This window comes from Haemaphysalis longicornis, unplaced genomic scaffold (genome assembly GCF_048455015.1).
Source record: "Haemaphysalis longicornis isolate Haplotype H1 unplaced genomic scaffold, Haemaphysalis longicornis Haplotype H1 scaffold_11, whole genome shotgun sequence".
Classification (NCBI taxonomy): domain Eukaryota; kingdom Metazoa; phylum Arthropoda; class Arachnida; order Ixodida; family Ixodidae; genus Haemaphysalis; species Haemaphysalis longicornis.
The window spans coordinates 61,005,541-61,077,629 of record NW_027526214.1 but is presented as its reverse complement, the minus strand read 5'-3'; the positions used below and the strand labels follow the sequence as shown (position 1 = coordinate 61,077,629).

Genomic DNA, 72,089 nt, shown 5'->3' with positions numbered 1-72,089 from the left:
TCACTTTATTATAGTAGTACGGCAAGTCAAGGTCACCTTTGGAGCGAAAGCTTCCATCATGGCTGTGGTGGTCCGCCTGGAGAGGCTGAACCCAGCGGCCTTTCTGTGCTAGGTACACACACGCGATTGCGTGGCGTATTTTGATGTCCTGGATTCACGGTTTGTCCGGGTGAACGGCGCGTCCAATGAGCGGGTCGTATTCGATGCCGGCGATCTATAACGAGGGCTGTGGTTTTGTTTCGCCCATGGTCACACGGCAGAGGCAGCGGACGCTGCGTCTTTGCTGTTTCCCGTGGCCGACAATTTCGTGTTTTTATGTCGTATTTGTCTCACCTCAGTGCAGATTAGGCATCTCGATGCCGGGCACCCGATAGAAGTGGCAGTTATTCCGCGGTAATGCAAATACCAAGATTAGGAGTCATTAGGCGGGAGCGAAGCTTGTCCGGCTGCGTCAGTCCCCTGGTGGCGGATCGCCTCTGTGGGTGGTCGCAGAATAAAACCGGCATGTGATGCGAACGTTTGCAAACTCGATGACAATGCTAAGTACAACAGTTTAGTAGTAACGATTTATATCCTCCAGTATACAAGGAGCCAAATGATAAAACTAACAAACGCGCACTAAAAAACTCGTCGTGCGCAGGGTACAAACAAGCGACGATAATGGGCAGGTGCCATGCCATGCAAATTCAAAAGCTATATTTCCCTCAAACGGAGGTTTGGCATATTTCCTAGTTCTAAGCCATGCGACGCTTTGGCTGCAAATTAAGGAATATATATAAAAACGACAGCGACAGGAGCACGCCACTTTCTGTTGCTTTGGACACAAGAGTGATTGTAATCTGCCACCGCACGATAGCACAGTTACCGCCAACACGCGCACACGTTTCGTAGGTAAAACAAAGATCTTGACTTACTCACTCCGTCGCTCAGTCAGCCATTCACTCAAAATGCTCTCATATTTATGCTATCATACTACCGCGAAAGCGATTTTTCCCCACGCAACACATTACTAGTAGCTATATTGGGAAGCCCTTTTTAGAATTCTGACGTAGAAAACATGGCAGAAAAGGTGGTGCTCGCGCTGTTCGCAACGCGAATTCCGAAACCAAAAGAGCAAAAAATGCCTTCATAACTATCCGTTAGAAGACCGTGAGAGAGAGAGTGAACGGCGGGGCCCGGATCTCAACCTCAAGTTTAGTAGGCATTTTCACAACCGCAATCACAAATTACCATCCATTACTTCATATCAGGGCGAGCCGCGCGTTTTATATGCCTTCAGTGATGCCAAGAGATTTGATTATCCCAATGAAGAGCCGCAGATATCGTAGTCTTGATAATCTTCACAAACGCATACGGGAACTTCCGCGGGAACCAGGGAAGAGAACGAGGGGCGCAGTCAGCAAGTTACCATGACCAATTCTATGTCAGGTCCTGGTAAAGTCTAGCTATTTTGTTTGCGGCACGTTAAGAAAGCTACAGTTATGCACAAACAAAAGCAAACTCAAAATTGTGAACCAGGACGTGGAAGATGATCTACTGCGCCTGAGGATACCACGTAAACACTTCTTGAACAAGGAAAACAGAAGACGTGGAGAGCATATGCGCAAGATTTACGTTACCTTACTGGCAGAAAACCCAAAAGTGAATATAAGTGTTCATGGAGGTAAACAATTTCTAAGCGATTATGCATTTTGTAAGGGAAACTTCTGAACTTTGACACTGCAACAAAGTCGTGCGGCATTTCGATCAGCATTCGAAGAAATTGTGCTCTTGTGTTTTCGGCGTAATTTTTTGTCTTCCCGTTTTATCTGTACAATACTATATGGCGATTGTCGAATGGCAATAAATGCACATAACCAAAAGCAAACACTTTTGGTGCATCTTGCAACAAAACACCAGTGCTGAACTTGAGGCATGTCAACCACGGACAGCACCAACGACATACCTCAAGGCAAACACCATCACTGTCGTCGAAGTATGTATTACGGCAGGTCGACGCTAAAGTGAAGAGTCCTTTCAAAGCGCCGCCAGAACCAGAAATGCGACGGCCGATACGTTTAATACGCAATGGCCTTAAAATTGGTCTACTTGGTAGAAAACATAATATTCCCCTGTCCCAACCGTTTTAACATTCTGATACGCCAATCCTCCAATATCTGCGAAGCCTGTTTCAAAGACTGCGGTCACTCACCACTGGCTATTAAAAACAACCTATATATGACAGCTGTAGCAGGCTAGATATTTAGGAGTACCAGGAACTCCGAGACCACCCCGTGGCGCTTCCTAATGCGTCCGTCGCAACCAGCAGCGGCAGTAAAGTTTGTTCCCGTTGCTGCAACGACGTCACCGGCACCAGTGCCGACACAAAACGAAAAAACCCGGACCAACGTTCGGGGTGAATGTGTGCAGCAGTCGTAACATTAGGAATGACATAGAACAATATAAGTGCATCATGACGGGAAACGTCAATTCAAATGGTGTTCCTGAATTACCACACCACCGGAAAGCTCATTCCAAAATGTATCATAACCGAAATTGATGTATCATAAACTTACGATACAAAAAATGTATCATAAACTTACTCCTGAAGCTAAGTACCATTCCTGCCTGTAACTTATTGCCGTGCATATGAGTAGATCGCAGCCGCCGCCACCACCCAAGAATACCGAAGAATACCCAAAAAGCGCGCAAAAGCACAAGAGGGGTGCCCAATGCGGTGAACCATGCAAATCGCGCAAGTCGCGCTACTGCACTCTCACTGGCCAGTGTTAGTCTACTCTTGCTAACGATACGGAAGCACTCCAACTCTCATATTGGTGAATGCATGCGTTCTTGCGAATGGCGTGTGCACTCGAGCAAGCGTGTGGTGAGCCTCGCTCGCCGCGTGTGGCGCGCACACTCCCTGGTGAGGAGCGGGGCTCGCCATTACGGGCGCTCGCACTCACGAGTACTGAGCGCGGCTCACCGCTCCTGTCGTTAACACTGGCGAGTGTTGAGCCTGACTCACCTCTAGTGACGTGTACTCGCTAGTGGTGAGCACGACTCACCGCAGTAGTGGTCGTAGTGGCGAGCGGTGAGTCCCACTCATTCCGAGAGGTGCTCGCTCTTGCGTGTGGTGAGTGGGGCTCGGCGCGAGTGGCATTGTGAGCTTTACTCAGCAGTGAATCGTAAGTGGCGACTGGGGGTCTGTGAGTGCACCCGTGATGGAGCCTGCCGACATGTTTTAGATGGGCTAAATGACAAATATTCAGCGCTAATCATACAATTACCTCGAAATGTGGGACATAATATTTGGGAAACACACTTTTAAACTGCTAAGAAAGGGAAGCATATAATTTGATATGTAGGGGCATAATAGATTTAAATACGCGAATAAAACTGAACTAGGAGAACTGTACAAATTTAATGACAAACAAAAACAACCGTATTTACGCGCACAACACTGGGTTTAAAGAGCAAACTCTAGAAATGAAAAAACAAGCTTCAATAAAATTATGAGGAATACAGCTATATGCAAGGGCACAATGTACTCCCTCAGAGGCAAGCCGTTAAAATTAAGCACAAAATATTTAATATACTAAAATTAGCAGATAATTCTACAACAGCTACACGCGAGTGATGTTTAACCATGAGAAAATATTAGGGGTACACGGAGACCTTGCGATGTCGTACTATTAGAAAATCGCAAAAAGTAACACAAAACCCTTTTAAAATGCATAATACAGAAAACACTGCAGGTAATGATGAAAAAAAAAGATATATTTACACAATAGAGCAGATATCGCGCAAGAAATGCAAGATGGACACTTTTAAGGAAGTCTAAAAATTGTAAAAGGCTCATTATCTCCGTAGACGCCATTATTGTCGTGGTTCACAAGGAGGGAGAGCACAAAAAAATTAGATATTTCATATCCATAATCGAACTTTCGTTTTTTTTGCAAGCTGTTTACCGAAGTAATAATACCTGCATTAGTGACAGCCTATATGTCCATGTACCCTGAAAGTTTGGGAGGTTCAGGTTTAGGTATTCTAAATAATCACGATCATGCCAACGAAGAAAACAATGGTTTAGGTACAAACAAGAAAACACTAGAAAGCAATGGTTTAGGTACATATACCTATTAAATGGCATTTATATACCCTTAAAGAACAAATAATTTTGTACACACCGAAGCAGTGCAGGAAGCGGCAAAGTTCCAGGGAACAATGCGAGATAACCGCTCGGCGAAAATATTCCAAGCATGTCTTATGGGGGTACCCAGAAAATATGAATAAAAAAATAGGATTGTGGACAAACAGGGAACACTTGAGGGCTTTTTAGTTTACAAGTGATATAGTCTTAAGAAGTGGGGCAGCAAAACACCTCCAAAAAACGACCGAGAAAGTATTAAAGCACGGCAGATTTGCCGAAAAATTTCTGAATAAATATCAAGTTGTCTAAATCTGTACACCTCGAGCGCCGTCTTCAAGAAATCTATTGCAACAGAACTAAATGTTGAAGTATATAGCTGTTTTGACAGGTAGTCAGGGCTCACTGTATTTACGAGAGATAAATGCGGTGCCGAGAAAGTATGAGCTGGGTACACTTGGCCAGCGCTCCGAAATATAAAAGAACTAAGCAAACTCGACCACTAAAAAAAGGATATAGAAGCAATGCATCCTTTCGGTGATTAAAGCAAAAGAGAATCTTAGAAATCTACTGAATAACTTGAAAACAAACTTTGGCCGCGGTGGCCGGGTTTGTTATGGAGGCGAAAAGCAACAACGCCTGTGTGTACGAGAATTCGGCGCCCTCTAAAGATCCCCAGATGGTCAAAATTAAACCGGAGCCATCCACCACCGCACGCCTCATTGCCTGCGTTGCGTGGGTGCGTAAACGCTACAATAAATGAAAATTCCAAGAAATTTTCGAGCGTGCACGTGAGTGCTGTGCTCGCGGTGGCCGCCCGGAAGTTTACAAAACGAAGAAAATGGCAGGCGTTTGTCTGTGCCTGCCGCTTCATGAGCGCCAAGCGTCCCCAGCGCAGGTTCAACTAGCCAAGCATACGCAGTTTGTGAGATTGTACAAGATTGCCGTGACCACTCGGAATTTAAAAAAAAAAACAAGAAAATGCCGAGCGCTTGTGCATGCGTGCTTCGCAACGATGGCCATTGTCACTGGAGCACGTATGTCAAGAGAAGCATGCCAGTTAGGGAGATTGACCAAAATTGGCCACACAAAAAGTCCACCGTTGCCAGTAATCGTTAAAACGTGCTCCGAACGATGAAGGCGCCATCGCACGGTGTAAACGTGGCAAGACGTGATCGAAAAAAAACACACGTCATAGCGTACTCCCCTCCAGGGGGCATGTGGAATATTCATCAATTCCAAAAACTTGAAGGCAGGTCATACACACAGCCACAAATATGAAGTAAAGGTGCTTGAAGAAGCGAAGAAGCAAATTGGCTGACATTTCGGCCCTAACCCGTCGTTATGGTCGTGAAGGTTGCAAACAGTTTTGCTCTTTTTACGCCTTACTCATTAGCGTAAGCTGCCCTAATTCTTTATCCGATGCCACTTGGAATGACAACGTAGCAGTGTTCCTTCAAAACATTTATTAGGGGAGCAATGCGGACTGACTGCGCTCTTTGTGGCATCACTGCAAAGTGACGTTTGATTTTTCCGGTACTACTTCCGCCACATTCGCGAATCATGCTAATTTTAAAGCGGTAGGACCCACGGATGCATTAGTGGCATCTAGATCCCGCCCGTGCCCGAGTAGACTAAGTAAGACCGCCGTCCGTCATTTACATACTCATCTGATATACGGGAACCTTCGCAAAAATTCATTTCGTTCGAATTCAGGACTGTGTGTGGCCCACTATGTCTTTCTTTCCCGCGTGAAGAGGAACTGTAATTTTGAAGTAATAGTGCGGATCCGTTTGCGGGTGTTTTAGCTGATGTCCGCGGACACCGGTGTACACACAGTAAATAAATATCTTTGAGGGTTTTATTTAAAGCCATCCGCGCCGCTATCTTAGTCCACTTCCCTTTGTTCTAAGTTAATATGCTCTATTGCGTTTCCTTTTCCTCACGAGCACAACCATATTCCACCCTTGCATTAGTTATATTCTTAAGGCAATACTGTGGTGTTTTATTTGGTTTTGTTTGGTTAGGCCGCCAGTGCCGCCAGTCTTACTTGGTATATTCGCAAGCATATAAGTAAATGTCACGTTCTTTTGCACGCATGCTACAGGGGCTGCTTTGTCGTTATTCTGCACTTCCACTGCCATACAACGATGGCGACGAGGATGCGTCTTTTGCGGGGATTGTAACCACACGTGCACATTGTTTAGGCCATAAGCTGTATCGGGATCGATCCGGCGCCCCTATTCCTGCCTGAACCCAGCCACCCATCTGTTCCCTGCATGCAGTGGTTCTAGTTGTAGAAAACTTACAACTGTATCAAGCGCATCCGACTTCGCGCCTGAATGTCGCAAGGCCCTCCTGTTACACAGCCCCGCCGTTGAATGTAAACGTTTGGTCCTCACTCCAGCACATCCATCGGATGCTTCTCAAACTGGTAATTCAACCACCGGCGACAAACGTAGCGAAGCTAGCAAGGCCTTTAGTTTAAGCGAACCTTTAGCATCTCTAAACACGCATTTCCCAAGCTCGAGTAACGGCGTAGCAGGATTCACTGCTTTAATCGTCGCATTCAGAAACCGGTATATATCGCTCAGGCATTTGTTGCTGCTTTATGTGCGCTCGTTACCGCATGTTGACACCGCCTACCTTGAATTGGCTTTGTGAAAATTTCATGAAACGAGCCATGTCTAAGCACCTTCGCAAACGCCTTCTTCTTGAGGAATCGACCATTATCATTCTTGCGAGGAGTGGCTTTAGCGTCAGAAATTAACCGGCGAATGAAGGCATTTGAGAATTTCCTTCCGGCAACGTTCAGCGTGCGTGAGCAGCACTGCAGCACTGCTGTTTGCAGCACTGCTCTGCATCGTCATCCCGCGGCCGAGCCAAAGGTGAGCGTTTCCATCAGTGTGGCCCTATTGGTCAATTCAGGTGGGTATGCAGCAAGATATGGCAGGACATTTTGCTTTGTGAGCTTCCTGTATATAATTTGGCACGGTTCGGCTGTGGGTATTTTATTGGTGACCGCGTACAGCCGTGCTTGAAATAACCTCAATGTAGCAGTTTCTCATGGGAATGTAACATTCTTCATGGACTCAAGCTGTTTAGTTTACATTCTAGCTGGGGATTTTTTGAAAGCCGTTTCGTTGCGCAAGCGCTGCCGCAGGCGCCCCCTGTGAGCTGCTAGATTACACAAAAGTGCCTTTCCCAGTGCGAGGAGGCTTTATTAGGAAATTCACAAACAAAAAAACGGGGAGCTTCCATTCTATACAGCGTTCTCTCTCAGGGCACATCGCTTTTAAGTATTGACTCCAATAAGGCCCATGATTTCAAGATTGGTGCCTTGTTCCTTCCCTGCCTAGAGACTACCATGTCCACTACTACTGCCATGGAAGTACAGGCTTCGATGAGAAATCATTTTCATCTGCATTCCTTCCAGCAGAGTGGCGCAATAAATTTACCAGTCTTTGCCACTCGAGCCTTGGCCTAGCCAAGTGTATTGTTCATCGTGCCGAAGCTCGGGTCTCTAATCTGTGCATTCTTGTAAAACGTCACTGCGTTCCCCTTTAACTCCTAGCTCGGGTATGTCAACAACTGCGCCGTCTCGAGCAGTTGTACGTAACAAAGGACGTTATTTTTTTCAGAATCAATCTTTACATTTGTTGTGTAAAGGAAGAATGGAGCCATCTGTGTTTATATCAACTTACGGGAACCTAACGAAGCCGTAGTGAAGAATAGCTATACTCTTTCACGCACACAAGAAAACCTAGACTGTCTCGTGCAGGAAACGGGCTTTTCGAAGCTCGACTCGCATCTGCCTACAACTTGGTGTTTATTGACTATGAAAGCCGTGAATTGACAGCCTCCAGTACTCAAGGTTACCTCTTGTGCTTCAAACAAGTGTTCGTCTGGTTGGAGTGTGCTCCTGATGCATTCTGACAAACGATAACGGAAACCCTTCGAGGAAGTGGTGGTGCTCTGACCTGTATAGATGATATTGTCTTGGGGAAGGACTAAAAAGAACACTTCCGATCTGACGATCTGACCGTTGTACTGGAATGCAATGAGATTGCCGAGGTGAAGTTCCAAATAATTCCTGAGTAATTTCCAAAGTACTTCTGAGCCGCTAACTCTAACATTCTTTGTTTAAAGAGGAGACTGTGTAGAGTTTCAGTTTCGGTTTGTTACTTTCCTCTGCGTATATATGTATACCTTCCTGTGCGTAAAAATGTATATATATATATATATATATATTTGTGTAGAACACAGACGTACGGGACGAGGGATTCCGTAAGGACACATATCAAAGTTGCAGTCCTTATTGCTGGTGCTGTTTGGCGTTTTAACAGTGTTTTTATAGTGCCGAATGAGGTATGATTACCTTTTTCTTTATGCAGGAATAAATAATTGAAAATTCAAGTCGAGAAAAAATGCGCCGTTTTTTTCGGAAGCGCGAATCGGACCCACAACCTCCGCATAGAGCACCGCACGCGTTATGCGGAGGTTGTTGGTTCGATTCCCGCTTCCGGAAAAAAAGGCGCATTTTTTCTCGACTTGAATTTTCAATTATTTATTCCTGCATAAAAAAGGCAATCGTACCTCATTCGGCACTATAAAAAAACTGTTAAAACGCCAAACAGCACTGGCAATAAGGACTGCAACTTTGATATATATATATATATATATATATATATGACGAGTTGGATACACAAGGAGTGCAATACCAAGGGAGGTTTGCTCACGTAGAGGCTATAGTACTTGCCTTCATCAGAGTACAGTTACATCATTTTGCTGTCACAAACATTTCTAACATATTTCTTAGATAGCTTTGCGGAAAACTATAAAAAGAAGCGGAAAATGTTTCTGAAATGGAGACTATGCATAAAATCAGGCTATGCCCATGGTTCAACAAACGGAAAAGAAAGAAAGAAGAGACATAGAGAAAGTGGTCGTATTAACAGGGCAGCTCTCAAGATCGCACAAACACAAGGCAATGAACGTGACGTGGGCGGCAAGTTTAGAGAACGTGGGAGACTGGTAAATCGCGGTTAGAAAAAGAAGGGAAAATGCTACAATAAGGCATTCAGTGGGGGGAGAGACTGGTTCGCACGGATACATACAGGCATGAACGAAGATTGTATTTTGGGTGTGCAACTTTTAAAAAACTGCAAATTCGAAAAGGTCTCCGCCATAGCCCGACAAAAGCCCGCAAATTTTACTTTGATAAGATTTCTAACACTGCCCACAAGCTTACTAATCTAACAATTCCCTGCACTAGTAACTGTTCCCAGTATGACAATACAACCAACGATGTCCCTACGACAGTAATAAATGATTCGACTACTGCACCTCAACCAGTTCAGGAAAACACCAAAACTAATAATTTTCCTCGTCTGCTGTTACAAAAAAAATCTTATTTGAAATGCAATGAAGATTTCAAGTATAACTATCTCCCAACTACCGAGGAAGGTCTTGTCAAACGGCTAAAACGTTTGCCGGGTGCTCGTTGATTTATTGAGTTTCAACGTTTAAAGACTTGGATAAATTCGCCTGAAACATGATTCTACGAGAATACTTCTGCGATCATCCTGCGGCGGAAGATACCCACAACACCCTATTTAGGGATAACAACTAACCTCCTCTCTCTCCAACCTTACCCCACCCCCACAGCGTGATAGTTGCGTAGACATGTTCATGAATGCTGTCCAATGCGATGTGCGAAAAGCATACAAAACACAACTTTCGTTCCACCATAACAGGACTAGAAACCAAAAGGACGCCCGAGAGGAACTGCCACGCTGTCCTCTACCTAAATATTTACCGTGCCTATAAGAGAGGCGCAATCGTATTCCTTGACAAAACCGACTGTGTTAACGAGGCCAATAAGAAACTATCGGTATCGACGTTCTACAAAGCACTACCCAATGATCCCACTCAAGACTATAAGCCAATCGTCGAAGATAAATTTACTGAGCTTGTCCAAAATAAAACAATATTTGAAACCATGGTTCGTCCCTGATGCCATTAGGGAAAGTAGTCGGGCGGTAAACTCTATCTGCTCCCTAAGATTGACAAGGTTTTACACAAAACCTCTCGCGATGTGTTGATATTCTTAATTCCAAAATTCTGCCCAGCTTTCCCTCCTTCTATAGGAGACCGATGGCTTTCTCTCAGACATCTCAATAATTAAAATTCATGACAACTGCCTCCTTGTCATCATCGATGTTGCGTCACTGTACACGAACACCACCATGAAAATGGCATCACCGCTTTATCGATTGCGTATGAGAACAACCCTATCAATTTTCATTAATTACCAAACATTAATTACCAAAAAACTGTTCAAATGACATTTACCAATAAAAAACAGCCGCTAAGGTTTAGTTATAGTTACAATGGGCACTACCTAAACTCTGTGAATACATTCAAATATCTTGGTGTTACCTACACTCAAAACCTAAAGTGGCACCAACATATCGAAACAATTTGCGCTAGGGCACTTAGAAAACTGGGGTACATAAAACGAACACTCAAGCACTCTACCAAGGACTGCAAATTAACCGCGTACAAATCGCTCGTCCGACCATTGCTAGAGTACGCCTCAGCGGTATGGTCACCCTATACTGCACTTGACATAAATATGCTCGAGGGCATACAGAAAAAAGCAATACGGTTTATTTTTGGCCGGTATGACCGCAATTTTTCTCCCTCATCTCACGCATGCTCATTGTCGTTAGAACCCCTTGCTTTTCGACGCACACTTGATCGTATCACTCTGCTACATAAGATTGTACACAGCCGCAGTTCCATTGAAGCACCGATTACTTTTTGTCATTCAGCACGACGAGCCACGCGCCGATCTCACCCACTCAACATTGTTCCCTTCCAGCCATTTGTAAATTGCTTTAAGCATTCTTTTTTCCCAGCCGTTGTTGAGATTTGGAACAACCTAGATGGTTCCCTGCGCGAAAAACCAATTGAACTGTTTTTGAAAGAACTGCCTAACCATATTTTGTAACATGTTTTAAATGTTTTAAATGATTTGTATGTTTATGTGGTGCAGCTTAATGTATGTTCTTTTCTTTTCATGATGTACCCACTCCTGCTATGTCTCGTGAATCGAGACAGCAGTATCTGTAAATAAATAAATAAATAAATAAATATATGGGGCTTATTCCATGCACGTCAGTAGAACGTCAATAGGAACTCGAATCGGAGCAAACTACACGAATATTTTTACGGCTCACCTCGAATCAAACTTTCTTGACGCTCGAAATTTGAAGCCACTGTACTATAAAAGGTATGCTGATGGCATATTTCATAATCTGGGAGCAAGGTGAGGCGGAGCTCCTTACATTCAATAAAGCATTAACCCAGCCCGTCCTAGTATTGCCATTGCTCATTTTTATACAGACATAGTGTAAACTTTCTGGACGTCACCGTTACTACTTCACAAGGGCGGCTTCAAACTAAACTGTGTACAAAACCAAAACACCTGCGGCAGTATTTGCACTTACAATGTAGCCATGTCAGAAACTGCAAGACAGCAATACCTTACAGTTAAGCCTACCGTTTTAGGAGAATTCGCACAAACCAAGCCGACTTCAACACAAACTGCCGAGAGCTCAAGACCGCCCTCCTGAATAAACAATACCCGAACAAGTTATCGAGGACGCTATTGTGCGAGGCAACGAATTAGACCGTTAGAAATCTTTAAGAAAAAAGCCCCGAACGTCAACCCCCAATTAAATGTTGTTTTAACCCACTCATCTTCCGCTCCAAGGGCGTCAACCATACTAATAAAATATCGTAAGCCAAAGTGAAAGCATAAAAAGCATATTCCAGGAACCACCACGCGTTTCAAAACGGCGTAATACGACTGAATTTAGGCGACTTTCTTACTAACTCTCGTATCAACCGACCGGAAACTGCTGGTCGCATACCCTTATATATATATATATATATATATATATATATATATATATATATATATTTATTTATCTATATATATTGAGAGGGCCTGAAGTGACAGGAGTAGGAGGACGTTTATTGGGAAGCGTCGCAACCGCCGCGGACTCGGAACCAGCCTCCGATGATGATCTTCGCAAGAGGAGGGTTGGTAGGATGGTGATGAAGATGATTATGAAAGGAAGAAGATGAAGCACAGGATGGTGCCCACAATATACGAGCCTGTCACTGTAAATACGACGCGATGCTCAGAACACGCTCACAATACTTTCCCCCTCCGCTTGAAGGCGGCCTCCTGGCCGGGGTTCGTCAAGAGGAGCGACGCACGAAAGGCTTGAGTCGTGAGACGTGCACTATTTCTGTGCCACGGTAGCGACGATCGACAGGAGCACTGCACGGAGTGACGCGGTAGTTAACGGGCGAAGTTTCTTCTAAGATGGTGTACGGGCCTGTGAAACGGTGAAGAAATTTTTCGCAGAGCTCAGGTTTGCGTGTGGGCGTCCACAGTAGCACCTCGTCACCAGGGCGGAAGCGGATAATGCGGTGACTGGAGTCATAGCGGTCTTTGCGATCTCTTTGGCTGGCTTCCGTATTGAGTCTAGCAAGCCGACGGTAGTAGTTGAGGCGGGAGATGAACTCCTCGTGTAACGGGCTGGAGTTATGCACAGGAGCACTAAATGCACTAGCATCCAGCATGAATGAGGGATCGCGGCCGTAGACGAGCAAGAAGGGTGAGTAACCAGTAGTCTTTTGAACTGCCGTGTTGTATGCAAAAGTAACGAATGGTAGAATTGTGTCCCAGTTGGTGTGGTCAGGCCGGATGTACATAGAAATCATTTCAGAAAGAGTCCGGTGGAAGCTTTCAGTCAGACCGTTCGTCTGCGGATGGTAAGCGGAAGTGGTCTTATGAACTGTGTTTGCAGTGCGGAGAACTTCTTCAACAGTGCTGGAGAGAAACGTCTTGCCGCGATCGCTCAAAAGAACACGGGGCGCGCCATGGCGCAACACTATGGCACGCAAGAAGAAGTCTGCTACCTCGGCTGCACAACCAGAGCGAATGGGCGCTGTTTCTGCGTAGCGGGTTAAATGGTCTACGGCGGTTATAATCCACCGGAAGCCGGTAGCCATGCAAGGCAAAGGTCCGTAGAGATCTATGCCAACAGTGTGAAAGGGCTCCGAAGGGCAAGGAAGCGGCTGTAGAAGTCCAGCAGGCGGAGATGTTGGCTTTTTCCGCTTCTGGCAAGACGGGCACGAAGCGATGTAGCGGGCAACGTAGGTGGAGAGGCCAGGCCAGAAGAAACGAGAGCGGACGCGGTCGTAAGTTTTGTGGAAGCCTAGGTGACCCGCTGATGCATCGTCGTGGAGGGCTTCTAATATTTGCTGTCGAATGGCGCGCGGTGCGAAGGGGACCCATCTGTTGCCCGACGAGTGGTGATTGGAACGGTACAAAACACCATTAAAAAACTGAAACTGCTGAAGCTGCCGACACGCCCGACTGTTCTGGGGTTGAATTGAGCCGGTAAGCCGATCGATTATAGTGCGGCAGTATGTGTGTGCTCGTTGAAGAGTAGGCAAATGAGACAGGCTGTTATCAAATGCTGCGTGGTTGACAGGTGCGATAAGGAGGGCGGTATCGGGTGACGATGACGCGGAAGCCGTAGACGACTCAAGATGGCACCGAGAAAGTGCGTCCCGGACTTTTAAGTGACGGTGATATCATATTCCTGAAGTCGTAGAACCCAGCGCCCGATGCGCCCTGATAAATTTTTGAGTGTCCGCAACCAGCATAACGCATGGTGGTGGTGTGAGCATAACATGCTCACAATATATATATATATATATATATATATATATATATATATATATATATATATATAAATATACTATTGCAGCCGAGTCCACTTCTAACACGCTTTATAACAACATATCGGATATAACAATGAACAGAAATGGCACCATCAACTTTTGTATTCTTTCCTGTGTAAAATAAACAGCTTATTACAATGATCCAGTGCTGCAATATCAGATATAACGATTGAATCCGGTTATATTCGGCCCCAAAAGAGCAACAGTGATGACTCTAACGACGCGATTGTGCAGCCTACTCAGGTAATGTCTTCGTAAAAGGCCCAATGCGTGACACAGTCCCTCGGGGGCTTTGGTTCCGCAAAGGACATACCTCAGCTAGATGAAGCACCAATATTTGCTTTTGGAAAAGATTTGCGCTAGGTTCACACGTGACAAACAAACATGACTGACTGTGGCTTCGTTTCTGCAAATTAGTAGTAGTACCAGCTTGCTGACATGCGAATAAAATTGTTTTGAGCCCTGTTCCGTGTTTTTATTTCGCAACCCGTTTATAAGAATTATCGGTTGTAACTGTTGAGGCGGCGTGTACCGCCTAAGAATGAATGACTAGACAACTTTAATGCACATCGGAAGAAAAGACCCTTTATTCGAACTTGAGCATGCTTGTATAGCTAAAAAACTCTGGCACCACTAGCGGCAGAGATTGCTGAACCGAAACCTAAAAGACAAATATACAACAAATTCCCTTCCTCAAAAACAGCTACATAGAATATTAATGTATTAAGTTAGTACGTCAATACATATTAAAATACTACACAAAAATACAATCATTTCAATGAACATAGCTATATACAAATACAAGTTCACATCATTTACAAAAGATATGCAACCCTCTGGATACGCGTCAGTTCCATTCTCTGCAGCACAACATTGCGCACTACACATTGTAGCCAGAGCGCTCTGGTGGTCGTCTCTTCCTTGGTGGTTGCACCCTGCGCGGTCTGACTGCTCCGAAAGACTTGGACGACTGCGTAGCAGCAGGTGACCTGTGCGTCTGCGCAGCCGAAGGGGACATGGGCACTTGCGCAGCCGGGGACATGGGCGCTTCCGCAGCCGAAGGAGCAGCCGCAAAGGTCCTCGGTGTTAACCCTGGGGTAGGGCCGCCTAGATGAGGGCTTTCACATGTAGGCGGAGACTCTCTATCGCTACCTGTACTGTTTCGTACCCACGTATAAAGGGCGGGATAAGCTCGCGGAAACTTTGAGAACTTCTGCGCGTCATACATTTTAGCATCATCGAGACGGAAAGAGGCTGGTCCTTTCCTGCTGATCATCTCTCTTGTGCGGCTGAATTCCATGTGGCTTTTCAATGTCATTGTGGGTTTCTTGTCTCTCACGAAGTCACAAACGTCAACTCTGGTGTCTCTTGCAGCGCTACGAACATCCGTGTATTGTTTGCTGTCCTGTTGGTTTTCCTTCACCAGCTCACGTAAACCCCAGAGTTCCAACTCAAGATTGTCAAAGAAGGCGCCCGAAGGATGACCGACGACATCCAACCGAGTTGTTGGCAGCCGTTCGTGCAGCAGAAGCGCTGGAGCTTGCGCCGTTGTAGCATGCGGTGTACATCGGTAAACATCCAGATTCTCTATTACCACCTGGCGCGAGGGTCGCTCCTCAAGAACCGCCACCTAAATGAAGCTTTTTAATACTCAGGTAAATCGCTCCACCTGGCCGTCTGCTTGTGGGTAGTACACGGACGAATGCTTTGAGCTCATGCCACGACCTTGCAAAAACGCCTCGAATTCTCGGGAGGAGAACTGTTGACCATTATCGCAAATAATCTCATCTGGGTAGCATTCACGTGCGAACACAGACAATAAGAAACGCTTTACTGCTCTGGTTGTTGTGGCCCCACAGAATTGTACTTCGGGCCATTTAAAATGATATTCTACCAGCGCGATTGCATATCTAATCCCAAGTCGCCCGCTGAAATGGACCGACAATGTCCATGCCCAGCTTCTGCTACAGCTTATCTGGAAAGGGGACCGCATGCAATGGTGCAGCTCCCACTTTTGTACATTTGCCTGCTTGCTGAAATATGCAACATCTCTGAATAGCTAGCTCGACTTGGCCGTCGATGGCTGGCCACAAATAGTTCTCCAGAAGCCGCGCTTTTGTTTGCAACACTCCGGGATGCGCCTCATGAGCTGCTGATACTACCTGCTACGTGAGTGACGTGGAAACCACAAGCCGTTCACCAAGCAATACCAGATTGTATAGCACCGAAAGCTCGTCACGTACTTTGAAGAACGGCTGAATATAGCCGACAAGGATTTGTGTGCTGGCCACGACGATTGCACATCGATCTTTTTTCCTTCCAATGCGCTATCCTGCAATTGTGCCTGCTCAAACTGTTCTCTGGTAATGCAAAAAGGAATTCCGAAAACTGATACCACCTCATCTAACAGGGGTTTCTTTTTAGTGGAAAGACGACGCGGTAAAGCGTGAGAGTGCGTCCGCCAGTTGATTTTGCGACCTCTTACGGTACTCAACTGTATAGCTGTAACGTAGCACGCGTTCTGCTTATCATCTCGTTATCTGTAATTGGCGCATTCCGGTCCCTTGATTTGAGAGCAATGCAACCAAGGATTGATTATCAGTGAGCAACGTGAAGTGGCGCCCCACAGGTACACGTGCCATCTCCCACATGCCAAAACACAGGCAAGCGCTTCCCTTTCTCCTACCGAATATTTCCTCTCCGATGGCGAAAGAGCTCGAGACGCAAAAGCGACAGTGCGCAGTTCATGTCCGTCCACCTGCTGTAGGACCACTCTGATACCGTACTGTGATGCGTCAGTGGCCACTAAAACTAGAAGAGATGCATCGAACATTCTCAGTATTGTGCTAGATGCCAGCGCGTCTTTGGTCCTTCTGAAACTAGCGTCTATATCCTAAGACCAAACAAACCACTGCCCCTTTCTTCGAAGAACTCGCATTGGTTCGACAATGTCAGCGAAGTTGGGAATAAACCTAGCATATTATTTCGACCGATCCCAGAAATGATCTAAGGCTGGCTGGGTCAGCGCGTGCTGGCGTGTCTTGAATGAAAGCAACATTTTTCTCTAACGGCTCAATACTGTTTGCGGTGATCCTATGGCCGCAAAACGCAAGCTCCGGCACATTGATGACACATTTTTGTTAGTTTCAGTCCAGACTCTTTTTTGAACCTCCGCACTGCGGTAAGATTCGTCCTGTGCTCCTCTCTGCCCCTGCTGACGTAATGACATCATAACATAGAACAGGACGCCGCAGCAACCCTGCAGAATTTTCGACCTCATACTTTGAAAAGCAGATGGGGCTGAAGTGAGCCCAACACACGTGCGCTTAAAACGAAAGAGGCCGTCGCGTTTTATAAATGGCGTTAAATCGCGGCATTCAGTGTGAAGCATACCTGATGGTAAGCAGAAGCGATATTCAGCGTTGAAAAGTGTGTTGCCCCCCCTGGATTGTGCAATAGCTCTTCGGTATGCTGGAGGGGAAAGCTATCTGCTACGACGGCTTTGTTTACTTGCCGAAGATCTACGCACAGGCGGATGCCTCCGTCCTTCTTTTCAACTACGACAATGGGGGAGACCCATTCCGATGCCTGAACTCGCTCTATCACGTCCATTTTTTCTAAGCAGCGGAGTTCTTCGAAACCTCGTGGACGCAGTGAAAGCGGAAGGAGCCGCAGTTTTGACGCCACTGTTTGTACTGTCGATTGCGTTTAGACGCGGTGCACGAAATTTTTCGCGGTGCCAAATCCTGGATTTAAAATATCCCCGAATTCCTCAACTAATTCTGCTGGAAGGTGAATGGGCTGCTCCCCTTCTATCTTGACTACAGAGTGCTCCGTTTGAGCGTTACTACGCATCGCTGTGGTTTCAAGGCACTGTAGTGGCGTCCAATCAATCTCCAGACGGAGCGCCTCCTTTGCATCAATACCCAAAAGCGACATTTCTTGATCAACGACATAAAAATTACGAACTGCTGTGCAGGTATTTTACGCGACATCGGCAAAGAAGCAACCACACACTGGAATTTCCTTATTCGAATAATCCAGTAACCAAACTCAAGGGGCTGAAAGCGCCTGTCCATCAAAATGCTGCCGAAACAGGTCATGCGTCAAAATTGAAAGATATCACACAGAATCCGCGAGGAAGGTTAACTTCCTTCGACCAACTGCTACTGATACGTAGATTGCGGGACGCGTGGTTGTCGTCAAAGCCAGAATGTCTAATACTTCTTCAGTTGGCAAATTTTCGCCATGTAGTTCACTAACCGAAGCGGTGTCTTTCATGCAGACCAAGAGAAAATGACCCATCATACCGCACCCATGACAACGCTTGTTTTTCGCGGGGCGGCGGAATGAAGCAGCGTTGTGCCGAGGTGAACCTCCGCGGTAACAATGTGTCTGGACGCTGCGTGAGCGCTTTGAGGTGCCGGCGGAAAAAGGGGCGGACGAAGAATTTTTTACACGAGCATTTGTGCGCTGAACATCTGCAGTGAAATATTTTTGGAGGTCATTGGTTGCCTGTTTAAACGCCGTCCCTATAAGTGCAGCTGGTGCGAACGAGAAAGAAGACCCTTCAGGAAGCAACTGCTCGGGCAATTTCCGAGATCATACACCCGCAACGAACTGGTCATGCATGGAATCTTCTTGAGAATGAAAAGAGTACGTAGCTGAAAGCTCACGTAACGTGGTAACGTACTAATTGATTGCTTCACAGACATGCTGGATGCGCCTACCGAAACGGTGCGGTTCGACCACATTATTGATTGTTGTCGTGAAGTGCGCATGCAGCGCAGCGACAGCGATATCGTACGACGACGCTTCATGCTTTGTCTGAGTAGTCCTTGATAGCTACAGATTCTGTATCAGTAGTTGATTGCTCACCGGTATTGGCGTTGGCCGAGGCGGCAAGCGGCAGAGCGTGAAATATGCGATGGCCTTCGACGCCAACGTTGTGGAATAGAAGAGGCTTGCGACGGCCGAGCGCGCATTCCGAGGCATCCGATGTGAGCGGAAAATTCTCGAAGATGCGGGTCCATTGCAGCCAGGGAACAGCAGGACGGCCGGGCGTGGGCCCGAACGATGGCGATGGTGCCAGGCCGGAAACACCCATGGCCGAGCAAACAGTTAAAGTAAATCCCGAAAATCACGCCCCCTCCTAAACGAGCATCCACGTCGCCAATGTAGTGGCGGCGTGTACTGCCGCTGAATAAATGACTAGAGAGCTTTATTGCACATCGGAACAAAAGACCCTTTATTGTTACTTGCGTATGCTTATACAGGGTGTCCCAGCTATCATGCACCAAGTTTTAAAAAAAGAGTAATGGCGTAACTCGAAGAAAACCTAGTGGATAATGTTTGTAGTACTGTGGAAAAGCGGTGACTATTTTTTTCGTTAATGAGACTTAAAAAAATTATTTAAAATTAATTATCTAACTCGATAATTACTGTCCTAATCACTGAAGTGTCAATGAGGCATTTGTAGGTATCGACGAGGGGCATCTAACTGCGGTATTTTCAGCGACGAAATAATTGCGTACTCATTTATTCTGGCTGATAATAAAAACCCGCGAAATATGAAAAATACCACGTGACGGTGCATCCGCGCGCATTGTAAAGCAGCGTCCCCAAATAAACTGATTGAAAGCAACTGCTTCCGGTGTTACCCACCCGAATAGACAGCGCATCACCTTGATAAGGCGCGTGTGCAGATAAGTCACGAACTCGGTGGCGATTTCTTCTTTCTTTCTTTTGTTTATTTCATTCTAGCTAACTCAAAGGCAGCCTGTTTGAGGGCGTTGCTTTACGATGCGCGCGGACGCGCCGTCACGTGGTATTTTTCATATTTCGCGGGTTTTCTTTAACAGTCAGAATAAATGTGTATGCAATTAGTTCGTCGCTGGAAATACCGCCTCTTTGAGTGCCTCTTTGACACTTTAGTGATTAGGACAGTACTTTGGGAGTTAGATAATTATTTACAATAAAATAATTAAGTCTCATTAACGAAAAAAATGCTGTCCGCTTGTCACAGTACTGCAAACATTATCCACTAGGTTTTCTTCGAGTTACGCCATTACTTTTTTTTAAATCTTGGTTCATGATAGCTGGGTCACCCTGTATAGCTAAACACTGGCACCACTAGCGGCAGTGATCTCGGAACCGAAATCTAACAGACAATTATACAACAATAACGATGGGATTTCTTTGGCACATGGATATTGTTATAAGTGCAGTGGACTGTATATATAAATACACAAACACAGACACCCGCACGCACACACACGCACACACACACACACACACACACACACACACACACACACACACACACACACACGCACATATATATATATATATATATAATATTTCATCCACTCTTCTGCGTTCTATTAGCTTGTGGAATGATGTTCCTCATACGATCGCGGCGATAACTAACCCAGATATATTACGCCATCACTTGCAGATGCATTTTTCACATTAAACAGGAATGATTTCATTCGCAACAGTTTTTTTCTTAGTTTCCCATTGCGTTTTATTTGATGTTCTTATTTGTTGAATAATGATCTTCGCTTTGTGATGATGATGTGATGAAGTTCCTTGTTTAGTGCTTGCTTGACTTGTTGATATCTAGTATGTGACATGACTAGTTATTCTATAAATTTTGTTCGTTTATTTGTTGTTAATTCCTCCACAAGCCCCTTTACTCAATGCCATTGTGGGCCTTTAAGGTACTTTGTATAAAAAAAAACATATAATGAATGCATCTGAATGAAAGTTAGGTTTAAGTGTTTGTCGGCGACGGCCGGTGCCTCACCATCTTCGGATGCTTCCGGCATGATACAACAGGTACCACTTACGTCGTTGTATTTTTTTATTTCTGGAAACGCACCCCCATCTCGAGGATGTAAGAACCCTGGTTCACAGAATGTTTTAGTATATGAGCAATTCCCACACTACTATTCGACTCACTCCGCTTTGTTCGGAGCAACATCAGCACATCAGGACTAAATGCCCTTATCACATCTCAACGTTGATACACAACTTGTAAAAAAAGCAAACCCGTGAATGCGTTGCTGATTTCTTAGTGAATCCGGCTCCGTCTGTGTCGACAGAGAAACGAGAACTATATGGGAAATATTCGTTTAATATATTATCAATCTTTGGGGTACCCGCTTTGTCCCTTGGTTTTTTTGTGTTCTACACTCTACGCCTGGCTTTATATCACTTTCTAACACTGGCGCTTCACTTTTGTCTCCCCACTTTGTTTCGGGAAGCAGCACCAATAGTGCGTATGTAGCTGCTTTTTCTAGAATTTGTAGCTCCCAGGTAGAAGCAGAAATAACAGACCATTACAAATATTTATAACATAAAACACCATTGTTGTCAGTGCTATATTGGTGCCTCCTCTTCTGGAGAGTCGCAAATATGCGTCGCGCACTGTTTGCTTCCTACTACTGGCTCTTCCAGTAAGGAGACCACTTAAAGCTCCAATCGGTGCTACTAAGTGTGCGTACACTGATTTTCATTAAAACGATGCTCCCCAATGAGGTGAAGTAACAAGCACCTTTCCCGAGATGTTTTGGTAAGAATAATTAGCACTGTCCACTTGTACTAAACTTGTTTGAAGTCGCCACGCTTGTTTGCGTCTTATTTTGTCGATAGCTCAGCCTCTTTAAGCCCAATCACCACTTGTAAATTTGAAACGGCAAAAAACACGTCTGCATGATAATTAAATAGGAAACCGAACAGCGCTCTTTGTTTCCCTTTGCTTGTAGGATGTCACCACTAAAGATGTTCCCTCTTGCTATGCCTTTTTATGCATGGCTAACGCCCTCCCCCTAATGCTACATCTGTACTTCCAATGTGTCTGCAGTTATTCTTCCTAAAACCGTACTAGTCCTGGTTGCCGGAGTAATAGGCACTGTCTGGAAAAAACTCCTATAATAGAGAAGCAATCCCAACTGCGCCTTTTAAGTAATATTTCCGACTGTAAGTGCCAACTATATGTCGCATTTTTGCTTGCTTTTTTTTGTTGTTGTTGTGATGTTTTTCTTCTACTCGCTATCCTCTTACGCAGATGTATTTTAGTCAAGCTGTGTCACTCATGTACTGATCTTGTAGTTGTGTTTGTGCCCCTCCTGCTTGGGCCTTTTTGGCCTGCAGTATTCCACAAATAAATAATAAATAAATAATGTTCTTGCAGTACCTGCCTCTTCCCGCCGGCCTATCACTTGTGCTCATAAACAGCCACCATTAGCGTCGGCAGGTTTTCTACAATGATTTTGACGCCGCCTTGTTAAATGAGTAACGTGGCACGTCTGCCAAATATTTTTTTTTGTCAGAGTGATCCACCCTGAGCCCTTTAATCACTTCCCTTTGTTAGATGTCAAAAATATATTTTCCACTTTGTTAGCCCCCCAGAACCACCTCCTTGCACACGGAGGAAACACGCCATTTTTGAGAAATGAGATTTACGTGTCCGTGGTTTTTATAGGAGAAACCACCCCTAAACACTGGGTAACAACAGAAAACTTGGGTGAAATACTTTTCAATAAATGCTCTCTCTGTCCTGTCGCTTTATTTCTAGTCACCCCACTTGGTCACATTTATAAGATCGCTACCACCTTCTCTCCCGACATAAAGGCCACTTGTAATCTCAAAGTTGTAATCCCAAAGCGCCTATATATTTACTTCCTAATAACGTACGCTGCACTGTGAGATACAATAAAATTACCGTTTGCGAATTACGAAATATTCTGAGGAAACTTCTTCCAAGAACTTTACTGTATTATAGGTGGCCGTTCTCGGTCGCCCATTCTGCTTGACAGCACTCCAACTTCCAGATTGGAGGGCACCTGTAATCCCAACAGAGACCAATGCGTCAGCCACTTTAATACGAAAAGCGGATGCAGTACCCATGGACATAACAAAAGTTGACTCTTAATATTATTCATAACAGTATGATGCTCCGCGCGTTATTGTGAATTCACTTTGTTCGGGTGTACCGCTCGTGCACTAGATTAATTTCCCGGCAGCACTGCCCTTAAGTGGGTGGAGAATTATTTTATTCTTAATCCAATGCATCACCATCATTTATCGCTTTAACACGAGGCCAGTAGTGCAAAAGTAACTGTAACAACTACGTAACGTCACCCGGGACCAGTAATCTTCGTTGGCAGCGAGGCTTGCTGGTCGGGCAAGGCACGGAGGGCAACATTTTTTATCGCAGCAAGTAAACACTGACGAGCTAAGCTGCGCGAGGTCAGCCCATCGTTACCACTAGTAGGCTCGTCTCTCGGCTGTAGGGTGTCTTGACCCTCCCACGTTCACGAATGCGGGGCAAAACGAGACCGTATACAGCAGTGCTTAGAAACTAGCTAATATAAAAGCAATTCTCGCAGGACATTTAGTGAAACTTACTTCATGGGAAAAACTCTTGTAATAGATATTGGACTTATAGCACTGCTCATTCAATCGCAGCGCTCCTGAAACCTCAGACCCACCCTGATCGAAATAAACACTACCTCCGTTTATTCTGCCAAATGGCCCCGCACCTAGCTTCCAGGTATTAACGATGATTCATAAACCTGGTATCCCCCTTCGCCATACTACGGACTTCACATTCTTCTCTTGCTTAACCCCTTCAAAATCCCTGCCCAGTATTCTTGCACCCCACGCCGGAAAAACATCGCCTCATATACGAAACCTCAGACACATGAGAAACTTGCGCCAGAGCTTTGCATTGACGAAGACGAGAGCTTGCTGTCGTTGGAGGTTGTGTCAGTGATTTCTAGTTTCCCTATACCTTTGTCTGTATCCGCTGTCCGAACTGCCCTCGAAACTGCCACAGCCTTTAAAGAAAGGTCACCCCTCACTGCCGACGGGCTATGCCGCCAACTGTAGTTCTGCTTGGCCAGCTCATGATTTTCTCTGACTGGCCAAATTTTGAAACAAACAAGTCGACCCGCTATGAGGGACTCCATCTCCGTAACAATGGCTAACTTGAAAATGGAGCACGTAGTTGGGGAAGATTTGAGCTCCTTCGTACCCCAACGTAAACTTTTCTTAGCTACGTCAACGATTGTTCCTTCATAGGGAAGGCCTCCACAGTTGTCGCCCTTAAAATACCCAAATTTTATCCACCCCGCCATCCACTATAAGTTTGAGGGTGAGCGAGACGGCTCTATTCACTTTCTTGGCACCCAAACGACGAAAGGAGTACAGGGCCTGGTGTTCTCTGTTCACAGGAAGCTGACCTAGACCGGTAGCTACATTCATCTTATTTCTGCTCACTACGGTGATCACGATGTCTCTGCGTTGTCCTCTTTATTCAACAGAGCTGATGCCAATTGCTGTGTCGAAGTCGAACAAAAAAAAAACAATAACGGGTAATTTTGAACCACATATAATACGGCTACCCGGAAGAGTTTATTGACTCCGTTATTCACCGCTGAGAGCAATTCAGGGTGACCAATTTGCCGAGGACATCGACCATCGAAACATTGAAACGCGTGCCGGTGCCTTACATCCAAGGAACGAGGGATGCCTTTCCTCGCATTTTTAGAAGAGAAGGAGTGCACAGTGTCCACAAGCCTTCAAGAATATAGCCCGCCAATTCCCCCGCCTTAAAAAACGGCCGCCAATAAAGAAAGCGCCGTATTCCATGTGCTAAGTGCTCCGATTCATACATCAGTGAAAGCCAAAATCTCCCGGAGATGATTAGGCAGCTAAAACAATGCCCAAAGACAGAATACAGAACGCAGCGCAGGCGCAAAGCACACAACTGCCCGACCAAAAATTTGACTGCTCTTGAACGGCCATCCTCTGAAACGGAAACACTCTGGAGGAAGCGGCTTTTCTTCGAGTCACGGCATATTCAATGAAACCCACAGAGCCTTAATCACTCATTTGGCAGTCCCCCTTCTGTGTACACATATGGGTGGCGTTCCGCATAGAAAGGCTTTGTGCGAGGTCAGCAACGGTGAAAGTCTGTAAGACGTAGCTGCAGTGTTACTCCAGTTACACCTGAAGAAAAGCAGGGCCAGGTTTGGAGCTTCAGCTTTTCTTTGTGTACGATTGATTTGAACATAAATGAATTTATCTTTAAATAAAATGATCTTTATCTTGAACTAAATTTATCATTATTTAAATAAATTTTTCTTTAACCAGAAACGCAAGAATGCCTCTGGGGCAAAATATAAAAGTTACTCTCTCCCAATTTCTCTTATGGCGTAAAAAACCGTCTTTAAAGCGGTACCATCAAAGCGTCGGCGGATATTCTGACTAAAAATCGTCGCCGAATAGTTAACGTGGTAAGCAGTACCAAAATATAATTCATGTTTACAATTACGCTGAAGAAATGGCTACAATAAAATAAAGACAACAGGTGGCGAACCTGCAGTTTTTCTTGTTGTGGACTCAGAACCACACAGTCGATATACGCAAGCGGCAAAAAAACAGCCCTCCATCAGGCTTCTTCAGAAACCTGCACCCGCACAAAATACCTGCCAAATATTCACCAACAGTTTATCAGAAACCCTGCTTTCACAGCGGTAACCATTTGTAAATATACACGAGTCGCCTTTCTTCCCAATGCCACCGTACATCGCAGTCGAGGTACACAAAAAAATATACGTGGCAGAGCAGAAACTTCGCTTCTACAACAGGAATATCTATAGTAGAGCAGGATAATATGTTGTGCGACAGTTACATCTGTTGTGGAAAAGAAGGTATGTAGCATGGCAGACATTTTTGTAGTATAAATGACAGAATGTTTCATTTCCTTACAGGATAGTCCTGCCAAATGTTGTGTGTTGTTTTTGACTAGGTAAAGCCTCCCAACTGACCTCTGACCCTTGCTTTAGGAATGTCGATCGTGTGTTTGTCAACCTTCATTCACTGCGCCACCGCCTGAACACAAGCAAATTTTCCAAAGAGGCGTGGATATGTTGTTGAGTTGCCCTGTGCCACTGTAACACGGGGTACATTGCTCAATATCTTCCAGCGTTTACCTGGAAATAAGCGTAATTTTTTGTAATGGGCATCATCCAGACCTCAATTAACGCAAGGGCTGCAGGAAACGCTTTTCTTTTCACTTGGTCTTTCATTACCCATGCTCGGATACTAACCTTTGCGCCCACTGAGAGAGTTTCAAATATACCCTTTTTATTCATGACGCAATTGCTATGTTTGAATTATAAAAAGATGTGTGGAGTTTTGATCATTTTCTTACCCTTTATTGTTTATGCAAAGGAGTTCTCGAATCAAACAGTTATTTTCAGTAATCAAACCACTGGGGCTAAAGTTTACGTGTACAGAAAATAGAGCGCCATTCATTTGATCTGCGAACATTCGTGTGTGCGCGTTCCTTCACTGAATTATTCCTGGCGGTTTACTTAAGCAGTCGTCAAGGAGCACTAGTTTCCTGCTATAAAGGTTCTGCTGGAAAGAAGCTTTCCTTCATCTTCACAGTGCGACACCAAGTGTACGATATGCTGTAGTTATTCTGTAGCTATTCCGCTAACCGTCTTGCTGCCCCGAAATTACAAAGTTTCTTAATTTTGTCACCGAAAAAAAAAACACGCCTTACTACTGATTGATTGTAGGGTTTAATGCGTCGAGGCGACGCAGGCAATTACGTGCGCCGTAGTGGAGGCCTCCGGATTAATTTTGACCACCTGGGGATGTTTAACGTGCGCCGAAATCTCGCAGACACTAGCGTTTTTGCTTTTCGCCTCCATCAGAAAAGCCGCCGCCGCGGCCAGGAATCGAACCCGAGACCTGGTGGTCAGCAGCACAACGCCTTAGCCACTGAGCCACCGCGGTGGGTACGCCTTGTTACTCTTATCTGTAAAAACTTCATTTACGTGGAATCGGAAAGTGGTGTCACATCTAGAAAATGGTCACAAGCATATGTCTCCTTTCGTAAGTCGTAGCCTCAACAGCAAGTCAAAGGATTACCCAGAGCTACTTACATCGGCATTGACAAATCAACTATGAAATAACAAATTTGGGGATATTGGTGCACGACTTAATATATAAAATTCCCAAGGTGCTGGTAATTTATGAAGCAACCACAGTTTAAACTACGAAACATAACTTTTTACAGAAAATACTACTCATTGTGTTGCTTTTTATCAGTTAAAGCACGCCAACTTTTTTGCATTGTACTGCAGGCACTCTACTTTAGCTTTGATATTGAAATTGCATTTTGAAATGTTCTTTTATTTGTGCGCCATGTAGATGCCACCCTTCTTAACTAAGCTACCTCAAATCAATATAAATCCTTACAGAGTTCTCTGTTACTAGTAGGTTACTCTAAATTCGGTGGTATGTTTTTCAGTCGATTGACGTGGTAAGTTTTTTTTTCTAAGGAAGCTGCATGGAAGGTTTGCAGTTTTCAATTACTTGATAATTATAATGTTTTTTTGGTTTTTTGAAAACGTTCACGTCACTCCTTCTACATAGCACCATGTTCAAAGAAGCTGGCTTCGTTTTTCATTTTCTTTACATTAACAACACTACTGGAACGGTATTTTTATTGTGACAATACACATGCAAAAAAAAGTTTAGGGCAATTGTCCGCTCTCCTTGCTAAACATTTTTTTATAATAAGGTGTTGCTCATATGTCACAATATTAATTTATCCAAGTCGTCAGTGAAAGGACGACCGCAAAGCTGCATGTTCCTGGCTCCCTTCTTTAGAAGGTATATTCACTATTACTCCAAAAAGCTCCATCAGGCGCTGTGAACCAAACCGCTATCTTTTGAAATATCTTGACGAAATTATGGCCGTGAGTATACGGTGAGTACTACGCCATACTAAAATACCCACCACATAGAGTGCACCACTAAGCTCAAGCGCACGATAAATGCCTCGCTTCTTTCTAATCAGTGGCACATATTACGGTACGGGCTTAGCCGACATGCTTTGGTATTTGATTTTGCTCGTGATGACCACGAAATTTCACGGCTAGCGTAACGCAGGCAACCTCGTATTATCACTGCGAATACGGCCTCCATTCGTCAGAAGCCATACCGTGTGTCCTCTTCTGAGGGCAAGGTAATGGCTGAAGAGACGCAGATGACCAAAAAAGGTGTCATCCGGGAGTCTTCGAGTGCGTGGGCGGCTCCAGATATTCTTGTAAAGAAGAAGAATAACTCTTCGCGCTTGTGTGTGGATTATCGTCGACTGCATGCTGTCAATAAAAAGAATATCTATCTACTTCTGAGCATTGATGATGGCGACGACTGGTTACATTCCGCGTTGTACTGTTCATCGGTCGACCTCCGGTGAGGATACTGGGAAATCCAAGTGCACCCATCCAACAAAGAGAACAAAGCGTTCGTAAGACCTGATGGGCTGTTTGAGTTCAGTGTGATATATTTTGGGTTGTGTAATGCGCCCGCTACATTTGAGCACTATATGGACACCACTTTGCGTGGCTAAAAATGGGACGTCTGCATGCGGTATCTCCACGATGTTATTATTTTCGGGAGATCCTTTGAAGATCACAATAGCAGGTTTGCCATGGTTCTGGACTGCACCGAGGAAGAGCGGGACTGGGGCTGAATTAGAAAAGTGTCATTAAAAATGTCATTCGTGCTTGGATTCCTCGTACATAAGGAAGGCATCAGGTGGGATCCTAAAAAGATCTTTGTCGCGCGCAATTTGCAAGCACCACGATCCCTGAAAGAGCTGGAGCTTCCTTGGTCTGTGCTCTTATTTCCGACGATTCATTCAAGGCTTCTCGCAAACTACCCATGCCCTGATCTCCTTACTTTGTAAAGACCGCTCTTTTTCTTGGAAGTCAGAATGTAGGTCCTCTTTTCAGCAGCATAATTTTTCTTCTTCTGACCCAATTCAACCCAGCTTCTGACCCAATTTTGCGCCATATCGATACCATGCCACACAGCGAGCTCCCCTCTGATGCGAGTGGCGTGGGAGTTGGAGTTGTTCTCCTCGAGTAACACTCACGGGCACAGCACGTCGTTGCTTATGCCAGCCGCGCTCTGTCCAGAACCCAGCTACGTGCAGGACCTGGGTCTTGCAGGAGCTATGGTCCCGAGCAGTAACATATGCGATAATATAGTTGAATGCACTCACCTGAGGCAGCACTACAAAGAGAACAAATTACGTAGGCAAAAACGTTTGGTAGCGGCCTCATTTGTGAACTGCAGTTCACAACACAACGAGTTTGCCCGGGTTGTAGGAGACTGGTGCGAGGCTCTGATACTACCGTGCTTTGGTTCACCCGTGGGAGCTGAGGGCGCGAAGTCGAGCCAGGCGGCGGGCTTCTTCAGCGAGGCACAGTCTCATCCAGCGACACATTTTTCTGCGAGGGGAATGGAAGTATGGCGACTAGGAAGCTTTGAGGACGGAGGACGTACGGAAGGAACATGGGGAATAGCCGGTGACCTGGTGTTGGTGGTATTGTGACCATAGGTTGTAAAGGAAATAATTGTGTCCAAATTGTTTTCTCCTGAATCAGTGTAGAAAACCAGGAGGTTAGTTTGGGTGCGATGTGTGCGCTCACTGAGTCCGTTCCTCTACGGGTAGTATGCTGAAGAATGTCGATATTGAAAGCCACAAAGCGGACGATGTGCTTCCACGAAGTCGGTTGTAAACTGGCTGCCACGGTCACTGATTGCAAGTCGAGGTATTCCATAGCTTAGAATAATACGACTACCGAAAAATGAAGCAGCTTGTGAGCGAGTGTAACAGGTGCAACGGTTGGCCAACGTGACTACTGTGGCCAGAGTGGACGTCGGCGCGGCTCTTCGGAGGGCATGGCTTAGGTGGTGCGTCGAAATATTAGAGCGAAACTCGGACAGCCAGGTTTATGGCACTAGAAAGCTTTCACCAGTGCGCTCTTCCTGATCCATTAATTCAGCAATGGACAGTACAAGCCGCCCAGAGTCAATCTCAGACTCCTTGGGTTTAGGCAGAGAATAGGAATGAGCATACCGCACAATGAAGACCAAGGCCATACCAAGCGTAGAGAGTTTAGTCATCCACCTCGGGAGTATTAAATTACATCGAGGAAACGACCCCTCACGCACCGGTCGGGTACTCCCGAACACGCCGTTTCTTAGGTCAACCGGTCGCATTTCTTGAACTGTGAATTTTCTTCAACTGTGGTATCCATGGACACATGTTTCATTTTGGCTTCCGGTCTCCCCAGCAATACAAACCACCACCTTGACGGCCATACATAGACGAAAAGAAATGTTTCCTGTTAGCGAAAGATTCAGTATCGTGCAGTTGGAAGCGAGCGTTTTCTTTGAGTTGGAATATGATCAATGGTAGTTTTGCTTGGCAAAGACAGTTTTTGAACACAGTTGTTTTAGCCAAGGAAACCCATGAAGTTATATTGGGGATCAACTTCTGTGCCATGAGAGCCTGCAGAACCGGCGAAATGGTGTTCCGCAGGAAAAATCTATGTTGAAGTACGGTGAAATGACGGTGAAGTACGGTGAAATGACGCAGATGGACTGTTTCCTGCACCGATGACGCCCAGCTGCGTCTTATGACGGTTTTGTTTCAGGTGCTGGCTTCCTGGAACTAGGGCTATATTCCCAACAAACATGTCTTCTTTCACTTAACTACTGCAGGGGCAAAAACTGAATCTGCTTTTCAATTCAGAGCTCGAACGTGAATTTGAGGCCTTAGCCTTACTCCTCAAATATTTTTATTATGTTAGGTACCTTCCGGATGAGATGACAAGGTTCTGTAAAACTAGAAAATTATCAACATACCTAAACACTCTTGTGCACACCTGCTTAATTTTTTTGCAAGAGTTGTGTCACGTTTTGGCAGAAAAATAGTGCTCAGCACTGGGGCTGCCTTTGGACCTTAACAAATTCCACTTTTTTGTGTGAGACCCCAAATTGCTAATCACCAAGACTGGAATTAAGATAAAACACAAGACTCGTTTTCTGCATGATATACTGAATTGAGAGGTAAAAGACATCCTTTGTGACTTCAAGCTCCCATTATTTATCAATGAGGGCCGGCGCCTAACAAAACAGCCCCAAGGTGCTATTGTTGCCTAAATACTCAGAGGAGTGCGTGACTGGTAGGGAAGCTGCACGCAGCGTTTACGACAATCGCAGCCGCAACAGCCTTTACTCTATCAGTATTGCTATAGGTTGAGCTTCCATTATTTTTTGGAAGCTGCAAGTATTGGACATCACCTCGAAAGGTCAAAGGCTGTAACGTGCATTTCTCGTTCCTTACAGGTGTTTCCGTGGTTACGATGAATGCTGCAGCCTTTCTCGTTTTGACGAAGTGTGGGCTGTACTGCAGGCAAGGATGCAGTAGTTTTATCCAACCTTGGTCAATACGCCCGAGTGGATGGGCTCGGCTTGACCAACGTGTGCCAGGGATGCTTGGCGCTACAAGGGGGGCACGTTCGGCGTTATATTGTTGTTTCATCTGCCGGGATCTCTTCGCCAGAACTACGCTCTAACGCGCACGCTCACGTCTGCTTTGGCGTTTCTTAGTATTTTATCTGCGAGCACGCAAAAAAACAATTTTCTGAACAACTTCTCTGTTTTAAGCAGTGACTATGTCGTGTCCATTGCAAACTAAGTGTAACACATTATGGATACGACTGAGAAGGTCTATTAGCAGGTTATGCACCTTCGAGTATCTAGGATGAAAATGAGTTATTGGTTGGAAACGCCTGTTGAAATGGCAAAAAATTAGCTGCACCTAGTTCCCATCACGAATCTTCATTTACACAGGTACCGGGACTAATCATGTATGCTCATTCTATCTCGTAAACAGGAAGACCCGAAATCATCGAGAACCTTATCAAGAAAACACATTTTCAAGTTGCACTCTTCGGTAACATTTGTTGCTTCATTGTGCGTGAAAATTCGTAGGTTTAAAATATTCTTTGTGGGTAGGAAATATTCCACAATAAATGAAATTTGTTGCAAATGGTTACCTTCTTGCCGCTCACAAAAAATCAAGGTAAGGCATTTTATGTTTTTTTTACTATTTTTATTACCCCCTGGCATAAGAATTAAGGGTGCCATCGTGGACATTACTGTCATTAAACGTATTTATGCTCTTTACCTCACGTTTTTTTTTGTTTTTTGGGTGGAATGTCACACCAAGCGTGCCCTCGTTCTAGTGAATTATTCAGAGCAAATCAGTTGAGCCGCGCAGCGGGGGCTGTCAAGCCCAGCCTGGTATGGCAAGAATCACACATATAATCAGGAAATTACAAAAAACGTAAAAGGTACGACGCCAATTTTGAATTGATTTGTTCACAAAATCACTGCAGAAACTCACCCAGAGTGGTCGAAGGATTTAAGCAAGTAAGTTCACAGTGTTTACCAGTTACTTCATTGTCCTTTTAAAGTAAGCTTGCAACCTTTTAATGAACGTTTTCCCTCTTCCCTTCTAGTCTGGTAGCTGTGCAAAAGCTTCGCGGCCATTTAGGAGCGGCACTACGAGATTTGCTCGCCAGCAGATCCGCCTGGCTTTTGTGCTTTCTTCTGCTTTGTTTGAAGTGGCTATTCAATGTGTGTACGGCTGCAACTAAAATGAAACCGGTCAATACCCGCTACAGCCCACAAGTTACCTAATTCAAGCGCTCGAACACACCAACGTAGGAAGGGGCTGAAAAAATTGCTGCCATTTTTGTACTGATTTTATTAAAACTCAGAAAACATTTTGACTGAGGTATCTTGTGACCCGTAATCAAACTACCTATTCTGTCTGCTATTGGCGTTCCGCAAGCATTAAAAGTTGAAAAAGTTGAAAAAAGTTTTTCGTGGTTCCTTTGGGATGTTGCACATATGCTTGGCGCTCGCACTCGTCCTGACTAAGCCAGGCCCCTTCTACATGGCCGCGACGGCGTTGCCTTATTTCCTCCCAGGAAAGCCTCAACAGACAACGGCGTTGCTGTTAAGAAAAGTATCAACTCAGTTGCGACAAAAATTACGGTATCCGCCATGCCACCACCTGGTTGTACAGCAGTGCTGCACTCTAAAATAGTCGCACAGGCTCTTACAGAAGCGACTCACATATTCAACCCTTCACTATCAACGCACCACTCAGAAAAGCACGGCCTTTAACCGACGTACAAGCAGCAGTGAAGAGACACTCGGAAATGAAGATTGTGACACATACTTGCTTCATTGTGGGAGGGGTATGTTGAGAACTGGCTGGTGACGCACGCACTCACGGACGCAACGACGACGCTGACGATAGCGATGACGGTGCAGAATCACTGCGCTATACTTTGATTTGCTTTATTCCCTTTTTCTTGCAACCTCGATGAAGCCCCATTCTTTTTGTTGTTTGTGTATTCTGGAAGTGTTCTGTTTGAAATAGGTGAAAGCCCAACACTTCTCATGCGTGGCGGAACGTCATAGAAGCGTATGGATGGGCACCGCCACACCTCCAGGCTATAAAAATAGAAAATGCCAGTTTTTTTACAAAACAACCCGCATATCCAAGTTAAAATATTGTTTCAACAAAAAAATTGTGGGACTTGGAAAATGTTAGCATAATTTATTTGAATACGTAGCTACATACGTTGAACAGACCAGGTCACTCAGCACTTGCACCAGAGTTCTGAATGACGTGAAAATGCCTGGCATTTATAACGAACCTGTGCGCTGGTGAGAAATCGTAGATGGCGGCCCACTGACCCTTCCTTCTCCACTTGCGGCGTATGAACGACAAGGGATGCGGGGTTTGGCGGCTGTGTGCTGCGCAGGAGTGCTGGAGAGGTAATGGTAGTTTTTAGAATGGGTGTAAAAAAGGAGTAGAAGTGGCATGCAAACCAAATTGAAAAGCACCGTTTTTAGGGTTTGTTTGTCGAGCGCCTTAGCTAGAAGAAATATTTACAGTATACCCACAGTAAGTTGAAGTCGGATATCTCGACATATCGGGTAACTCAAAACTTTTTTGCCGTACATTTAGCTGGCATAGCTCATATGTATTTGCCGTTTATCACTAATCTCGAAATGTTTCTTTATTGTATCACAATAATCTCAAAACGTTCACGAAAAAGACCAAAGGAAAAGTCCTCCTCAGGCAGCTGATAAGATATTCGTTCGAACGCTTACCTCTCACCAAGCGCCGAACGCGTTGGTGCACGGCAAATTTACGCGGAGTACGTGCTGTACGAGGCGAATGTCTCTGTTACCGGAATGCCGTCTGGCACCTAAATAGTTCAGATAGCTGTAAAGCATGCAGCTGACCATAAGTTAGACGACTAGCTTTGAGTAGTGCTTAAAATAGCATAAACAAGAAATATGCAACAGCTGATTCGCATCAAGGTGGAGTGCAGTCATGGGGACCTGCGATTGATGCATTTGATTGAGTAGCATCAAAACGCCTTTGTGGTACTGAATGCAAGCGGAAACTGTGCGAGCATTTTTTTCCGCAAATATAGGAACCTATTTTTTTCGAATTAGTTTGTCTTACATACGAAAGTGCCCCTGTGGAAAAGAGCTTTTGGTAGGTGCACTAGCTCTCCTATCAGTTAACAGTCGACAAATTTCCCACATTTTACTTAATACGAAACTCCAATTATAGCAGACTTTTTATTGTATTTTACAACTTCCAGTTAACACGGGATTGCTGTACTCTATCACATTGTTTCTTCATATTAGAGATTTGTAGCAATAAATATATGAATTAGTTTCACAAGGATCAACGGAAGGCATAAAACGTAAAAAAACATAGATATAGTGTACCTTAGTGTAGTGCCGCGACAGTGACAGCCCTGAGTGTCAGTACCGAGAGACCAACGCTGACTTTTAGGGTGGAATACAAAAACATTTTATTCATTATAGCCTACACGTTTATACCCGGGTTGCTGCCCCCTTGGTGGGAGACAACTAATATGCTGGTATTCGAAAAACCGGTAACACATATAGTGGACTATAATACTCTTAAACTAAAATGGTACAATGGCAGGCGTGAAAATGCCGAAGAAAAGCATCACTAATGGACTACTACACATGTAAAAAATGTGACTCACTAACACAAGTATAAAACGACGACAAAGACACTTTCTTGAGTGCAATTTGCACCCTTTCGCCATTTTCTGGTAACTTGGCCAGCTTCCGGGCATTATAGGGGGACACACTGAATGTCGTCGTAATGGCGTAAAAAGAAAGTCATCGGAGTTTTGTAATTGGTTAAAGAGTATGTTGGTTTTGCTTTGACACAAGGGACTGGGTGGCAGGCCATTGTACCTGAAACGCGTGGCTCCATTCGATTTCTTGCCCGTTCGTGCTAATGTTATGTCCACCTAAAAACCACATCGTTTTCGATACCTGCTTCTGGTAAGGAATGACAAGAACCTCCAACCGCAGTAGCGTGTAACGTCGAGAGAGAAGCCCGCTTAAATATTGTACGCTCCCTCTCATCGACGCCGCTAATTGAGCGCTGCGAATAGCGATGCTTCTGCGGAATCACCCGGTAAGGCAAACAAATGAACACTCTCTGCCAATTTCGCCAGTGGATGAGCGGTTCCCATAGCGCTGTAGTTTTTTCCGTGTACACCATGGTCATCCATGCCTTACGTGCCCGCTCTCACCGCTTTTGATGCACAGAGACTATTTCAAATATTAAAAGATTACCTAATGAAGAAAGAGAACATCCAGACTTTCTCCGTACAGCACGACGTCACCCTTATGCAAACAGTACAACTAAGCCTAAAATCACTAAGGGAATGTCGCGAAAACCTAACAGGAATTCCTGTCGAACGACAGAAACTTTTGCTGGGACAAAAAAGCCCTGTTGTTACGACAAACCTACATGTTGTTACGACACACGTTTCTGTCGTAACAACAGTTATTTTCTCAACGACAAGCATTGCTGTAGTCACAAACGAACTGCCATTTACGCTAGTCTTCACAATTGTCGATAACAGTCAAAATATGTGCAACTACCGATGGAACATCCGGATCACGACAAGACACGAATTCGGCACGACGGAACATCAAAATCAGTAGAGGAATACAAATCCCGACAGAACACCAGAGTCCCGACACGAGAATGCTACGACAAGACGACTACGACCAGCGAAAATACGACAAAAGTACAGAAAGATTTTCTGTCGTCTTTTTCGACTGCAAAAGAACCATCAGCGATTGATGTGCGCCTAAAGGACAAATGTGTTACAAAAAAATGCCACGCTGTATATTTCAGGTCTGTAGTAACTGCGAAAGACCCGTCTTGTTTCCGTATATTTTCTAACTTCATGTTTTGCCAGGCGTAGCATAAATATACTGTCGCGACGGCGACAGAGAGATGCGAAGACACGCGTCTGCACGCTACAGCGCCGTGGACCCAAACTGGGGTCCCCGCTTTATTCCACGCTCGTGCCCAGCGCGCACCGCAAGCGCGTGGTCAGCACTCGCCACTCGTGGCTCAGCCCCAGCGTCATCGTTCCTGGAGCGTGCCCGTTTGCGGCAGCAGACGACGCAAGTTGCTAGGGCGCCGCCACATAGCCCCCCCCCCCCTCTTGAGACGGAGTGGTGGCAAAACGGATAGTCTTTGCACTGGGATGTTCACGGGTGGGGCTGCGAACGGAGGGGAGAGTGGTGGTGTTCAGGGTGGAGTAGTGGATGGTGGTGTCGAAGGCAGGCGGTTCGGCCTCGGTGAACGCGGGCTTGAGGCGATCAATGGAAACGACAGTGTCGCAGCCGTTAACGCGCACTGTAAACGTCTTTTCGCCGCGTGAAATGACGAGATGAGGGCCGGTGTAGGGCGGTTGAAGTGGCCGGCGGGCACTGTCGACACGGATGAAAACGTATTGGCTGACAGAAAGACTTGGGTGAATAAAAGTGGGTTTTGTGGAACACGGCCGTGGCGGTTGGGGACGGATATAGCTGAAAAACCGGGGTAAATCTTTTACGTAGGATGGGCCAGGAGAGGAAGGGTTATCTTGAGGCTGTGGAGGGACCAGGAAGTCTGCCGGTAATCGCAAAGACGTGCCGTAGACCATTTTGGATGCGGCACAACCAAGATCATCTTTGATGACGGTGCGTAATCCTAGCAGCACAAGAGGAAGGTGAACTGCCCACTGCTCAGGTGATTCGTGAGCCATCAGCGAGGCCTTGAGCTGACGATTAAACCTCTCGACCATGCCGTTGGCTTGAGGATGATAGGCCGTTGTTTTTAGGTGAGTAACACCGAGTAGGCATGAAAAGCGGCGAAAGAGTGTGGACTCAAATTGGCGGCCACGGTCTGTGATAATCTCCGACGGCACGCCAAAACGGGCGATCCACGTCGACATAAGCGTGGAAGCAACAGTCTCAGCCGTAATATCGTCGATTGGAAAAGCCTCCGGCCAGCGGGTAAAACGGTCGATCACTGTCAAGATGTAGCGGCAGCCCTTAGATGGTGGTAGTGGGCCAACAAGGTCCACGTGAATTGTGGAGAACCTTGAGTCCGGTAGTGGGAAAGTACCCAGAGGCGATGTGGTATGCCGAGAGACTTTGCATTGTTGGCAGGCGAGGCAGGAAAGGGTCCAAGCGCGTACGTCAGTATTCATGCCCGGCCAGACGTATCTCTCGGCAATCAAACGCCGTGAGGCACGAACTCCAGGATGAGAGAGACGGTGAATAGAGTTGAAGGCAATGCGCCTGAGAGACGCAGGAAGGTATGGCCGTCTGCGGCCTGAGACCGGGTCAATGTCGCAAACGATGTTGGTTCCCGAATCAGGGCATAGAATGTCCTCGAGTTGCAGAGAGGAGCTGTTTGAAGAACGTAGAGTTCGGAGCTCCTCGTCATCGCTTTGGGCTTGGGCCAACTCCTAAGAACTTAAACCGGAGCGCTGTACGGCGGAAATACGGCTAAGGGCGTCGGCTGGAATGTTGTTAACTCCCTTGACATGCCGAATGTCCGTCGTAAACTCTGCCAGATAAGCCAAATGTCGCGTCTCTCGGGGAGAATATGTAGTCTTCGATGACTTGAAGGCGTTCGTAAGAGGCTTGTGGTCGGTGAAGATCACGAAGCTGCGGCCTTTGAGGAAAAAGCAGAAATGCTTCACAGCGAGGTATGCCGCCAGGAGTTCCCGTCCGAAAGCGCTGTACCGTTGCTCAGTGGGAGAAAGCTTGTTCGAAAAGAAAACGAGCGGGTGCCAGCTGCCGCGGATGTGCTGCTGAAGTAGACCTCCAATCGCACAGTGGGAAGCATCTACCATCAGGCTTGTAGGAGCGTTGTGGCGCGGGTGCACGAGGGGGGTAGAAGAGGCGAGGCGCTCCTTGGTGGTAGTGAATGCGTGATCAGCAGCTTCAGACCATTCAAGACTGCACTCGGGAGACTTGGAAGTTTGAAGGAAAGTTTCGAGAGGTTGAACAATGGCCGCACATTCCGGGATGAACCGTCGGTAATAATTCACCAGCCGTAGGAAACGGCGCAGTTGGCGCAAGGACTCAGGTCGGGGAAAGTCGATTATGGCCTTCACTTTGTCTGGCAGAGAGCGAATTCTATTGCAGTCAACGAAATGACGAGAAACTCCAACGACGGCAACCCAAACGCACACTTTTCGCTATTAAGGATGAGGCCATGCTCTGCTAGGCGTTCGAAAACTATCCGCAGATGGTGCAGGTGCTCAGATAGCGATGAACTGGCGACACAAGAACGTCATCTATGTAGGCGAAAACAAAAGGTAGACCACGGAGGACGACGTCTATGAAGCGCTGAAAAGTCTGAGCTGCGTTGCGTAACCCGAAAGGCATCCGAGTGAATTCGAAGAGGCCAAACGGTGTAATGATGGCAGTTTTCTTGACGTCATCCGGGGCTACGGGGATTTGGTGGTAGGCTTTTTGGAGGTCAAGCTTTGAAAAGATGGTACATCCACTGAGGTTATGGTTGAAGTCCTGTATATTAGGTAGGGGGTACCTGTCGGGTACCGTGGCCACGTTCAAGGAGCGGTAATCAACACAGGGTCGCCAGTCTCCTGATTTCTTCGGGATCATGTGTAACGACGAGGACCAGTTGCTCGATGACGGGCGAGCAATGCCGATTTCAACCATGTGGTGAAATTCCTGTTCCGCGATTTTATGTTTCTCTGGAGCCAGTCGACGCGCCACGGCGTGCGTAGGTGGACCAGTGGTGATGATCTGATGAACGACGTCATGCTTCACTGGCTTTGTCCAGTCTGGAGGGGCAGTCAGGGAAGGAAACGCGTTCAGCAATTCCCGGTACGGAGAAGGTAGGTCGCAAAGAAGCGTAAATGCGAACGGTTGGACTGGAGACGATTTGCCGATGACAGAAAGGCCGGTTTTGGCGTCCAGGATTCTTTTTCGGGCCATGTCAACCAGGAGGCCGAAGTGCGAAAGGAAATCGGCTCCTAGAATGGCGTGACTCACGTAGGCCACGAGGAAAATCCAGCGGAACGCACGGCGTAGGTCGATGTTGACCATCAAGGATTTTGTTCGGTACACGGGAATGCTGGACTTGTTAATAGCTTGGAGATGGCACAGTGGTGCTTCAGTGCGGTCACAGGAATTAGCGGGGAGCACACTCACTTCAGCACCAGTGTCAACTAGGAAACGTTGACCACTGGTTGCATCTGTGATGTAGAAGAGGCGACTGTCGCTGGCTTGGGAATCGGTCGCCGCCGCTAACGATCCCTCGTCCCGTTTCCCGGCCAGCCGCAAGGACGGGTGCAACGTTGCGCCGCTCCACCGAAGCGGCGATGGTACCAGCACAATGAATCAGGGTGTTGACGTGGCTGGCGCGTTGTGCCTTCCTGGCGAAATACTTGCGGAGACGGGGTACGGCGAGAAGGGCCAAACCGGCGAGCTCGAGGGTTGCGAGGCGGCCGCGAGCTGTAACCAGCCGAAACGACAAGCTCCTCCAAGTTTTGCATGCGCTCTCGGAGAGCGGCGAGGTCGTCGGATAGCGGTGAGGGCAAAGGAGTAGCAGGCGCCGCCACGGTGGTATGGTCGGAAGATTGAGCGGATGCCACCGGGGACAAAGGCGGATGCAACGTGGCGACTTCCATTATCTTGTCAGCATGCGCGGCCAACGCGGATAAGGGAAGGTCAGAGGATCATCTGCACAGAAGAGGGGAGCCGTCGCAGGAAAAGTTCCTTCAACAAACGGGAGTCCGTGGCAGAAGGTGCATCGCCGAGCAGGGTTTGCATTTCGTGAAGGAGCTGCGAAGGTCGACGGTCACCCAACTCCTCTGCAGAAAGCAGCCCCTGGAAACGCTTCCGTTCCGAAGGGCTCGTGCGGCTCAAGATGGCAGCCTTCAACGTGTCGTAAGGGTTTGTGGTAGGCGGGTTGGCAAGTATGTCACGAACCTCAACCGCGATCTCAAAAGGCAGTGACTGTTGTAGATGGTTGAAGCGGGTCTCTTGCGACGTGATGTGACTCACTCGGAAGCTTGCCTCGGCTTGAAGGAACCACACGTCGGGGTGCGTAGCGCTGAAAGGGGGCAAACGGCAAGCGACGGCGGAGATGCCAGGTGAAGAGGCAGCGGAGGACACAGAAGGACCGCTGGCGTCGCGGGGAGGGTCCATTCTGAGTACGTGGCTCCACTGCAACGTCCGGGTCACCAATGTCGCGACGGCGACAGAGAGATGCGAAGACACGCGTCTGCACGCTACAGCGCCGTGGACCCAAACTGGGGTCCCCGGTTTATTCAACGCTCGTGCCCAGCGCGCACCGCAAGCGCGTGGTCAGCACTCGCCACTCGTGGCTCAGCCCCAGCGTCATCGTTCCTGGAGCGTGCCCGTTTGCGGCAGCAGACGACGCAAGCTGCTGGGGCACCGCCACAATACCATTATACGCTGAATATGGGACTACCTAATGCTGAATTACAACGGACGCGGAAACGCTGGAGCACGCCGAACAATGGACGCTGGAACACGCCAGACGGACGTGGAGACGGGGTGAATCCCGCGTTTCTAGCACGTAGCGCTCGAACACGCCCGAGACCCCGCCGTCTCCAGCGGATAGCGTGGCCGATGCTCGCGCTAGCCTTTTTTTCTTTAATAGCCATGTAATTACAAACCCGCATGCCTGTTAACAAGAAATACAGAATTCTTTCTTTCGTGAAAATCTAAGCAGTGCTAGAAAACTTAGCCAGACTTAACTTGGCACTTTTCAGATAATTTCGCCCAGCGGAATGCATTGTTTCGTCATCCCGTTCCGTCACTAGCCCCCAAATCTGTTCATTAAGGCAAATTTATTCTGCCGAATAAAAGCAATATTAAACGAGCATCGACAGTAACCGTTCGAAAATTCGTTCCTTATATTTTTAGCGCCATTAAAACACAAGTAAACACATATTTCTTGAACCTCATTTATTTTAACAGCAAAACATGAGAAATAAAATGAGAAGTCAATCCTTAGCTGGATTCCTTGCCTTAATGAACCTTAATCCGTTGAGAATGCATTCGTACAGAATGGCCTGGAAGGGTATCCTGTGACAAAAAGCGCACTTCTCCTTGGTGCAGAACTATCTGGTAGAGCGCGCGCGCACGATACCTGCCCAAGCCAAGCAGGGGTCTTTTCAATTTCCGTCGATTGTCGAATCAGGTCGCACGTATACGAAATCACGCTGCCTCCAAAAGTCGTTGTATCCACTCGCATCAAAGTGCCAATTATTCCAAGTACTGCGGTTTGTCGTCGCTAGAGCAGTCCTCACTTCAAGTTGCTTGGAATCCGGGTCACGGTTCTTGTTTTTACCGCAGCTTTCGTTGCTTCACATGTTGCTACTGACACTTCCTGGAGACATAAGATGAATGTTTTTACAAAAACGTTAGGCGTAACTACATGTAGGCACAGCGCTGATGTGAAATGTGTACGGGCCACTCAGCCACGCAGCCACCTACGAATCTTGACCCAAAGGCGAAAAGCAGGGAGGAACAAAGTGCTCCCCGGCCAATCACAAGAACCTGTTCCGCGCCGCGACCCCTCCGCACCCCTCTCGATTTTTTGTATTGTGGGCTCCCCCTCCCCGCGAGTGCTGTCACGCGAAAGGCCTTCAGTAGTGACGGTGCATCCCCGGACTTTCTTACGAACCGCTGGGCTGGAGCTAAGGCGGGCGTTTTCTTTCTTTCTAAGTTTATTATTTTTTAACACATCTTGGTAATGTATTGGGTTCACTGGCGCCATTTCTTTCAATGCGACGCATCTCTTGCTCTGAGACACGTTTGTCCTGCGTCGGCGGCGTCCGCACGCCACCTGCGCATGCGCGCCTCTCCTCCGCTCTTCTCTCCGACAGCTGTGCGCAACACTCTCACTCCGTCTCATTATCAGAAACAACAGCTGCTTGCGCGCGCTTCGCTCCGCTCGCATCTGCTCCGGTGCGCAAGTGCGCGCCGGAGCAGACGCGAGCGCAGCGAAGACGCGAGCGGGGCGACTCTCCTCCGCTATCTCCTCTCCTTCAGGCGCTGTAAATATAAATCGGGTAGCGCGCTGCAGCGGTTCAGTCAGCGCTCGCTCTCGTTCGACGCCACGTGCCTTTGCTTGACGACTCCGTGCTCGTCTTCATTCTTCCGATGAAGACGTGTTGGAAGCGACGGTCCGTTAGCGAGTGGGCTGACCCAATCCAATACCAGTGTCAGCGCAAACGCTCAAAGCAACGTTAGGACCAATTGAATCCCCCGATGTGTCGCATGACATCAGGGTTCCCACGCGGAAAGATGGGCGTAATTTTTATTTTAACACCAGTAGCGGCCACTGGTTAGTTTGTTTAAAATCCCATTTCATTATTTAAGCTTAATTGGACACATCGTTCGCGTTAAAATAAACAGGTTGCTCGCTAAACAAAATACACCAGAAAGCAGAATGAGACAATGGGGCTCTCAGAGACCCAAAAATACATGTCAGAATGGGAACTGCAATTATTACAACACGTCCTCAAAAAGCAAGGCTTGGGTTCTTTTATGCGTCCGTTTTGCAAACGGCTACCTTTATTGCCCTATTCTTTCATCAAGGGTTATCCACTAGACAATATATACAATTGCAATTCTCTCGAACAACCCTAGAAATGTGTGAAGTACTTTATTTATCCATTAGTTTGGTTAGCGGGCTACGCTTAGATGTTCCAACATTACCGTGATTTGCCATAAGTTGCGTTGTTAACTGCAAATTTGTAGCGAAGGTTTTTTCAAACCCGACCGGAATGCTAATGGCAGCAAAACAACACACTTTCATTACGACAAACGCTTGTATTGCAATTTAATGACATGATCGTCGCTCGTACGGAGCATTGTTTCCGCAAAGCACACGCCAAAAAAGCGGGATTTTGCGGTACTGCACGGGCCGCAAACAGCAAGATTCGGAGCATCTGCGTCGATCGCAGCGCTGGATTACAACCAGTCGATCACTTAACCGGCGCGCGGCATTGCTGTGTCCAGCCAAGCAGGGGCGCCGGGAGAACGTACTGTCCCGTTCGCCCCATCTGAATCCCACTCAGTCTCCAGACGCAACGTTCCCGTGTTATTCGATGCTTTCCAGCAACCTCTCCACGTTGATGTTGTCCAGCGCGGCGTTTCCCAGTGCTTTCCATTCTTTGCGGCGTATTCCATCGCTATCATAACGCTGGAAAATGCGGTCCCTGCGTTGCTGTCGTCCGGCTCGCCGTTCAAAAGTGAAAGTGTATTCCGTTCTTCCCGGCGTATTCCGTCGCTCTCCTAATGCTGGAAAAGGCGGGGTTTTCCGACAAGGATAGCACTACATTATTATAGGCGCATCCCTCATTACTTGTGAGCCAGTGCGGCGGACGAGCACCGTGAACCGGTGGGGCTGCATTTTGTTCTTTCAATTTTGTGCTCATCTTTCCTCGATCTGATTATACCGGCGGTTTAAAAGTATTGTGGGCGTCCCGTGGGCGTGTCGCATTAAACGTGACCCAAAGATGTGCAGCGAATGGACCTGCTTGTTAAGGCGTATCAATTTAGTGGTTCCTTCTACGTAGGGGCTTTTTTTTCTACACGATGGCCAGAATTCGATGTCGGCATGTTTCGAATGTAATTATTAGGGCTAAGATTTATGGCTCTACTAACTAACCGTTCCTTCGTGGTGTGCGCGATAAAAATCTCCCAGCGCGGCTGTGGACGGGGAACGTGGTATTCATTCCCGAAGCATCGAAAGGGTATATTGCGTATCCCGTGTGCAGGTGCCACTACACACAAGCCCGCGGTCGGTAGGATGACTATGTCGTCTGCTTTTGTCACGGTTGTTTTGGGCCTGTTTTGGAGCAGCGTCGCGCCCAATACACGCTTTCTTCACACGCGCCATACTTCACACACAGCGCCCCTCATGCAGCCCAAATCCTACGGAATTAGGTTGGCATACGGCAAAGATGCGTTAAGAATTTCTTTCATGTCAAAATACGTTCAACAGCTATCGTCTGATTTCTGAACTAGATATATTGTCCAAAGGTATTCAAGAAATATTGAATACAATGATCTTTTTCAACTTGAAGAATCAGGTTGTTTGTCAACTTTTATCACGGTTTCCGAAAGCTGCGTTCAAGAAGCCTTCATTCCATTATGGCTTTAATAAATAATAAAAAGCGTTCCGTTGTATATAGCATCCCCTAATTCTTCACAAGTTATTTAAATATGGTGTTCGCGAGTTAGCTTTTAAACAAGTTCAAACTTACCTCTTTCCATGAGCAGAACGTATGTGCGAAACATTGTGGTAGTGTACGTAATGGAAAAAATGAAAGCCACTTGTTTTTTGAATATTCGAATGATCGTCTGCACTGGAGCAAAGCCTCAATTTCGTTTCGTATGTGGGAGATGCCATCGTATTTAAAGTGGGTAAAGTAAAGAGGCTCCGAAACATGCCAAGAAAGATGTGCAGGAAATACCCATTTTTATTAGTGTGAAATATTTATTATTCATATTTACCATATTATTTCTACATACTGTCAATTAAATGAGGATGCCCAGCAGATGGCAATACAGTCAAATACATACATCTCTTTGTAGAACAAAACAAACTGCATTGAGCTTTGTTGCAGAAAACACTTGCGTTGTTTATTCCAGGGCATACAGAATGCGAACAGCAGAAGAAAATTACACATTTGCGATGATATAGATGAGTTTTAAAAACAAAGTTTTTATAAAAAAGTGTCTATTACGTAAATAGTTCGAACGTCTCAGCTAAGAAAAGCTCAAAAAGCCGTTCAGAGCTTACGAAGCAGATCAAAAACTCAGGACGCAGTTCAAAACAGAGGCATCTAAATTGTTTATATTTTGTTTAAGTGTGTTTATACTCATTCTAAAAATTTATGTAATGATGAACGGCTAGTGATCGATGACTCAAGGCCGTTCCACTCCCTCACGGCACGAGAAAAAAAATGAGTATTTAAAGCAGCTGGTTGCTAGATTGGCGTTGAATGAGGGTTAATGAGTGCTTGTGACGTGTATTTCTAGATTTTAAAAGGGAGAAATATTTAGAAGTTTCAATATGTAGATTGTTGTGGATGAATGGTACGTAATTTTTAGTCGACTGGCTATTGGTCGATTTGGAAGAGTGGCTTTGCCTGCATTCCTGTGCAGTTCCGATGGGGAGTCGGTTCGCTTATAGTTATTAAATATGAATGTGATCGTTTTTAATACGTTCTACTTTCGTTTGTAGTTGTTTGGTACACGACAACCAGATGGCGTTCGCGCATTGAAGGACCCATCGGACAAATATTTTGATATTCTAACAATATGCTATGTCATGGGGCGGAACCGACGGGTTTTTTGAGGAAGATGAGGTGCCTGTAGGGGGAAGACGTGACGTGCTTTATGTGAGTGTCCCATCCAAAGTCATGTGCAATGGTTAGGCCATGGTATTTGTGATCTAACTGTAAATCGGGAGGTATTATTTCTACTGTATGAAAAATATATGGCTTTTTCTTTCTACTAACAGTTATACCACAATTTTTTTCACATTAGGCGCCATCTGCTAGTCTCTACACAATTGTAACACATCGCTCAAGGCTACAATAAACACTTTGTGATCTTCAGGTGAGCTTATGTCCCTATAAAGAATGCAGTCATTTGCAAAGAGCCCTATGTTGGTTTTAATGTTTGTAGGTGTGTCATTAATCAATGTTAAAAAACAAGACTGGAGTAGAACGCAGCCCTGAGGAACACAAGACGTGATATGGGTAGGCGGAGACATATCTTTGTTGACTTTGACGAATTGTGAGTGGTTACTCAGGTAATTTTGTAACCAATCGATAATAGGACTTGCTTTGATGTAACATTCAAGTTTACTTATTACTTTACTCTGCGACACCTTATCGACAGCCTTCGAGGTGTCTAGAAATGTGAGAACTACTTGTTTTTGATTATCGATGCTGTTTGATATATTATGAGCTGATTCCAATAGTTGGGTAGCCGCTGACAGCCCTGTGCGGAAGCCATGCTGGTAAAGTGATAAAAGTGCTTCGCTCTCAAGGTAAGAAATATTATGTTTGAGGATCATATGTTCAGGAAGCTTGCCTAGTGTACAAGTGAACAAGATCACTCTAAACTTTGAAACGTCAGGTTTGATTCCAGCCTTGTGTACGAGAAAAATATTTTGATAATTTTTACTCATTTTGTAATGTGCACGATGATAGCGAATAATTATAGAGTATGCATAGATAAAGATGTCAAAAATCTGTGTAATAATGAATAAATATATATTCAGTATTATCAGGTCCAAGTGATTTTTTGTATTTAAATTTATTACCAAGTTCATATAACCACATTCCGTAGCTGCAAGAGTGCCAAGGGGTCGGACATACGACGGTTTAAGGGCAACACATTGTTGTTGTCAACTGTATACGCTGAGTTGAAGGAAGTAATGAAAGTATCTGCAGAGATAGGGTTACTTTCGAGTGAAGGATTCTTTTTCTCATGCTTGTGGCTGCTCAAATACTTTTAATACTGGCATGGAGGGTTTCAATAAACTATGGTAGTATTTCAGAAAAATATTGCGTTCTGTTCTGCCCTAATGCTTGATCACATATCTGCTACCGCATTTCTGAGGTTACTTTTAACATAACTTGTACCCTTTTGTTTTACAGATTTTGTAAAGCGCTTTACTTTTCTTTTTGCAATATAACTTGGGTAACCTCCCGTTTGATTCACGTTTGATGGCGTTTGCTAAATTACTTTACGTTTCATCCAAAGTCTAGTTTTCGTGTCTTTTTGATTTTCTCAGGAACATAGCTACGAATGCAATCAAAAGTGAGGGTCCTGAAATTTTACGTGGTATAATAATGCGTGTGTTGTAATTTGATATCTCTTCGAAAACAGGGAATTCTGAATCCAGGTAGTCGTTTATGCTGGTGTCATCATCGCAAACAAAGTCAGGAAACTTGATCTTGCGCTGTGAATGAGGTGCTTTTTCTAAAATAGGGACCGCGCACAAGACAATTTTATGATCATATATGCCATCGAGTACTGTTGTTTTGTTTTGTTCTGCTGGAAGTGATCACAGACCAAAAATAGATCGCGTTGGCTGGATGATTATTCTTGCATTTGTGTTCGGTGGTGAATTGCTCGATAAAGATTAAAGCAAAATATTATTTCGAATACTGCCTCGTAAGATTGGGACAGGAATTCTGAATTTGACCAGTCAAAATCTGGCAGGTTTTGGTCGCATTCCAATGTAAGCCTTTCGCTTTGTGCATCACTTTGCAAGTAGCTATTGAGAATGTCCATGGCGTCATAGTTAGCTGTAGGACTTCGTTGACGCATCCTATCACTATGGGGCATGCGCCAAATACGGCCTCCACATTTTCGGCGTCTGGTAGAACAGTAAAAGCCATATCATTCTTAGTAAGGATAGCTACACCCCTCCACGCGTGGCCATGTCCTTTCGTTTGATAGCGTAGTTTGGAGGGGTTATGTAGTCATCCTTGATGACCGCATTAGGCCAAGTTTTTTTGATTGCTAAGAAGTACGGTTCAAAACCTACAAGTAAGGATTCAATCACATCGAGTTTGTTCAGCATACTACGGCATTGATATTTAGAAAGTTTAGGTCGCGCGAGCTTACGCACGGCGAGGACGTAATACGAGTAGACTGTCTTCGTTATTTTGGTGTACAGAGGGTCAGGCCTTCTTTATGCGAAATTCATCGTCCTTCTCTCGATCCCAACAGACTACGTCATCGTTTATGCGGAATTTGTCGTATGTTATTGATACTTTGAATCCAGCTTCTTTTTTAGATTTGGCACCATGCTAAAGCTTGCGTCTAATTTCCCACAATTTGGGTGAAAAATCTTCACTTTTCGGACAGTCCGATTGTATGAGCTGGTAACAGTTTTTGAAGATCTTTGGTTTATCTCGTCCATTAGGAAGCTTTAGTATTACCGGACTCGCGGTGTTCGCCTGCGGTTTACCAAATGGGTGCATTCTCAATTGCTATTTGTGCCATCTTCATGATATCTTTTACAATATTTTCATTAGGGTATGGCCTCATAGAGTCCTTAGTTTCTTTTTTGGTATCATAATTTCATACACAATTCGGTTATATCTGCAAGACCAATTTTCCAGGTCATCTATTTTTTTTTTCAAGATCTGCAAGGGTTTTTTTTATAAATAGGAACGTATTTCATGAAGTCTTTTTTTCTGGTCTCTAGCGCTGAAATACATTCTAACTTTTTGTCAATAGATGCAACGCGGTTCTTCTTTTCTGTTATGTCAACAGAAATTTGGTTAAGCTGGTTTAAGATTTGAGAAAGATCAGTCGCCAGATTTCTTTTTACATCTCCGGACAAGAGCAAGAAGTCCTTCATACCGAAAGCAATGCCACTAAAAAATGAACACAGCAGCGTTGGCACGGCAGCCCTCCCAAGCAGCGCTCGCTGCTGCGCAAACATTTTCAAAAACCCTTTCGCACCTGTACAATAAGTGTGAACGCATTAGCAGCCCGCATGGTCGCAGTGGTGCCGTGCCCTTTCATCTCCTGTGCTTCGAGCGGCGGCTTTATACTCGGTGGTGCCGCTGGTGTGGCTTGGGAATTTCCAGGCTTGGCGCAGGTGCCTGGCGTCGGTCCGCCGGCAAGGCTGAGCCACAAGACGTAGGCACTTGATAACACTGATGTAAACGCCACGTGCTCGTCGTATCACAGACGATTCTGGTGGTAGGCATAGTGGATGAACAGGTGGGTTCCTCATAGTTTGTTGGTAACAGCAGCTTGCTGACAATCTCCACAATAGGGGGAATGGTTGGCAACCTGCATGATTCCAGTGCTGCCTTGCGAAGGAAAAAAATGGTGCTGTATATATCAATAGTATAACAGTATCGACACCTTTTCAGTTTAACCTTACAAAAAAAATTAAGTTTTTGTAATCAATATATGTCTGTGGGTACATTTTTTTGTTATCAAAGTGGGATAAGCACAACTAAAAGGTTTGTTCCTAACTTTCTCGTGCAGTTTATGTTACAACACGATTGATGAGTGTTTTTTGTAAGAAAGTGAATTCCTTATTTTGAACTTCATTTGGTGCATCGCGTATTCCATATGGCGCTCCCGGCCGTGGCGGTAGCTTTTCTGGTGGAGGTGAACAGCGAAAACGCTCGTTTGTTCGAGATTTCAACAAAGGTTAAAGTACACTGTGGTCAAAATTATTGCCAAGGCCTCCACAACGCCGCGCCTCATAGCGCGTTTAACGTCCAAAATCAATATATTTACGCAATATTGCAGTGTTGCGTGCTGCCCAGTATGATAAATGCAAACTCAGTAAGAATATACAATTCATAAGAAGATCGTTCGAGTGTTGATGCTGCTGTGAGTTTTTTCCAACTGGTGATCATCCTCACAATACAACATTCTTTCCATTTCGGTGTATACAACAACAAACTTTTACTAACCCACTAACCTTTGTCAGGTTCAAGATTATATTTGTAATATAAATTTTCAACTGATTACAGTTTTATTGAGGGCAAACACGACATAAAAACCTTGGATTCAACCAACACAATGAATGTACAACGCCAACAGTCCCTCGAATAAATGCGTGCTGATTTGTAAAACCTATTTCCCGTACACTTTGTTCACACTTATAAAAAAAGCACCAATGCCATGAGGCTGCCTCACGGCCATCGAATTTTTTAAAATACGTTTTGTATAGTTTCCTTCTCTCTTGGCAGCCTGTGTTTTGTATCACTATAAACAGTTGTGTGCGCATTGTATTATGCTTTTCTCAATGACATGTTCATACGTAATTTCAGTGTAATTGTGTTAAAAAAGTAAAAAAAAGTCGGGGGGTTTGACAGACTGTTCTCACAAATTTTTTCTGTTTTTTTCTCGCTATGGCTTTAAAATTAAAATCTTAAAATTATTAATCTTAAAATTAAAAATTCGATATTTATAGTGGTATTGCACAGGATCATCATTTTTAGTCTGGCGCACAGCACAGGGGCAGTAACATGATTTTTCCCACCGAAGCCCCAGCAGTAGCGTAATCACCGGTCGTTAAGCGTGCACCACGGTACCTCTTTTGCACAGCCATCGGTGCAGCATGGTGTAGCCGTGCAACTGGCTGAAACGTGAGCGCACGGTTTCTGGTTTCGTTCTACCAAACTAGTCCAGAATGTCAACGAAAGACGAGCCGCTGATTCAGCGTATGTATGGCAAGTAAGAACTAGCTGGAGATGTGAGTCGCGGAAAATCATCTACTTCACCTCTTCCACCAATCGTTTTTCACACCTCTACCAAACAGTCAGAGGTGTGGAAGCTCTATTTGGTTGATGAGTGCTTGGCAGGGTCTCTGCGAGTTTGTTACGGAGGCGCAAATTTCTAATGCTGTGCCAATTGTAGGAACAAAACAAATCGCAACAGCGACTCAACTATAACAGCAACCGCGATTTACGACAAAAACATTGAACGCTAAAATAATATCTCAACCACGAGTGAATGCTGTCCAAAAGTATCTCTAAAAACTGAACCTATGTTGTGAAGTCTAAATCAGGGATGAAAACTTGTTACAAACTGTGTTTGGGTTCTAACTTATTTGACGCATTCTAGTTGTGTATGCATCACAAATACATCGCCATCAGTGTCTTTCAACAATACCGCAATATATTCTCCACAAAAAGCCCGCGTTAACGGGCCTGTAAACAATGAAAATTTCTCCGGTGTAGCTCATTCGGTGTAGCTTCGGTGTAGCCCTGTGTGCCCCTTTCACGCTGTGTTGCATATCCAGTATTTCGAAACCCTAAGCGAAGCTTTCAAACAAATCACTAGTCGTGTTTGTGTTCGTTTTGTGATATTGATAAGACAAGTAAGCTACGACTGTAAGAAAGAACACGGAGTTGTTTTCCGAAGCCTTAACCCAAGTTACTCTGAGCAGTGATTATAATTTGTGAAGACAACCTGGGTCAACGTAGTTGCAAACTGTGCGAGTGAACAATTTCTCATTGCGCCTGCGAAAGGAAGTAGATAATATGAAGAGTGGAATGGGTAAGCGTGGCTCAGGGCAAACGTCGAATGGGACGAAGGGTATCACTGGCTTCCCGGTAAAAATCAAGGGCTTTGTTGGTTTATCCTGCACCACCCAAAACATGACAACTCCCATTGCCTATAATTACATCCCAATTCCACCGTAAACCGAGGGACACCTCACTGTATATCATATCGAAGGATTTGTAGTCATGCAGCATCCCTCTGGATACATATTAATAGTATGATGATGAATTTTTTATGGTACGTGGGGCGCACCACAATAGGAATTGTGTGATAGCAACTATATTTTATTTACACACGTACGCTTCAAGAAATAAGATGCTCAAAGTTTATTTATCATACTTAAGAAAAAAAGAAACGATAACTACAAGAAATATTAAAAATATAAATGTTTGTTTACACTTACATAAATACGCATTTATCTGCACAAATACGCATTTATCTTCACGCATTTATCCTGCCCTCCCCCTTTCCCTGCGGCTTCGGGCCATCCTTTCTTAATAAAGTTTTCTTCCTTCTTCCTTCCTTCTTCCTTCTGCACACAGCAGCCGAGGTTCCGAGCCGACTTTCACTGTGATGCTGCAGCGACAAACCCATGGTCGCAGCCCATAATAGAGTACCTAAGCTGATGGAGCTGAACACCTGGCTTTTCAGCTAATAAGAAATTTGTCACAAACACAGAGACGTGCTGCAAGTGGTCTGGGTCTAGCACACCACGACTGGTTGCACTACTAACGAGTGGTACAATGGTACATGGCGGTCACACTTTGGTACAGGGCCGTTACACTCGCTTTGCGTAGGCGGGGCCGCTTAGCTACAATTTCTGCTGCCTCGCAATGTAGTAGGGGTGGCACCGGGACATGTGGATGCCCTAGACAGAACTGCTGAAAGTTTATTATGGAAGAATTGTAAATTATGGGTGGTAATTGCGGAACAAGTCTTTTTTAGAAAAAAACACACTAATATAGCTCTGAAGAAGTTTTTTATGTGACCAATGTTTATACACAGCAGCCCTGAGACCCGGAGTGAAAACAAAGCTCTGTGTAATCAAATGTGACTCCTTGAGTTATAAGGCGTATGGTGAGCAGCGACATTGTTGTTTTCCAAACCGAAGGTGTGCCTATATTACAGCGAATTTGCATGTCTTCCTCCCCTAACAAAACAAAGCTCACCATTCATTTAGCGAAATCCGAACACAAGCAAGGAAAATGCGTTATTGCTCATAAGGCCACTGTGAACATTAGCACTCATCGCCATGAGTTCCTGGTAAAACGTATGTTTGAAAGTTGTCTCTAAAGGCAAGGGATGACGACTGTTACTAAATACTGACATTCTTGCCCAAGACACAGAGCGCACGCGTCAGGCTAAGCAGCGTTTGCGTTTGCCACCAGAGAAGCCGAGCTAGTGTCAGTACATAAGTTATTAGAGTTACGTAATTTGGGAACGCAAGTCAGCAATGGCGGCCATTTTGTCGTGCATAGATGTTGCCAGATCGGCGTACCCACAGCGTCACCGTTATAGGCTACCAAGTAATTTTTTTAACGGCACGGCAATAAACGGCACGTTTGACCGACTTTTGTTCTAAAGTGCAGTTAGATACGTTATTTTTTATGCGAATTCTGTACAATAGCAGCGTGCCATCACACAACAGTTAAGACAAGCTAGGCATACCAGAGTTGACTCGTTACCACGCTTAACAGACACATTGTGGCGTAAATCAACCGCCACAGGGCAAGGAGACCTCACGTAGTGAGAACGGACCAACTAATATGGCGGTTGCTCAGAACAATAGAAAAAGACATGCCAATAATCGGTCTCTGGTCTGGTGACACTAGCCAAGCGCAAAGGACAATGCCGCCGAGCCGACGAGGAAGATCTTAATACTCCTAAATCACCGTGTGTTGTGGTTTACAGTTGCTCTCGAAATGCACTTTCTTTCGCAGGGAGGCATACCAACCAATTCTTTGTAGGCATTTTTTTGATATAGCAAGAGCCTGGGAACATTTTGTTGAGCATTCTCACATTGGACATGGCCTTGCGGCGTCACGCAAGCATGGAATCTTGGTGAGTGACCTAACACCAAGGGTTGTCTTGGACCTGCGGCTCGTCGAGCGCCGAGGGCACATCACTTTGCGCCCCCACCCCGCACATGTCGCAGACAGAGCCTTGGTGTGACCCGGTTGGGGCGATATAGCCTTCAACCTTTTCCCACCCTCTAATAAAGTTTGGCACCGATACATCGCGTTTTCCTACCCTGTTCTGTCATATATTTTCTTCCTAATTTCTATGCTTTTAGAGACAGTGGTCATCAACTTTGCGAAAACGTTAATCTCAAATAAAGGCATACGGTTTCAGGGCGAGGAATCGTTAGCGTTTCTTGCAAAGTTACATCCCCTGGTTGGGCACTGGAGACGGGAACCGGCCAAAAACGGGATTTTAGGTCGTAACCGTTACTTGGTTAGACCAGAGAGGTTCAACGCAAGTGACACTTTTACGTTGGCAGGGAACCCAGTCACATACCATGCGCCAACCAGCGTACCAGAACACTTGATTTCAAAGGAACACTGTACAGCTTTTACTGGCGCTTGTAATTTCTTGTAACAGCCTGGCCAATGCTTCCTGGAATAGCCAGGCTAAGGGAGCCGCAGTTTCTAATAATTTCTTAGAATGGTTGCGTGAATTGGGCAGACCGAGAAAAATTTATTTTTCAAGGCTGAGCTGCGAGAAGAGTTTAATCGTTTTTTGTTCACGCACGCGGAAAACCAGGGCATTGCAGTGCGATGACGGTCACCCTTTTTTACGGTAAGCGCCCGTTGTGCCTCGTTTGAATCTAAGTGGCTATTTTTTACTCGAATTTGGCGACAAAACCCAGTGCAAACTACGCCAAAAGTTTGCCAAAATAGTGACCTTCTATTCAGCAAACGTCGTTCACGCTGTATGAGCAGGGTTTGTGGAGTAATCGGTGAAGACGATATTCTGGATATGTAGAATTGAGCTTTCGGAAGAAACTCCTGAAGGAAATATGTATGTGCGCAAGCACACTGAAAACGTAGAGGTACCAACAAAGCCCAGCATCCTTACCATTGGCATGAAAGTTCTCCCAGAAGCTGTGAATGTAGGTTTGTAAAACTACAGGCCAAGCCATTAATCCCCAATTCACGCCGAGCCAACACCGTTCAAACATTTTGGCATAGATGAAAAGTTCTATTGACAGGCGCACTTTTTGTTATTCAGCAAATATAACTGCCTCACAAGCTTGCTCAGCCCCACTCCAATCACACAATTGCAGCAGTGAGAATGCCGCAATCTCAAATTTGTTCCGACAAGATAAAAAGGAGAGGAAATGATTACACGCAGAAAAACCACATCCCACAAGTGCCTCGACAAAGTAAGACGTCCAGCTATCCCGCGATGAGTACATAAGCCGGGGAGTTTCGACGGGGCTGCACCATGGGCTGAAATCTTTGCATTATGGACCTCCTTGAGAGGCCTAAGTAGAAGGATAAGCCGCCCCCGGCAAGATCCCCGTTTGCTACAGGTTAAACATATGGTGGCCAGGAAACCTCCATCAATGTGTCAGCTGCAGCATTAGAATGTGCACAGCGTACTGACGTAATTGCGACGGGTCTCACCTGACAGGATTACCTGCCGTCTGTCCATAACACAGGGGCCAATAGCAAAAAAAGCTTCCCGAGGATGTGGCGGACAAAACAACCATCCTTGGCGTCAAGCACACCAAATGAGCCTGCAAATCACTCCACAGGACGAGCTACACGAGCTTCTAAAAATGTGGAGAGCTCCCGAAAGTGTGTCCTGATTGTGAAAAATCGGTCATCTCATTGTGAACAAATTGAGGCTGGTTTCAGCCGTAAAATTCTATATATTAGGAAGGACGTTTTATGGTGTACTAACAAAACTGAAGGGACTCCTACACACTTTGAACATGCCATTCGGTTTCTATGGCAGCATGCCTACGGGTAACGTGCTTCCAAAAAGCCGCTGAAGCACCAAAAACACAGCTCTTCGCGTAATGCAAGCTGACCATTGAATGTGGTGGCTGCAAGAAGCAACAGGTAAAAAAAGTGCCTATACTCTGTATCGTCACCTTGCAGCCCTAGCCGAACGAACGCTACAAGACGGCCGAGATGATGATAAACATTTAATACCCTCAACAACCACTATTTTCAGCGGTTTACAGCAGCATAGCTCGATATCAACTTTCGTAGGGCGGGATGGCGAAGATTTTTCTAGGTATTGTTGTTTGATAAAACAAGAGGGGGACCTTTTTGCGAACTCACTTATATTCCATGTCGTGAGTGGCTTTTACAAGCCCGGGAAACAGGGCATCTTGAGGAATGAGGTGCCGCCAGGATTGTTTTCGACCTTCAGGGAATCTGACGGTGAGAACGCATCCCTTTACCAGCACCCTTCCCCCGCCCACACCCCGTGTCACCGACAGTGCCCCGGTCCAACCCGGGTGAGGGTTATGAGCCTTTGACCGCTTCCTGTACTCCCGTAACGTCTCTCACAATTATGTCTCGTTTTCCAGCATTAGGCTGTCATGTATTTGGTTCCGCTTGCCTATGCCTTTCGTGTGCCTTTCGGGGCGGTGGAGATCAACCCTTTGGGAGGAATGCACTATCCAATAAGCGTTTAGGGTTATAAGGGAAACGTATGGTCAGCATTGGGTCAGGTTACTCTCCGAGTTTACGGAGCTTGCGCCAATCGAAGAACGGCTCATGCAATAGGCAGTGGGCACCATGGCTAAAACCGTAGTCGCGCAAGAAAGCAGCGCGTCGACAGCGTCGGCCGATAGCAAAGTGCGGGGAAATCCGTAGCCGCGCATACAAGTAGCGAGTCGACTGCGTCGGCATATCGCGAAGATCGAGCTGAAACGGTCGCGGCGCAGGGTAGTAGCGTGCCGATTGGGGCAGCCGATCGCGATGCCCAAGCTGTACGCGGAGCCGCACCGAATAGAAGCTGGCTGATCGTGTCGGCAGATCGCGAGGAGAGGGCGGCTGATCTTGAGCACGCCGTCGCTCAGTGAAGAAGGCAGCCGTTTCCGTCGGCAGATCGCGAAGCGCAAGCTATCCCCGTAGCCGCGCCAGAAAGTGGCGAGTTTGCCGCGTCCGCAGATCGCGAAGCGCGAGCTAACTCCGCCTCAGCGAGCAAAAGTAGCGTGTCGACTGCGCCGGCGGATCGTTGAGCATTAGCCTTACCAGTGGCCGTGCTGGTTAGCAGCGAGCCGCTTGTTTCGGTACGATCGTGATGTGCGAAACGAAGGCAGTAAACCTGTAAACCGGCACGTGATGTGTACGGGCCGTGAAAAAAGCCTTGTTTGGGTCCTCTCGTCAGTTTTGGTCCTCTCGTCAGTTTCGGAAGTCAGCAGTTTCGGAATGCTGAGAATGTGCCTGTGATGAATGGCCACGCGAGCGGTAGACCGCACCAATCAACCAGTAGGATCTGCAGCAACGACGACAAGGAAGAGGAGCCGCGTGGTGTCGTGATCGCAAGGGCCCGAACGACGACGGCTCTAAGGCAAGCGGCGGAACAGGTCGTGGTTCGTTGGAAAAACCACGTGGGACACCTGGTCCACGGGCCAACTGAAACAAGACGGTCGTTACCCGTTGTCAGGTCGTGAGAGCGCGTCTGTCCGCGCACCGTCATCGTGGTACTGGTGCACCAATTGCTGACACTCCGTTGCCGCTGTCGGGCGGTGCCGTTCCTGCTGTTGAGCCAGCAGAAACGCATCGCGACGGAATGTGAGCTCAATCGCTACCGGGCATTGACCTCAGACCTTCCGAACTGCCAGAGTATATTGTGTACCGGCACACTGTGTTGTGCTTTCCCCATCGCATCTTATGCTCCCGTCGTGTGCTTGTTCATCTCTTCAAATATAGCGTCAACGTGCTAAACAGCGTACGCCTCCACCTGCGTGGTCATTGGCCCATTATTAACAGAAGCCGCGAGAATGCCAGGATCGCTCCCTTGACGTCCGCAGAAAAAAGTTGATTGCTGTGAAAGCACGTGATTGAAGACTCCACCATGGATGTGGAGAAGCTAATGGTGATCGGGACGCAGCTGGGTCTCTCAGGACTAGAACTTCACCAGTATATCGACACATAGCGGGCAGAACAGCGTGCAGAGAGGGCAGCTGAAAGGGCGGCACTCCGTAAAGCTGCAGAGCGAGAAAGAGAGGGACGGTGAGAAGCTGTCGAGATAGCGAAGGAAGCTGCAGAACGGGGAAAAGAGGGACGGCGAGAAGCTGCCGAGATGGTCAAGAAAGCTGCCTAGACGGAAATGCGAATCATGGAGTGGAAGATTCGTGTACAAGAAGGGTCGCAAAGCAACAACGCCGTCACTGCCGGGAACGAAACCAACCCAAATGTGCCCGTCGTGAATCCGCAGAAGCTCCTGCAGCTGTTTGATTAAATACGCGATGACCTGCAAGCGTACTTGCAGCGCTTCGATTGCGTGGCCACTGGACAGGGGTGGCCACAGAAAAAATGGGCTTTCGGCCTCAGTATGTGCTTGTCAGGGGAAGTGTTGACCGTAATTGGCTGCATGACTGCAGAGGATTCGCTTGAGTACAGCAAGGTTAAGAAAGCGCTGCTGCAGCGGTTAAGATTTAATGCAACATGATACCAGGAGAAGTTTCGGAAAGCCCGAGCTGAAGACGGCGAGACGGGAACGCAGTGTGGGGCGAGGCTCTCGAGCTACTTCGACCATAGGGTGGAAATGGCCAACATTTCCAAAGCCTACGAAGGTCTTCGCGATTTGGTAATCTCAGGGCAGGTCTACGGTTGTTGCCACCCGAAACGTGTCGTCTTTTTGAAGGAACGCGAGTGTGCCACCCTGGAAGCCTTGGCAGATTCCACGGACCGTTTCCTGGGGTCGCAAAACCTTGCGAACATAAGAAAGGCTCCAACTGACTTGCAAAAAGATGTTAAGGGCACAACCATTACCCAGAAAAGGCCAGCGCAGAGGTGTTTTTTATGTTTCGTGGCGGGTACCACACGTCTAGACTGTCGAACTGCGATCAGAGAGCGGGAACACTGCCCGAAGTGTGACAGAGCAGGGCATACTTCCGACAATTTTCGTAGCGGCTCAGAAAGCCAACATGACATGTCTGCTGGTGCTCTTAACGCACTTCCAAGTAGTGTCTCAATAGTGAATATCCAGAGCCCCCAGCCGTCTGAGGCAAATGATAATGACTGTGAAGACACTGGGGAACATTCAATGTTCCTGGCCAAGGGGATGCCAGTTGTTCTTGGACGAGTGCTTGGAAATGTTGCTAGAGTTCTTCGAGACACTGGGAGCAACACTGCCGTCGTCCACCGTGATGTTGTCGACGACGACTGTCTCAATGGGAAAACACGTCGCATTGTCCTTCTGGACGGGTCCTTCAAGGAACTACCGGATGCAGGAATCTAAGTGCACACGCCGTATTTTGTAGGCGAGATTAGTGCCGCCTGCATGGCGTGCCCTCTTCACGACCTGGTTCTGGGCAACAATCTCAGCATCAGGAAGCCCACCAACCAGATCTTTTCTGGAAGAATCCAGTTTCTGGCGACAGGGAAACACCGTTGAGCAGCCTGGGCTGAGATCTGCCGTCGGACCCTAGTAACTTAGTTTCTGCTGTTGCGAGTACTCAGGAATCAAGTACATCACTTTAAAGGTGCGTACCGTTCCCCACGTTGATGTAAACCGCGGCAAGTTAGCTCAAGAACAGACAACGACCCAACGTTCACTCCCTGCTACCAGAAAAGTTGGAAGGAGTTTCGTTCGGGAAAAGAAAATTACTACACCTTCCTCGAAAGTGAGGGCCTTTTGTATCGGAAATACCACCTCGCGACCTCGCCAACATTTAAAGAATTAGTAGTACCGAAGGCGATCAGAGATACCATCCTTCGTGTCGCACATGAGAGTATCATGACCAGACATCGGGGCATACGGAAAACGAGCGAATTTTAGAAGAATTTTACTGGCCGGATGTACAAGGGGACCTCAAACACTTTGTGGGTTATGCGACATCGGCCTGAGATCTACCCCCAAAGGGAACGTTGGCGTAGCTCCCTTAGTCAAAGCGCCGTTGATCCGGACACAATTTCAGCCCGTCGCTGTTGACCTGATAGGGCCGTTCTTTCCTAAGTCAGACCGAGGCAACCCTTACATATTGACTCTAATTGACTTTGCAACCCGGTATCCCGACGCCGTAGCCCTTTCTGCGATGGACGCCGTACATCTTTCCGGAGCTGTTTTGGAAATTTTTTATTGAGTTGGAATACCCCAGGAGAGGATTACGGACCAAGGGGCCAACTTCCCATCGGAGCTCATGCAGGAATTAGATCGGCTACTGTCTGTCAAGCTTCTCCACACAAGTCCCTACCATGCTATGGCTAACGTCCTTGTGGAAATATTTATTGGCACACTTAAATCAATGATTATGAAAATGTGCCAAGAGAAGCCACACACATGGGATCGATACCTGTCCCCACTCCTTTTTGCCTAGCGTGATGTGACACAAGCAAGTCTCGGTTTCTATCCTTTTGACCTAATTTATGGACGTCACGTTCGTGACCCATTGACTCTCTTGAAGGAACCCTGGGCTAACTAAAACATCCAAAGCGAAGTTCACACTACTTATTTTTGTTTCGTCGACCTTCGGGATCGGCTAGAACAGATGTGCCGACTAGCCCACGAGGAACTTCGGAAGGCCCACATCAAGCAAGAAAAATATTATGACCGCAAGCGTCGTCGTATGAAACTCCAACCTTGAAAGAATGTTCCCATTCTGCTTCCGACTGCACTAAAAAAACTGCTTATGCAATGGAAAGGGCTGTTCAAAGTCATCGAGGCAAAGAATGACGAGGACTACTGGATGGACCTCGGTGGGAAGAGCAAGGTGTTCCACGTGAATATGTTGAAGCGCTACGAAGACTGGAAACCTTCGCCGTCACTCAAGGCATCAGTCAATACCCCAACAACGGTGTTTGCTTGGGTCCTGATAGAGCCGATGGCTGCGGAACAGAGGTTTGCACCATATCCGTACCAACCCACCACACACAGACGGCCACAGACGTCAAGCTCGCTGCTGCCGTCGATGATACCCAGATCACTTAAGCTGGAAGTCTGCTCCAGCAGTATGAGACAATCTTTTCGGATTTGCCTTGTAAAAGTAACCTTGTCATGTGTACTTTGAGCTTAACATCAAAAAACCCGGTGCTCATTCCAGAATTCCCCGTACCTCTCGCCTAACTTGAGGCAATCGAAAGTGAAGTCCAGGAAAAGCTGCGAATGGGTATCATCGAGAAGTCTCAGTCCCCATATCATGCCCCCATTGTGGTTGTCCGGAAACCTGACGGCACCATCCGACTGTGCATTGACTTTAGGGAGCTGAACAAGAGTCTTCTCTCCGATTCGGAACCTATTCATCGCATTGACGCTGTCCTTGCACGTGTAGGTTCGAAGAAATTCTTTTCAAAGTTTGACCTTACAAAAGGATATTGGCAAATGCCAATGAACCGTGACAGCAGTTTGAAGACTACGTTTTCCTGTATGTCGGGTCTCTACCACTTCCGATATATGCCCCTCGAAAGTAAGACGGCCCCCCCTGTTTTTGCCCGTCTCATGCGAGTTGTTCTGGGTGACTTACCAAACATATACCACTACTTCGTGATAATTGCCACCGATACCTGGGCAGAACACCTCGATGCCACCAGACATCTTTTAGAGAGAATCCAGCAAGCCAACGTGACCATTAAACCCAGCAAGTGGGAAATAGGGGAGCACAGCATAACGTTTTTGGGTCATCGGATTGGTGGCTTCCAAGTTAAAACAATGCTTCAGACTTTGAAGAAGATCCTCAGTTCAAATAGACCAGAATCCAAGAGAGCTGTGCAGTCCTTTCTTGGCTTGGCCAATTACTACCGGAAGTTTATAACGAATTACGCCGCGATTGCCAAACCTCTTACTGACCTGACAAAGAAGAGACAGCGCAACAGAATCGTCTGGGGGGCAGCCGAAGAAGACGCTTTTCACGCCCTGTAGTGCTTTCTTGCCTACGCTCCTATACTGGGCGCACCGGATCTCACCAAACCAGTTGTTCTGCGCACTGATGCCTCAAACATGAGCCTTAGCACAGTGCTTTTGCAAAGCGTTTGTGACCTCCTGCACCCGGTGGCGTGCAGTCAAAACCTGTTGCCACGAGAGACACGGTATTCGACAAATGAGCGTGAGTGTCTCGCCCTGTAATGCGCCGTCCAGAAATTCCACATCTACTTGTATGGCAAGCCGTTTTTAACCGAATCGGATCACCAGATATTGCAATACCTCAAGACGGCAAAACTCGTCAACAACCGAGTTTTGCGCTGGGCCTGGCGTTACAAGATTACAGATTCACCGTCCGCTACATCAAGGGCGCCGACAACGTGGGCGCAGAATGCATGAGTAAAATTTGATCACTCTTCCATCCCTTCCGACTGCGTCAACGATGGGCCGTCATACGGCCATAAATCAGCTGATTCTTTTACTTAAGACTGCATTATATGTGCGACGAACAAGAACCACATCCAGTGACTTTACACGTCCGTCAGGAACAATATTTGTCTGGTCCCCTACCAACTTTCAAAAGGTGAGGTGGTGTGATGAATGGCCACGCGAGCGGTAGACCGCGCCATTCAACCAGCAGGATCTGCAGCAACAACGACAAGGTAGAGGAGCAGTGCGGTGTCGAGATAGCGAGGGCTCGAACAACGACGGCACTAAGGCAAGCGGCGGAACAGGGCGCGGTTCGTTGGAAACAACCCCGTGGGACGCCTGGTTCACGGGCTACCTGAAACAAGACCGTTGTTATCCGTTGTCAGGTCTAGAGAGCGCGTCTGTCCACGCACTGTTATCGTGGTACTGGTGCACCAATTGCTGACACTCCGTTCTATCTGTCGGGTGCTGCCGTTCCTGCTGTTGATCCGCCAGAAACGCATCGCGACGGAATGTGAGCTTAATCGCTACCGGGCATTGTCCTCAGACCTGCCAAACTGCCAGAGTATATTCTGTTCCGGAAGACTGTGTTGTACTTTCCCCATCGCATCGTATGCTCCGGTCGTGTGCTTGTTCTTCATCTCGGGAAATATAGCGTCAAAGTGTTAAACAGCGTTCGTCTCCGCTTGCGTGGTGCTTGGCCCATTCTTAACAGTGCCGTTTCTTGCCAATCAGAGCACTTTTTTGATGGGTCGTTCTCTCCAAAAGAACGTGGAAGGCTGAGTGGCCCAGGTAGGGCCGGGTCGCAGTGGAAGGCTAGTGAAGCCGTAGATCTTGGGGCGGTAGGTCACAACCCGCTGGTGTAGGCAACGGTCTGACTTTAGCGATAGCCGAAGCTAGCGATGAATCATGTCACCGAGCGGGGCCATCGCCAGGACCGTTGTTTTCAGGGAGACTCGTGAGAGATGTGGACCCTCATGATCTGTACGGAGAAGACTGTTCAGTGCGAACAGCAGCCCAGCATATTGCACTTGGCTATGCTAGCTTAGCAGCATTTGTAGGCTCAGGTAGCCAGAGAAGCACTGGCGGCCACATGGAACACAAATATGACTGTAGGTCGCCTGGGATCGTTGCATTGTATTTGAATATACCGTGATTCTCAGAAGAAGAAAAATGGAGGCGACCGAGAAACAATCAGAATGAAAAGAAAGAAGGCGAGCAATTCCTTTTGCAGCGTATAAGGATAAGATGGCCAGAAGCGGCAGAGAAAAACGAAAACTGTGATGTCTGAGGATAACAAAAAGGAAGCTGCCAAGCGGTGACGAAGACCGAGGGGCACAATGCCAGAAAGGGCAGAACGGGGGGAGTAGGTTCCCCGCAAATACTCCGAGAGGTAGGGGGAACGCTTTAGGGGAGAGAGTGTCCACCGGCGATACGTTCGTCATGGTTGGGCGTCCCATTCTTTCCTGGCTTCGTACTCTCCGCACGCGTATCGCGTGGTTTCACCTTAAGTGTGAAAGACCCCCCGCCCCTACACTGTGGGGTGTACTTTGAAACAGATGAGCAGAGCAGGTTGGCATAAGTGGCAGCTGCGTTTCCGCAAACTTCACACATAACAGATTCTTTTGACAAGAGCGTAGAAGGTTGCCATGGATTCAAACGAATCCGCGTGCGATGGCATATTTAAGCACTTTACTCATTCTGTTTTGTCAGTCAAGTGTGGGCCCTCTTTTCGTAAGATGGAGGAACTTATGTGTCTGTTTGTTTAGTAGGCGTTAGCGAAGTAGCCCTTGTTCGTGATTGAACTCAGTGGGAAGTAAGCGTAAATTTTTGTGTTCTTCGTAGACGTGGGTAATGTTGAATTGACGCCGCCTCAGGTAGGCGGAATCTGCGTGTGAGTGTCCAGTTCGTCTCAGCCTGGTGGAGTGAACAAAGTTGTTGTATATAAACTCCGAAAGTATAGGCACGTTTAGTACCGCGTGTTTACATTCAGTTCGTATTTTGAGGCACTTGTGTGTACCAAACCCAAACACGATTTTATTTTTTTTATTCATACACCTACACTTCGCCAAAGTGCAATAAGTCGGCGGGTTAAAAACACATTTTCATGCACGATATGTGCAAACAAAAATAACAGAAAAAATAATAACAAGAAAGGAACGGGGAAATAAACACACAGAAACACACATTTAGAATCATGCAAAATTTGTATAATATACAAAGCATATGCAGCACTGCAAATAAAGCCCGTATGCAGAAACATGTATATAAACACGCGCACAAAAAAACAACTATGCTATAAGCGGACATGCGTACATAAAAAATAGTGTACAAATCCTGCTTTGAATATTCCTGCGGGAATGTACAGGTAATTCGTTGTCGCCTGTGACTTGGATGATTTCTAGTGGAAGCTCATTCCATGATTTTATTGTGCGAGGAAAAAATGAATGCATAAGAGCCGTTATACGAGCAAGGATTTCTTTAACCTTAAGCGCATGGTCAAGACGGTGAGAAACATATGTAAGCGGCAGCAGATAAACACTTTGTTGACTCTTCTTCTCTCAAAGTATACCTCTCTTATAAAAGCCATACAAAAAAGCGCAACGCGATGCAGGTGTAGGTAAGCCAACAGAATCTTTTACCCGAGTAATGCTAGTACTTAGAAATCTGTAGCTCTTCGTAACAAATGGCCTCGAGAATACCTATCAGATTTTGCGTGAAGGGCCCAATACCCTGCAACTGTATTTGAGAATCGGATGGATATTTGTGCTGTATAAGAGTTCCCTTACACCTTGCGTCGTAACATGCGTAACATTTCTCTTAATGAAGTGAAAATTGCGGGCTGCTTTCATTGTTATAGATTCTATATGTTGATTCCCTGTTAGGTCGCAAGAACGTGTGACTCCTAAATATTTAGCATCGGCTAGCTGAGAAATACCTTCATTATTACGATTGTATTGTGCTTGGAATAACCTGCGTTTCCGGCATAATTGAATTTGGTTGCAATTAATACGTTTAGGGACATGAGCCACTACCTGCACCAAACACTGCTATTATTTAAATCACTTTGTAACATCAGCCTATCGGAATTGTCTCAGATCTCTGTGTACAAAATACAATGGGACGCTTATAGCCTTATACGTTACGTTTCGAAAGCAATTATATCATTGATATATAAAAAAAAAATAAAATTGGTCCTATGACTGACCGTTGGGGTACACCGGATGAAACTGAAAGTTTGTAGATGAAACACCGTTATTAAATCCTTTTAAGACTGCCCGAATAGGTCATTCTGAAGCCTGCACAAAATATTTCCTGGTAAAACAAGAAAAGAAAGCTCGTATAAGAGGATGTTGTGAAAAACTTTGCATAAAGAGTTCTGAAAATCTAGCAGCACAGTTTGTTTACACCATTGTCAAAATATTTAAAAAGATCGTACGAGAATTCAATCAGTTGAGTTGTACATCATCGGCCTTACCTAAACCCGTTTTGATAATCTACAGAGAAAAGGCTTTCTTGGAGGTGGGTAATTATGGCTGCGGATAATATTTTTGAAATGTCTCGCAACAAACACTAGTGTACGGTATAGGTCAATAATTTGCAATGAAATCTACGGAAGGGAAAGAATCTACAGAATCCATAGAATCTACGGAAAGGGTATGAATACAGTAAGTGGCTCTAAATATTGTGTTATTGTAACTATTTTAAAGCGAATAAATGACAATCAGCCGCTAAGACGACTGTAACATTGCCGAGAGTTTCATTTTTTTTTTCAAAATTACATAGTTTATAGTGAAGTTGTAAATATATTCGAGTTCACGTCTGCTATCAATACAGGGGCTTCAACGGGATGGAAACGGACACAGCCCCATGTTTGTCCACTGGAATAAAGCTCAAGTTCTTCAAAGTTTTGTTCAGGTATTGAACGGTGAAGTATGCTCAATCGCAAATTTCAAAGAAGCGTGTATTGCTTCGTCCACTTCTTAACTACGACCCGGTCAAAGCATAGTGTTGCTCACTGTGAGGCTCGGCACCACAGCTTTGCTGGTCATCTTTCTCCACAGAGTGCAAAGCCACTGACTTTTTTGTTACTAAGTGTGATGACTCGCATCTCCCGGCCGCAACAACGCGCAAGCAGACGACGGAAATAAGCCGACGGTGGAAGAGAAGAGGACGACGAGCGGGTCCACGCGGGGCGCGGAGCACAAGAAGGGTGTGTGCCGGCAGTGACCGCGGACGGGACAGCGCAAGGATTCCTCTCGGGAGGCGGTTCGAGGGCAGGCCAGGAGCGTTCGCGCGCCGTGCTCCGAGAATCGTCCCGGTAGCTGTTCCAGGACTCCTCTGCTGCAACGAGGGGTGCGTGTTCCCGCTGGCGAGATCCCGAGGCGTGATCCGGGCCGAGGTTCGGGGCGAGGCCTAGAGTGGCCAGGCACGAGCGCGGGCATCGGTGTTCCGACCAGGGGCCTCTGAGTCTTAAAAGGCGGCACCGAGAAAGTGTACCGCCACGTCTCCGGACTACCGGCACCCTACACGGGGAGCGCGCAACACGTACTACCGACGTCATTCCGCCCAGCGTCGAATACCCTAGACGTGAGCGTATCGCCTCCTTTGTTTTCCCCTCCGCTCGAACTTTGGTTCGGACTTCAGTATTATAGCCATTCCTCCGCGTGGCGCGTGTGCTGTTTTTTTGTTGCCAATCAGGTCGCCAGTTCTTTTCCCCAGTGTTTGTGTGTCCTCAGAAAAATATATGTTTTATTAGTTGTTCTCGACCCATGGCGTCACTTGTCGTTGATCCTCCTCCGCGAGCCACACGCCCGCCTGCTTAACACGCGGCCTCACAATTTCTGGCGTCCGCGACAGGACGCGTGCTCGAATTCCATCTAGAGACTAAGCAGGCAAGTGGGTGTGGCAAGCGAGGATGGAACTAGAAAAGTTGATGTCCATTGGGAAGGAGCTAGGACTGTCCGGACCAGCTCTAAAAGAATGGATTGACGAGGAACGCATAAAAGAAAGGGACCGGCGCGCAACTGAACCCGAGGCGGCTAAAGAAGCGGCAATACTAGCCCAGAAGACAGAGTCCGAGACCAGAGCGCGCATTGAGGCTGAACCTGCCATGCTAGAACTGAGGCTGCGGCTTCAGGAAGGGTCGCAGAGTTCTAATGATGTGGGAGGCCACACTGCGACTAATGCAGCACAGGCGTCCACAGCCCTCACAAGTTCATTCCTCCCTTCAACGAGGATCGAGATGAGCTTGACGCCTACATCCAGCGTTTTGAGAGGGTGGCAACCAGTCAAGGGTGGCCCTCAGAGAAGTGGGCGCTGTCCCTACACTTGTGCTTGACTGGTGAAGCCCTTGTGTTCACTGGTGAAGTGGTGAACACAAATTGTGAGGCCGCGTGTTAAGCAGGCGGGCGTGTGGCTCGCGGAGGAGGATCAATGACAAGTGACGCCATGGGTCGAGAACAACTAAAAAAACATATATTCTTCTGAGGACACACAAACACTGGGGAAAAGAACTGGCGACCTGATTGGCAACAAAAAACAGCACACGCGCCACGCGGAGGAATGGCTATAATACTGAAGTCCGAACCAAAGTTCGAGCGGAGGGGAAAACAAAGGAGGCGATACGCTCACGTCTAGGCTATTCGACGCTGGGCGGAATGACGTCGGTAGTACGTGTTGAGCGCTCCCCGTGTAAGGTGCCGGTGGTCCGGAGACGTGGCGGTACACTTTCTCGGTGCCGCCTTTTAAGACTCAGAGGCCCCTGGTCGGAACACCGATGCCCGCGCTCGTGCCTGGCCACTCTAGGCCTCGCCCCGAACCTCGGCCCGGATCACGCCTCGGGATCTCGCCAGCGGGAACACGCACCCCTCGTTGCAGCAAAGGAGTCCCGGAACAGCTACCGGGACGATTCTCGGAGCACGGCGCGCGAACGCTCCTGGCCTGCCCTCGAACCGCCTCCCGAGAGGAATCCTTGCGCTGTCCCGTCCGCGGTCACTGCCGGCACACTCCCTTCTCGTGCTCCGCGCCCCGCGTGGACCCGCTCGTCGTCCTCTTCTCTTCCACCGTCGGCTTATTTCCGTCGTCTGCTTGCGCGTTGTTGCGGCCGGGAGATGCGAGTCATCACATTCACCCCCCTTCCCGAGAGGTTTGTTTGGGACAAACAAAACTCGGCACATAATGTTAGCACAGCCGCGACGAGACATATGGCACTGAAGCACGTTCTTTCGTGCCAGACTTTCTAGCACCATGACAAGAGTACTGTCCGAAACAGTCCAAAACAGTGTCTAGCCCAATGAAAGGGAAACCAACAAAAGAAACAGCGTTTGCCACTCTTAAAAACACTGTAGACTAAACTGCCTACTTAAAAAGTCGGACAAAGGTGCCCCCTTCCGTGCCTACTCTGTCAGTGGGTGGGAAATGTACAGGTTAATCGGCACGAGCAGTCGGTGGTAGTACAGGAGTTAGAGGAAATGACACACCCGCAACTTCGTTGTTGGGTGCGTGTGGCATCTTAAACCCTGTGAAGGTGTTTCTCTTCTAGGCGCTGGGCAAGAGGTGGACGACCACGTTGATGGCAACACGCCGAAATGCTTCGGTCCCTGTCACGATCTCTCGTGGCTACTCGGTATTTAGGCGCAGCGCTCTGACAAGTGTGACACGACTTTACGAAGCCTGCAGCGTCAGCTTTCATCCCAGGCCAGTAAAAGTCCTTGCAGACGCGCTCCATGGTTCGCTTGATACCCCTGTGACTTCCGAGGGTTCCTTGATGTGCCTTATCCAAGACGATGCCGCGTAGATCCTGGGGGACGACGATTTGCTTTGTTTCTTTTCCGGAGGGCAACTGATTCCGTCGGTAAAGAACACCAGCAGTCTTCCCGAACTCGATCACCGCTGCGTTGAATGTCCCCTTTCTGCCGACCTTGCCGAAAAACTTTCGGAGAGAAGGGTCTTGCTGCTGTAGCGCACATAAGTCAGCAGAGGTGATAGTGCAGGGGCTGTCAGCAACGGCAGGTACCTGCGGCATTGTTCTTGGAGCCTCGCTTTTTGATGCGTAGACACCACTGTGGGACTTCGATCCTGCTACAGCTGGCGAAGAAAATGGCAGGTTCTGACCACGCAGTTCTGCTGGAACCCGTGTGCTGCCTTCTACAAGAACCGTGCTTGCTAATACCGGGTTCTCTTCCTGAGACACCTTGCGTCTGTTTACGCAGTGATACTCTGGCGGAGCATGGCGTCGTTGAGTCTTGGTCCTCGCTTCCATCGCAAAGGAATTGGGTCCAGGCAATGAACCTGCTGCTTGGCCCTGGTTCTCGGGCAGGTTTGCGCCAGCTTCAGCCTGGTGTCCGAGATTACGGCCCCTCAAGCAGAAGGCATTCTTCTTGATGGCATGGCTGGAACCCGGAGACGTCGACTTCGTCCAACAGTCAGCTGGCCAATTGCCCTGCTTATTACATAGCAAGCCGTAAGGCCTCGCCTTACGGTCCTGCTGGTCAGGAGGCTTGTCAACTTCAGGTGGCCTGCCCCTCTCGTCTTCTCGACTTCTTGCCAAGTTGTTGAGACTAAGTTATTGTTTCACATTGTTGTCAGAACTCTAAAAAAATGGCGCAAAGCTATGTGAGGGAGCAGAAAGAGTGTGCTGTAATAAATTAAGTCTAAACACTAAAGTTAAAACCCTTTCCGGTGCGAGAGAAGGGCCGGTTGTGGGGCAACTGATATTTCTTATTTTGGTCCATCTTCTTTTACTGGCTTGGAATTCCACCAAGGACGTGATTGTCAATTGTGTTACTAAGCCAACAGCCCGGGCAACAATACGGATTGCATTCTGAGATTGATAACGTCATGTAATGGTGATCTCAGGGGCAGGAAAGCCTAAACTCGATAACATTTTTGTGTACAATTTAAAAAAAAAGTTTCGTTTCCACGCACCACTTCATAAATTCCTATGATTAGCGAAGCGTAAATAAAGTTAAGTAATATGAATCCTAGTTCAGGCGGAATAGACAGTCCCAAGGACTTCTTTCGAGCGAAAGCTTCTTGCTTCATTTTGATACTTCAGAAAAGTTCAGGGACACTCCACAAATACCTGAGAAAGCTTTCTACTTTACAATATGACCCGGAATTCTGCAGGACGCTCGTGTAGCTTGCATCAATTTCACTAATATATTGAAGGAAACGGTTGGTTTCGCCAAACAAAGTGCGGCGAGGGTGTAACCAGGTCAGGACGACGTCGGAATAAGTAAAAATCCTAGTCCTGCCACGAGGTGGGAAATCTTTTGTGCACGCGAAAAAGTTTAGTGTTTGGTGTATTAATTGCCGGTTTCAGCTTTATTCAGTAATAAATCAATGATGAAAATCGTTTTCGGTAAATGTGATCAAGACTATTTGATGGTTATATTTTCATATTATAAGTTTTCTCTTAATGTATTCCATAACTGTTTTTTGTCACCTTTTAGGTACGGGAATGTGCTTAAAGCTTCAATGTTTTCCGTCTGATTTCCAACTGTCGTTTACGTAGTATTTGAGTGAATCAGATAAAATTTAATTATTATAATGCATTTACGTCACGAATTCTGTACTTTCTTTATATGTACACCCGCCAACTTTTTTACCAATACCACGGGAGGGTTGACCGTTCGGTCTGCCAGCGCCGCGGCATTGAGCAAATCTCGAAACTTGGAGAGAATAGCCGCATGCGCACTAAGCAAAGGCCGCTGCTGCCGTCGCCTGCTCGGCTGTTCCAAAGCAGACCGCCACCCCGGATTTTGTTATTCGCTTAACACACCACCCGCCATACTCGAAATTTTTCTTCAAGACAAGGCGCTTGGCGCCAACTTAAATCAAAGTATTCAGCGTTGCCAAAAGAACCTTGCCATCAATGTATCGTTCCTCCATAGTTGGCTTCCGAATGTTTCTCGAAATACGAACCGCCCACTGTTTACATTATTAAGGAAAACCGAAAGAAAAATGGGGAAAATAAATTCCGCTCAATAGCACTCCCGATGTTCCCATCAGGCTTTTCTTACAACTGCGCTTGTTTGATTCGGTTTGCGTGTATGCATGAGCTGTAGGGATGCACAAACTCAAACAAGTGTTCACTATTTTATTATCGAAATCTCCAAATTCCAGCTAAGTTCAAACAATATGTTAACTTGCGAGATTATAGGGTTCGTTCTCGCTGTTAGGTCGATCATGGAGGAACCATGGCTTCCTTCGTATTCAGTAGGTGTTGCATATTTGTTAGAATGTCTTGTCGGGTGCACCAACAAACAAAATAAATATTGTGAAAATGTAGGCTAGGTGTTTGGCAAAGGGGAAAATAGCCACCGCCGTTGGGACCACGTAGTTAACTGTCAAAACAGTAATCAAGGCATTTCGACACGAAGCGCGCATTTGCGAAGCAGCAAGAAACCATATACGCTAACCCGCCGCGGTGGCTCAGTGGCTAAGGTGTTGCGCTGCCGAGCACGAGGTCACGGCTTCGATTCCCGGCCGCAGCGGCCGCTTTTCTGATGGAAGCGAAAAGCAAAAACGCCCGTGTGTACGAGATTTTAGCGCACGTTAAAGATCCCCAGGTGGTCAAAATTAATCCGGAGCCCTCCACTACGGCGCGCCTCATCGCCTGCGTTGCGTCGGCGCGTTAAACCTTACAATCAATCAATCAACCATATACGCTAACCTACCGAAGACATGTATTGCGTCATAATTTCTGCCGCATTTGCGGACCCCTTAATCACCCCAGGAACGAGAAGGGATAGTTCCTGTATTGATCCCTGCGACGAGGCTGTGCGGCAGAGGCTTTGTGAAGCTTGGTTAAGAAGGAGGACCGCTGACCAAAAACCCATTCTTTCAGCAACTGCTAAAGAAAGCGGCTTGTTTTCGTACAAAGCCATGCAGACTGGTCAGCAGAAGACTGGCAAAATGTGGTTTTCACCGACGAATCTGCAGTGTGCACTGAGTGGGACCAAGGGCGCAGAGTATATCGTCCGAAATGCACAAGGTTGGTTTCGTTTTTTAAGGCTCGTCTATTTTTAGTGTGTTGGTTTTATCTCCAGGCGCTTGTGTGTTAGCCTTTTGTCCACATTGCCGGCTTTCTGCTTTTGTCCCTTCTCCACTCTTTACTTACATGATAACATAAAGCAGGCCTGTTTCTTTATTTAAAGGTACGAGTCAGCCAACGTCCACCACGTCACAGCTAGCGGGCGCAAACCGGGAACATTTCGGGCCCCATTTATAAACACGGCCT

At 46.5% G+C, this 72,089-nt stretch overlaps 1 protein-coding gene across 1 annotated transcript; it reads right to left on the bottom strand.

Annotated features, from left to right (window-relative positions):
- Nucleotides 1-12,403: 12,403 nt before the first annotated feature.
- Nucleotides 12,404-19,067, bottom strand: LOC144160661 (uncharacterized). Its single transcript, XM_077691882.1, has 2 exons — nt 18,839-19,067; nt 12,404-12,849 (listed from the first exon to the last, which is right to left on the bottom strand). Exons 1-2 carry the CDS (start codon nt 19,065-19,067, stop codon nt 12,404-12,406), a joined length of 675 nt encoding a protein of 224 aa, XP_077548008.1.
- Nucleotides 19,068-72,089: the final 53,022 nt, after the last annotated feature.

Coding starts and splice junctions, on each gene's coding strand:
- LOC144160661 (XM_077691882.1), bottom strand. CDS start 19,067: ATGGGTGTTTCCGGCCTGGCACCATCGCCATCGTTCGGGCCCACGCCC. Junction 12,850..18,838: donor CTCGGCCAACGCCAATACCG/GTGAGCAATCAA, acceptor ACAACACGGCAG/TTCAAAAGACTACTGGTTAC.